The following is a 62,660-nucleotide window of genomic DNA, read 5'->3' on the forward strand; positions in this document are numbered from 1 at the left end:
CTGAAAACTAAGATGCTCCGAGAGAAGGTAGGAAGCTGAAGTAACTAATGGACAGAGGCAGGGTTCACGGACAGGAAAAAATTCCATGTGACCGGGGTGCCTGCTGTTCCCAAGCTGCTGTATAGATTCAACCCAGTGTGAATCAAACCCCGGGAGTTTTTTTTTTTCTTTGTTTCTTTCTTTTTGTTTTTTTTTTTTTTGTTGTTGTTGTTTTACAAATTAACAAGCTCATTCCAGACTATGTAAAAATGCAAGGATGTAAGGGAGGTGAACTCACTTTGATGCAGATGAACAGTGAATGACTCAGTGACCTGACCCGGAGACTCCGGTCGGAGCAGCGTCCACGAGTGAGGTCGCCCAGTTTTCAGCCAGGTTGCCGAGGCAATCCCGTGGAGAAAGGATTGCCTTTGCAAGAATTAATTGAAAAGGGAGGGTATACCTCATGTTGGAGATCAGACTGTGTAGCTTGTGGAAGAAAGCAGGGATGAAAATCTTACTGACCTTGAGCTCGGCAAAGATTTATTAAACACGATACTTGACATGGGGCGCCTGGGTGGCTCAGTCGGTTAAGCGTCCGACTTCAGCTCAGGTCACGATCTCGCGGTCTGCGAGTTCGAGCCCCGCGTCGGGCTCTGGGCTGACGGCTCGGAGCCTGGAGCCTGCTTCCGGTTCTGTGTCTCCCTCTCTCTCTGCCCCTCCCCCGTTCATGCTCTGTCTCTCTCTGTCTCAAAATAAATAAACGTTAAAAAAAAATTAAAAAAAAACACGATACTTGACAGAAAAAGCAGTATAAAAGAAAACAATCAATAAATTTGAATTCACCAAAAAAATTTTTGAACTTCTCTTCGAAAGACACTGTCAAAAGGATGCGAGAAGAAACCACCAGCTGGGAGAGAATATTTGCAAAACACGTATATTTTGCAAAACGACAAAGGACGTGTAGCTGGCATATATAAAGAACTTTCCCCACCAACGATAAGACGGGTGGACCGATAAAGAAATGGGGAAGGGTCTGCAGGCACGCTCCACGAAGATTCACAAGTGGCCGATGAGCGCCTGAAAAGATGCCCAAATTCCTAAGTCATTCGGGACGCGCCAAAGAAACCCACGGCGAGAGGCCACGAAACACCTAGTAGAGCGGCTAAGATGGGAAGTAGGGACCCTACCAAGTGCCGGTGAGGGCACTGGAGCCACCGGGGCCCCCACGCGGCGCTGGCGCGAGGGGAGAGCCACACAGGCACTTTGCAGAGGCCGTCTGGACAGGCCTTTGAACATCCCGCATGCCCCTCCCCACGAGGCAGCAATCTGTTCCACGGGACAGTCAGGCATACACCCCCGCGAAGACGGGTACGTGAATGTTCTAGCAGCTTTGTTTGGAACAGCCAGAAACCGGAAGCCGCCCAAATGTGCGCCCGTGCTGAAAAGGAGGGACAGGTTGCGACACGTGCATGTTCTAGAACACTATTCATCGATGAAAAGTAATGTGACATCGATCGTGGCAGGCAGAGCAACGTCCCGGAAGACGGGCGTGCCCCGACCCTCGAACGGCGGGTGGCACCGGAGGAGAGGTTGCAGACGGCGTTAGGATTGCTAGGCAGCTGACCTTGAAAGAGGGAGATCATCCTGGATTAGCTGAGGGAGCCCTGTCATCACAGGGGGGCTTAAGGTGGGAGAGGGGCGTGTGGCTTCCCGGAAGGAGGGCCGGAGGGAGACCACAGGGGACTGGCCGCCGTGGCTGCGTCTGGAGATGGAAGGCGGCCACAAGCCGAGGAGTGTGGGGCCTCGAGCGGCCAGAAAGGACAAGGAGCCGGGGTGTCCTTGGAGCCTCTGAGGGAGCATGGCCCAGAGACACCTGGGTTTTGGCCCAGTGAACCCCACTCAGGTTTCTGACGTCCGGGATCGTAAAATGATATATTCGTGTTGTTTTGAGACACTGAGAGAATGGTCATGTGTTCCTGGGCAACGGTAAAGCAACATTGATAAAGGCAGTGACAAGGACACATCTCGGAATGATTACGCTGAGGGGCAAGAGACCAGAGGAAGGGGCGCCCGGGTGGCTCAGTCTGTTGGGTGTCTGACTTTGGCTCAGGTCGTGATCTCATGGTCTGTGGGTCCGAGCCCCCCGTCGGGCTCTGTGCCGTCAGTGCGGAGCCTGCTTCGGATCCTCTGCCTCCCTCTTTCTCTGTCTCAAAAATAAATAAATAAACATTGAGAGAGAGAGAGAGAGAGAGAGATATACTACTGCTACCTGACTACGACCACACCAAAGTCCAGACTGCGCAAACTCTGGCAGGTGCTGCTGGGTGGGTTGGGGGCAGGGAGGGCCCGGGAGGGCGGATGTCGGTGAGCGGGTCACAGGGCACCAGGGGAACCCAAGTGTGCTCACCCCCCTCAACCGCAGAGCCGCGTTCCTTGGGACAGCCGTATGTCAAGACTGGTTAGACTAACTTTAAGGACGGGTTCACACCACAGGTCGCCGGGACAGCAAACGCAGCGGGAAGACAGGTGCTGCAGCATCTGAATACCCGAGCAGGTGCAGTGAAAATGGTGCCAGGTGGTTCAGATTTGGGCTGGGGAGCTCCCTGTCGGGGCCCTGGGGGGGGCTTCTCTGCACGGGGTGGGGGCAGGACCTCAGGACAGGAGGGGATGGGGGCCCAGAGCAGGCAGGCACCGGGGACGGCACTGTCGAGGCTGCTCGGGAAAGGTCTGCGGGGCGAGTCGGCAGCCGGGCTGAGCAGGGGTGAAGTGCACGAGGCGTGGGGGCCTGGGGAGAACCACGTGGACCTGTGTCCTGTGTCCAAGTGCCCCGGGAACCATCGGCAAGTGTTCAGAGGAGCGGAAAGGGAGCTGTGGGGGGGGCGGGGGGCAAAGGAGTCTGCGGGCCCCAGGGTGCAGAGAACAGAGGAGTGTGGGCCCGGGTGGGCCGGCGGAGGGGGTCGTGGGGACACCCATGGTGTGTGTCACCGGGGCCTGACCGGGGAGAGCCCCGTCTCTGTAGCGCACAGCGGGAGGTCAGCAGACAGCCGTTCCGGGCTGCGACTTGGAAATACGGAGGTGCGTGTGCGCACAGGAAGGATGTGCGTGTGCAGGGGTGAGGACGTGGAAGGGGCAGGGGTGCTGCCGTGACGGCTGAGTTGTGCCCCCAGATCCGTGCTGGAGTTCTGGCCCCAGGACTTCAGGACGTGACCACACACGGGGATGGCATCTGTGAATGTTTAAGGTGACACGGGGTCACCGGGGTGGGCCCTGGTCCCGTGTGGCCGGGGTCCTTGTAAGAAGAGGGGATCGGGACCCAGACACGCACGGAGGGACGACGCCGTGAGGACACAGGGAGAGGACGGCCGTCCACACGCAGGAGAGGGGCCTCGGGGGGACCCTGCCCCGCCCACGCCTGGACCTCGGGCTCCGGCCTCCAGGGCGGGGGCCGGTGACCGTCTGCGGCGTGAGCCGCCCCGTGTGTGTGTGGGGGGTGTGAACGCAGCTCTAAACACGTGTGTGCACTGCTTTTCTGAATACACCTCTTGGAGCTAATTTCCTGCACCGCCGAGAGCGTAAAAGTGACCAACAGAAACAACGTTCCTTGGGAGTGAGGGGCGGGAAGGCCCCTGATCCTGTGGGGCCGCTCCCAAGGCGGTACAGGAGGTGACAGGGCCCTGTCCTCTGTCCCCGGCCCACAGGGGAGGGGGGAGGGCAGGAGGAGGGCCGAGCAGACTCTTGTCACCGCCCTGCCGGGGTGCGCCTGCCGCTGGCGGTGACTGGGGGCTCCCTTTCCCCGCCAGACCCAGCTCCTGGCACCCACTCCCGGAGGGCTCCTGGGTCTCAGCGGGGGGCTGTGCTTGGTGACCCAGCAAGGTCAACGAGAGGTGAAGCACAGGGGCCCAGGAAGGGGCGGGGGCCGGGAAAGCACCCCTGCTCCGGGGGCGCAGTCTGGAGGGGAGACTCCTCCCTGTGCCCCTGGGGGTGGTGGCAGGGCTCAGGCCCCCCTGGAGAGCTGCTTGAGCAGCCTGTTCCATCCCTCCCCTGGCTCTGAGGAGTCGGCACGTGGACAATGTCGCCCCCCCTTGGCAAGTCAGGGACTCACACGTGAGGGGGACCAGGAGCCTGACCCAATCCCCCCAGGCCGGCTGGAGGCCTGTGTCCCCTTCCCACAGCCAACATCAAGGCTCAAAGCCACACCCACCACCACCTGATGGTCTGGGAGCTGCTGGGAGTCCAACATGGGTGTCACTGGGCTCAAGTCCAGGGGTCCCCCGGGGCTGGCTCCTTCCGGAGTCTCCACGGCAAATCCGTTCCTGGCCTTTTCCAGCTTCTGGGGATCCCGGTCCGTGGCCCCGTCCCCCAACCACATGGGCAGCGGCTGGTGTCTTCCAGACTCTCCTTGTCTCTGGCCCTCCTGCCTCCGTGTCATCGGGACGCTTGTGATTGCCTTTAGGGCCCACCCAAACCACCCAGGGCAATCCCCCCAGCTCAGGGTGGTCCACTCAAGTCCATCTGCAAAGTCCCTTTGCTGTGTGAGGTCATGTGCTCACAGGTTCTCGGGATTAGGATGCTGTGTTAGTCAGGGTTCTCCAGAGAGCGGACAGGATGTCTGTCTGTCTGTCTATCTGTCTATCATCTGTCAATCATCTATCATCAACCAATCTGCGTATCTATCCACCTGTCTATTTTATAAGGAATCGGTCACATGATTACGGAGGCTGGCAAGTCCCGAGATCTCCAGGTGGCAAGCTGCAGCCCCAGGAGAGCCGACGTTCCAGTTCTAGTCCAAAAGGCAGGAAAAAGCCGACATCCCAGGCTAAAAGCCATCAGGCAGGCAGAGTTCCCTCTCACTCAGGGGAGGGTCAGCCTTTTGTTCTAGTCACACCTTCAACTGATTGGACGAGGCCCACCCACCCTGTGGAAAACCAAGTTCACTCAGTCCACCGATTCACATGTTAGTCTCATCCAGAAACACGTGCATAGACACACTCAGAATCAACTTCCACCAAATGTCAGCCCTCCCCCCCCCCACCTGCCATGGCCCAGCCCAGTTGACACATAAAATTGACCCTTACAGGTATGCCTATCTCTTGTTGGGAGGGGGCGCTATTCAACCCAGCACCAGGACAAGGGGACCGGTTGGCAGGAAGGGACAGAGCTGGGTGAGCGGACTGAGGGTCAGGGACGGGGAGAAGTGGCATTCGTGCTCTGTTCCCCACGGGGGCACGGGGCCTGGACCCCACTCGCCGCCGGGCAGGTCCTGAGATCTTCCATGGTCAGGGGGCAGGGGGAAGGACAGGCAGGGCCACCCAGATGGCAGAAACCAGCAGGGCCAATGGGCTGTGGCCGCTCTGAAGGGGCTTCGAGAGCCTCTGTCCCCTCTCCAGGCACAGGCGGCTGTGGGCAGAGACCGGCCGAGGCTGAGCAGAGGGGCCGCCTCCCCCAGGGGGTGCTGCAAGGCAGAGGATGGCCCAGGGCGCAGCCCAGCCTCCCACGACCGCCCCCACCCGCAGCGCGCAGAGGCCGCTTCGGGAAAGGGAAGGAAGTGGCCGGCCAGGCCCTGCTGACCACAAGAAGGCCTCTCATCATGTGCTCAGAGGTCAGCAGGGCCTGGGGCCTCCCCGCTGTCCTGTGCCAGGCAGGACCCCGCAGTCATCTTGGCGACCCGCCTCCTTCTCCCTGTCTCCCCTGGGGGGCTCTCCCTGGGGAGGCTTGTCCCCAGCTGTCCCTCTGGCCGCATTGGCCACGTCCCTCGGGGCCGGTCCTGCCCCTGGCCTGCCACGCTCCCCGGGGTTAGCGACAGGCACCAGCCACTCCAGCACCTCTGAGGGCGGCTCCCGGGCTCAGCGGTTTGGGGTCCCCGGCGCCTTCCTGTTGGCCGACCCCACCTCCCGTGCTCACTTTGGGGCCTTCCCACTTGCTGCCCCGTCCCTTGGCCGGGACGCTTGCCCCAGTAGTCAGGAGGCTCGCTTTCCCCCCAGGTCATCACCCTGACCTCCCATGTAAGTTGTGATGTGCCCCCAGCCAGTGCCCTGTGCCTGCTCCCTCGACGGTTCCTGAAGTTGCCATCCCCCCCAACTTGCCCAGGCCCCCAGCTCCCAGAGGGCAGGGTTTGCGTGGGTTCTGCCCATCATGCGTCCCCAGGGCCCCCACGGGTGCCGCACGGATGTCCCCCTGCTGTGGCCGCTCCTCCCGAGGCCACCCCTGCAGGCACTCTGTGGTACCAGGTTTTCCCGAACATACTCCTGAGGGGAGGCCTGCACAGCCCCAGGTGCCCTCCGGGGGCCCTGCGAGACCCCACCCCCTGCCCAGGGCCTGGGCCTCCCCCTGCCCTCCTTTGCCAGCATCCAGGGTAGGGGCCCCGTCCTGCAAACTCGCCGCAGAGCAGTGAGTGGGGGGTCCTCCTCGGGTCCCCCCTTCAGCATGTGGCCAGAGGGGGCAAAGTTCAGAGAGTCACGTGGCCGGGGCGCGGGGGGCAAGGACACCTGGCTCAGGGGTCCCGAACAGACCGGGTTCGGCCGCTCGCCGCTCACAACATCCAAAGGCAGAGGCCGGGTGGTGGTGGTGACACAGAGGCTGTTTCAGCGAGGCGAGCTCTGGGAGGACGGCGGGCCTGCGTCTCAAGAACGGTCTCCGCAGTGCTGAGACTGGCTGGTTTCTGTAGGGAGATGGGGTGAGTGGGTGGGCATGTGCCGGTGGGCGGCGAGGGTCAGGTGGGTGCCATCTGCCATCTCGGGGCGGTCAGGGAGTCTCGCTGGCTCCCGGCAGGCTTGTGCTGGAGACATAGTTTCCGTCCCCATCAGGGGATGCTGCCCCGGGGGCTTCTGCCCGATGAGAGGCCAGCTGGAAAGAACTTCACCAGTTAGAAGGTACAGACGAGGTCAGAACAGAGGTGGCCAAAGTCCTCGTTCAGACAGAGGGGGGTGGGCTATGCCTCGGGCACCGGGCACTGCGCCCTCCCTGCAGGGGAGGCTCTGTATCACAGTCCCATTTTACAGACAAGAGGCCAAGTCTCCAGGAGCAGCCTCTGAGGGCCTGCCTGGGGTCTCGCAGCAGGGGACCCGCGTGTCTCCAGAGCCACGCTTCCCCAGAGCGAGTGTGGGAAGTGCAAGGGACAGCCCTGGGTCACCTGCAGGGCAGGGGACTGGCACCCACGGTCTGGGTCCCTCCAGACTGAAAGTGGAGGCCTCCAGGGGGCGGGGCCCAGGCCCATCGTCCCTGTCCCTCTGCTCACTGACTGTCTGAGCCAAAGTTGCAGGAACACTTGGGGTCACGGAGGAGGAATCGGGGCATTGTGCACGGGACACGGGGCCACTGCCCCCACCCACCCTCCCTGCCTTTCTGAGTCACTGCTCCCAAGAGAGGGGGCGTTACAGCCCCAGACCCGTTTGTCCGGCTGCCTGGGAGGGGCTGGGTGCCACAGAGGAGCTGGCATTCCCCAGAGCAGGTGGGTACTGACCGCTGGCCACCGGCCCAGCCCTGGGAACAAGCCTGGCAGCCCTTCGGGCCGTGGGCAGAGGGCGGAGGGCTGCAGGAGAGATAACATCTGTTCCGGTCACACTGAGGCCAAGCAGGTTCTCCCAGGAGTGGAGATGATTTGGGATCTGGCCCGCACCCACCTGTGCACCCATCGATGTGAGGCTGTGCTGGGCTCGCATGGCCCTGCCCCTGCAGGGCACTGAGGCAGACACCCCCTTCCCCTGCAAGGACACTTCTGGTGGACTGAGGCAAGATGGCCCCAGGCCCCTTTCCAGGGGCAAAGCCGGGTCCCCTTAGAATGGGATGCTTCTGGGGAAAGGTCAGCTGCAGCCAGCTGCCGGGAAGGTGGTCACTGGCACATCTGGGTGGAGCCCGATGCAGGTGTTTGGGCAGCACCCCTCCCTGGCATCAGCCTCCACCTGCCGGGAGCGACACAAGTCACACCTTCTTCTGTGGGGCACTTGGAGTACTTGGGGGAAGCCACAGGCATTGCCCAGCTCTTCCTGACACAGAGCAGGACTGACAAACAACCCACCCAATCCAGCCCAGCAGACTTGGGACAGACAGTCTAACCACCACTGCCACCCCAGTTGAACCAACCTTCCCTTCCCACCCAACCCGGCCCCCATGACCCAATTCACCCACCCAACCCAGCCCCCATGATCCAGCCCCCAGGGCCCACTCTATCCAACCCAACCCAGCCCCCACGACCCCAGCCCCCATGACCTATTCCATCCAACTCAACCCAGCCCCCATGACCCATTCTATCCAACAGAACCCAGCCCCCATGACCCCAACCTAGCCCCCAGGGCCCATTCCATCCAACCCAGCCCTCATGACCAATCCCATCCAATCCAACCCAGCCCCCAGGGCTCCATCCCACCCACCCAACTCAGCCCCCAAGACCTACACCATCCAACCCAGTCCAGCCCCCATGACCCACACCATCCAACCCAGCCCCTAGGACCCCATCCTACCGAGTCCATCCCCCGTGGCCTATCTTCTCACAGTCCAGTCAGCTTTCTCAAGTCCAGCCACCCACCCATCCCATCTCCAGCCCCTCAACTCAGCCTCCCTCAGGTTATGTATGCACTTGCCCCAGGCCCCATTATGGGCCACTCAGATGCCCTTCTTTTCTTTACCTGTCCCTTTGCTCCAGTTTTCCTGTATGTGCCCCCTGGCACCCCCCGGCAGCCTGCTCCCACAACTGTCCCTCCCCTGGCCTCGCTCTGACTTCGCCCCTCATGTCCAAGTACCAGCGAGGCCAGAGGGTCAGAGTGGAGAGGGAGGATGCTAGGTGGCTGGCAGTGAGGATGAGGCAAGAGACCCTGAGCTAAGGACTGCAGGTGCCTCCCCGGAGCCTCCAGAAGGAACCAGACCTGTGACATGTCTGTTTTAACCCAGTGAGGCTGGTTTCCGACTTCTGGCCTCCAGAACTGGGAGAATACTTGGTATTATTTCAAGCCACCGATAGATGATCCCTAACACAGTGGGCTTGGCCCGGACCCGTCCCCTCCCCGCCCCCCAGGGCCCTCCCCGCCCCCCACCCTGCCACAAGGCAGGCTGGCCACGTCACTCATCCTGCGTCGTCGGTACTCTAACCGGGCGCTTGCCCAGAGCCTGCAGACCAGACCCCGTCACCTCCCACCCTGCGGGGCCCGGTCACCACCATTGATTGGCGTGGTGCGCAACCCACCTCGGGGGCACCCTCCCCAGGAAGGTTTTCCTGAACCCGGTGCCCCAGAGAGACTAAAACCAAGAGGGTGTGAATATCACACAGAGAGAAACTCCTTTCAAGGAATTGGCTCATCGTCAGGGGGGCTGCAGGCTGGACACCAGGGAAGGGAGAATGTTGCTCTGGCCTCAAGGCCCATCTGCGGACAGAATTTCCTCCCTCTGACCCCCCCCTCGTGCATGCTCCCCACCTCTCCCAGCCCCGGGAGCCTTCTCTCCACCCCTGGAAGCCACCAGACTCAGTTCCGGCTTAGGGTCTCTGTAGTTTTCTTCCCAAGCCTGAGAGCCTCTCCCTACCTTCCCGCCCCCCAGCCCCCCAGCCCCGCGCCGTTCCCAGGCCAGCCTCTGTTCATCACTTCGCCGTTGTCCTGAAGACAAGCTCCCTCCTCACCTTTCTTATCATGTTTAATTTTTATCGTTTTAAATATACATCCAAGCTAGTTACCGTATAGTGTAATAATGATTTCATGGATAGAATTTAATGATTCATCACTTACTCATAACACCCGGTGCTCATCCCAACAAGTGCCCTCCTAATGCCTGTCACCCATTTAGCCCATCTCCCCACCCAAAGCCCCTCCAGCAACCCTCAGTGTGTTCCCTGTATTTAAGAGTCTCTTAGGGTTTGTCTCCCTCCCTGTGTTTATATTATGTTTTGCTTCTCTTCCCTTATGTTCATCTGTTCTGTATCTTAAATTCCTCGTATGAGTCATATGATATTTGTCTTTCTCTGACTAATTTCACTTAGCATAATACCCTCCAGTTCCATCCACATAGTTGCAATTGGCAAGATTTCATTCTTTTCGGTTGCCGAGTAATACTCCACTGTATGTATATACCACATCTTCTTGATCCATTCATCCTTCGATGGACATTTGGGCTCTTTCCATCCTTTGGCTATTGTCGATAGGGCTGCTATAAACATGGGGGTGCCTGTGTCCCTTCGAAACAGCATACTTGTATCCCTTGGATAAATACCTAGTAGTGAAATTGCCGGGTCTAGGGTAGTTCTATTTTAGTTTTTGGAGGAACCTCCATACTGTTTTCCAGAGTGGCTGCACCAGTTTGCCAAAGGGTTCCCCTTTCCCCGCATCCTCGCCAACATCTGTTGTTGCCTGAGTTGTTAATGTCAGCCGTTCTGACGGGTGCCAGGTGGTATCTCATTGTGGTTTTGATGTGTCTTTCCCTGATGATGAGTGATGCTGAGCATCTTTTCATGTGTCTGTTGGCCATCTGGATGTCTTCTGACCATTTCTTACTCTCTTTTGCTTATTTCTTCCCTTGATTATTTGTTTTTTGGGTGTTGAGTGTGACAAGTTCTTGATGGATTTTGTATATCCTTTATCCAATATTGCATTTGGAAATATCTTCTCCCATTCTGCTGGTTGCCTTTGAGTTTTGCAGATTGTTTCTTTCACTGTACAGTAGCTTTTTATCTTGATGAGGTCCCAATAACTCATTAAAAAAAATTTTTTTAATTTTTTTTTATTTTGGAGAGAGAGAGAATAGACAGAGTGTGAGTGGGGGAGGGGCAGAGAGAGAGAGAGAGAGAGAGAGAGGGAAGGAGGGAGAGAGGGAAGGAGGGAGAGAGGGAGGGAAGGAGGGAGGGAGGGAGGCACAGAATCTGAAGCAGGCCCCAGGCTCTGAGCTGTCAGCACAGAGCCCGATGTGGGGCTCACACCCACGAACCGTGAGATCATGACCTGAGCTGAAGTCAGACGCTTAACCGACTGAGCCACCCAGGTGCCCCCCAATAGTTCATTTTTGCTTTTGTTTCTTTTGCCTCTGGAGACGTGTTGAGTAAGAAGTTGCTGCGGCCAAGATCAAAGAGGTTTTTGCCCGCTTTCTCCTCGAGGATTCTGATGGCTTCTTGTCTTACATTGAGGTCTTTCACCCATTTTGAGTTTATTTTTGTGTCTCGTGTAAGAAAGTGGTCTGGGTTCATTCTTCTGCGTGTCGCTGTCCAGTTTCCCCAGCACCCCTTGCTGAAGACACTGCCTTCATTCCATCGGATATTCTTTCCTGCTTTGTCAAAGATCAGTTGGCCATTCGTCTGTGGGTCCATTTCTGGGTTCTGTATTCTGTTCCATTATCTGGGTGTCTGTTCTTGTGCCAGGGCCATACGGTCTTGATGATGACAGCTTTGTGATACAGCTTGAAGTCCGGGATTGTGATGCCTCCTGCTTTGGTTTTCTTTTTCAAGATTGCTTTGGCTATTCGGGGTCTCTTCTGGGTCCATGCAAATTTTAGGATTGTTTGTTCTAGCTGTGTGAAGAATGCTGGTGTTATTTTCACAGGGATTGCATTGCATATGCAGATTACGTTGGGTAGTATCGGCATTTAAACAATATTTGTTCTTCCTATGGAGCATGGAATCTTTTCCCATTTTTTGGGTCTTCTTCAGCTTCTTTCATCAGCTTTCTGTAGTTTTCACTGTACAGACCTTTAACCTTTTTGGTTGGGTTTATTCCTGCATATTTTATGGGTTTTGGTGCCCCGCCCTCATCTTTAGAGCGGCAGCCTCAGCTGTCCCTCGGCCCAGGCCACAGCCCATACTAGGCCATTTATTGGCTGAGGACTTGGTCCGGGTCTAGCCGCCCCAGGAAGGCAGGTCTGCAGCTGCCTTGCTCACCCCAGTGTGTATGTCGCACAGTGGCCAGCACCCTCCAGTACGGTGGGTTTTAACAAAGAGTAAAAACAGGGGTCCCCAACCAAGTTCCAGGACCAGAGAGTCTGCACGCAGTGATTCCAGGTTTGGGGTTGCTGCTGAGGCAGGTCCCTGACCCCTGGGCCGCTGGGGACCCCTAAAGGTCCCATGTGGCCGCCAGCCCCTCACCCCACCTCCCCAGGGCAGCCATGATGGAGGAGGACCACGGCTCGGGGCTCAACCCTTGGGGCTGGGAGGGTCTACTCCAGAGGACTTGTGAGCCACTGGGACCCTAACTGTGCCACAGGTGAAGAAGTCGGGGTGGGGTGCCAGGCACCCTCCTCCTTCCACCTGTGCCTGGGCACCCCACCCCCACTTCTTCACCTGTGCCTGGGCACCCCCTCCCCCACCCTAACTGTGTCAGCCACTCCCACCCTCCCCCACAAGCTGTCCAAGGTCAGCTGATCTGAAGCTAATTCCCTCACACGGCCTCCCACACAGCCCTTCCAGAACTAAGAGCACGGGCTTGTGGCTGGGGCCCCGGGGCGCTGCACCCTCACCTTCCTCCCAAGGGCCAGTGTAGCCGGCTCTGAGGGCTGAGCGTGGGCTGACTCAGGCCCAGGAGGAGGGCAGGGCAGGGCATGGAGGACGGGAAGACAGCAGAGTAGGCATGACTCAGCATCTCAGTGGCTCACTTGTAGCCCCGTGGGAGGAGGGACCTAATGAAAACCATTATCCCCTCCCCGGGGTTCTGCCCCTTGGCAAGTCCCCCAGCTCCAGGGCTGAGCTCAGGACCCGCAGACCCTCCTTTTACGTCGGGGCCGGGGTGGGGGGGGGTGGTCCAGGAAGCCGCAAGTGCAAGCCCAGAACTCTAGTGGGAGGGAGGGCCTGGCAGTTTCCAGCCTGCTTTGCACGGGGAGCCGCTGGGGGGGTCTCAGAGCCTCCCCGAGAGACCCTGGCCTGGGGCAGGGAGACCAAGGCAGAGAAGAGCCAGCGGGGAGTCCCCACTCTCCTCCTTTTTTTTTTAAACTTTTTAATATTTATTAATTTTTGAGAAAGAGAGAGAAACCGAGCACAAGCAGGGGAGGGGCAGAGAGAAAGGGAGACAGAATCTGAAGCTCTGAGCTGTCAGCACAGGGCCCAACGTGGGGCTCGAACTCACAAACTGTGAGATCATGACCTGAGCTGAAGTCAGACACTCAACCGACTGAGCCTCCCAGGCGCCCCACCCTCCTCCTCCTTTAACTGAGGGGTGGGGGGCGAGGGAGAGAAGGGCCACGGGTGCAGTGGGGTTTGAGGGGTTCCTCGCGGTGCACGTGATGCTAATTCGTTCATCCTCAAGGACCTGAGCCCCCATCGTGTGACTTTGTCACGAATCGTTCGTCCCTTCCACAGCCTTGGGGACAAGCTTCTCCAGGCTTTGGCGTCCTCGTCCCCGACTTGGTGGCTGGGTGCATTTCGGTTGGATGTGGCCTGAAGAGATGCCACCGACCTAGGACGACTTCTTATTGTCTTGGTTTTGCCTTTTCCAGAACGTCATAGCGTGGGGTTCACACAGTCTGGGGCACCCGATTGGTTTCTTGCACGGAGTAAGGTGCATTTAAGACGCCTCCTTGTCTTTTCACGGTTCGTGGCTCATTCTGTTTCCACGCTGAACGGACCACGGTTTATTCACCACCTACTTGGACATCGTGGTTGCTTCCAAGTTGTGGCAATTAAGAACACAGCTTCTATAAACGTCCACATGCAGGTTTTCATGTGGACATACCTCTTCAATTCCTTTGGGTAAATCGATGCCAAGGAGCGTGATGGCTGACGGAACGTCGGCGTAAGTTCGGTTTTGTGCTGTCGCTGGCTGGGGTTTGGCCATCCTAACAAGTGTGGGGTCGGATCTCGTCGTTTTGATGTGCATTTCCCCCCTGACGTGAGCATCTTTTCATGGGTTTATCTGCACTCTTGTTTCTTCCGCGAGGTCCCTGTTCGGGTCTTTGCCCATTGTTTAACGGGTTGTTCATTTTCTTGTTGTTGAGTTTTAAATGGTCTGGGGTGCCTGGAGCGGGGGCTCGGTCGGTTGAGCGTCCGGCTTCGGCTCAGGTCCCGATCTCATGCTTTGCGACTTTGGGCCCCACGTCTGGCTCTTGGCTGCCAGTGCAGAGCCCCACTTGGGATCCTCTGTCCCCCTCTCTCTGCCCCTCCCTCCCTCCCCCCCCCAAGAAATACATATCAAGAAAAAAGGAGTTCTTCACACATTTTGGACATCAGTCCGTTACCAGGGGCGTATTTTACAAACGTGTTCCTCTGTGTGCAGTTTGTCGTCTTATCTCGATAACGTCTCTTGCAGGTTTGGCCTCATTTTTTGTATTTCCTACTTAAACAACCAATCTCGGTCGGTGAAACCCGTGATTCCAAGATCACGAAGATGTTCTTCTCCGCCTTCTTCCCCCTCAGGGATTTCCCCTTGACTGTTTATGTCTCTAAATCCCCCTGGAATGGATGGCTGTGCATGCTGTCAGGGGGAGACCCACATCCTCCCATCCACCTGCCCATTTACGGAGACGTTCGTCCCTCTCAGTGTGTGGGACCCTGTTGTCCCCGCCGTCTACTTGGCTTCTCTGTGTCAACACCCCTCTGTCTTCACCACTGGATCTTTACAACTACACCCCAGCCCCTCCCCGAAACTGCTCTCCTCAAGGTCAGATTGCCAAATCCAGTGGTCGGCGTGCAATCCCAACCTGCACCTGGTCCGCGGTGGGGCTGACACGGCCGGCCGCCACCTCCTCTGGCTGGTCTTCGTCCGGCTTCCAGGCTGTCCCTTCTTGGTCTCTCCCGTCTCCGGCCGCTCCTGCCCAGTCTCCTTTGCTGTCGTTCCCTCTCGATCTCCTCACCTCTCAGAGTCGAGGGGCTCGTAGTCTCTGTCTACATTCAGCCCTGGCTGCCTCCAACCTCCGCCCCCAGCTCTGGCAGCTGCTGCCCCTCAACCGTGCTCCCTGCAGCTCAGCCTCCTTCAGAGACAAACAAGGTCCTCCCGGTGGCCGCACAGCAGAGTGACCCAGCCGGGCAGCCCCTCTCTGGCCCCGGGACCGTCGCTTGCTCTCGGTCCCCACCCGCTGCGCTCAGCCTGCTCCTGCTCAGTGTGTTGACCCATCACCTCCTTAGTCTGCTCTCAGGAGCTCCTCCCTTCGCTCCTCCTCATTTCTGCTGAGTCCTCCCTGTGTCCCGAGTCCCCTGTGCTGTCCCCTACATTTCCTCAGCACCCAGAGCAGTGCCTGGCCTGTGGCAGGTGCTGGACAGCTGTGCAGGGGACAGACAGACAGGTGCCTAAGGTCCCAGAGGGGCTGACCCGGGAGGCCTGGGAGAGGAGGTCAAGGGGAGGGGCTTCTGGGATACCTGGTGGCTCAGTCGGTTGAGTGTCAGCCATCAGCTCAGGTCATGATCTCACAGTTGGCGGGTTGGAGCCCCACATCGGGCTCTGTGCTGACAGCTCAGAGCCTGTGTGGGATTCTCTGTCACCCCCTCTCTCTGCCCCTCCCTCACTCACGCGCGTGTGTGTGTGTGTGTGTGTGTGTTCTCTCTCTCTTAAATATAAACATTTAAAAAAACTTTTTTTTTAAGTTTAAAAAAAAAGAAGGGAAGTGGCTTCCAACCGCTCTCACCCTCTGAGTCACCCAGGCCCACCCAACCCATCGGGGCTTTGGTTCTCCCTGCTAGAGTCCAGGGTCGGGCTGGACAGTCTCCAGACCGTGGCCCCACCCACTAGGAGCCAGAGACACCAGAACCACGCGCGGGACTCTTCACTGGGTTCAGCTTTCTGGGACACACACACCTGCTGGACTGACTTGGGAGACCTGTTCCCACCAGGTTTGCCTTGGGCCCCCCGTCAGTGGGCACCAAAATGCCTCTAGGCCTGTAGTTCTGTGCTGGGCCCACTGCCTTTGGTCCAACAGGGGAGTGCCTCTCCCAGCCTTTGGCAGGGGCAGGGAACGGGGCCCTCTTCGGGACCCTTGCACCTGGCTGAGGCTACACAGGGTTTTAGGGAACACAGGGCCCTGGGCCAGGGCAGCTGCGTAAGGTGGGGACACAGCTCCGTCTGGTGCCGGCCGTGGATCCCAGCCCAGCCCGGATCCCAGCCCAGCCCAGGTCCCAGCCCACGCGGTCCTGTGGCACCGCCCACCGGGGGATGGAGCCCCGCACTGCCCTCTGGGGAGCAGCCGCAGGGCCTGGGGGCAGCCTCTTCCGCTCCCTTTCCACCCTGAGCCTCTCCAGGGTGCTGGAGAGGTAGGGAGGCAGGGTATTGCGGAGAGCTTTGTGGGGGAGGGGCACAGAAACCAGCCAGGAGCCAGCCAGCACCACTCAGGGCCAACGCCTGTTGGTGGGCACATGCCAGGCCCTGCTCTGGGTGTTGGGGGATCGTGGGAACAAGCACCACAGACACAACGTCCTCGTGGCCTACGGAACGGATGGACATGCGGTCTCTCCGCCCAGGGCCACCGGCGGCTCCCCACTGTCCTCAGGGGAAAGCCAAGGGTCTCGGGCCAGCACAACTGACTACTGGTCCCGCCCTGACGTCTCTGACCAGCCACTCTGCCTCTCCTGTCCACACCGGCTGCTGGCCTCACCGACCTTGTAAATGCTTCTGTAAATGTTCCTTGTAAATGTGGGTAAAGCAGATGGGACCCTGCGAAGGTGTCTTTTCTCACACATCTGTGTCTGAGCATCATGGGACACACAAGGTCTTGTCCGCTAGTGGGCACTGGGACCCAGGGGGACACCAGCTGGGACCACCTTCAAGCGATTGTGGCGGCGTCCAGCCCATCCAGAGGCCAGCTGACCTCCCAAGACAGCCGTCTGCTGGGCGGGGGGAGGGTGGAGAGGGAGGTGATAGTGACCAGTGCAAGGGTCCCGCTTGGGCCTGCATGGGGCAAGGCCTGGACCCACGCGTCTTGGTCAGACTCTGAGGGCAGGATATTTGCCTGCTTCGGTCCTGGCTTGAGTCCCCATACCTGGCACCACACCAGACGATGAGCCCGGGTCAACTGTGTATAACTGCTGAGTATGGAGGCAGGGCAGTGGGCACTCATCTGCGGCCATCAGGCCAAGCCGGGTGGGAGGGTGTTGGCTGGGGTCAGGGTCCTGATTTATTCAGGGGTCACAGAACCTGTTTGCCCCCTGTGAGTGGGGCACTCAAGAAAGAGTGCCCTAGGGGAGTCCCTTTGTGAAAGTTCCTCATTGTTCCCATCCTGCTCAAATATCACCATCCCAGAGAGGCCTGCTCTCAACAATGGTCACTTTCTAGCGCATTCCTCTGATTTATTTCCTTCTTGCCACGGACCCTCTCTGACATGACCCATCCAAGCTCCTTTTCTCCTTCATGCCTGGTCCTCCTTCTGGCTGGGAGTGAGGGCGAGAAGCGGGATGTGGCCCTGCCCTCCGACAGCAAGCTGGGCATGACTGGGTGACTTGGCGGGGCCCTGGAGGTCAGCGGGCCACTGCGGCCCCAGCGAGGGACTCACTCTCTCAGCCCTCCGAGGCTGGCGAAAACCACCTGAGCTGCTCAAGGTGGGAGACCTGTTCCTCATCTGATCCCACTGGGCGGTGTCCTTTGAGATGGGGCCTGGAAAGGGCCAGTGGGCCCCCCAGAGGAAGCAGGATGCAGGGTGGCCCCGGTAGGACAGGTGGACACTTGCGAGGCGATGAGGTCCGGACGACCCCAGGGTTGAGAGAAGAGTGAGAGCGGTAGAAGCTTGGGCGAACGGTGGGAGGGAGGGGAGGAGGGCGGTGCAGCGGGTGCAGTGCGGGCGCGGGAAGGTGGAGCAGAGGCCTCGGAAAGGCTGCGAGGCCCCACGCGGCGCACAGCCCGCGTGTCTACGGCGGCGACGGAGCCCCAGGCTCCGGAGGCTCCCCGGCCGCCGGCGCCCAGAACCCCAGCGCCGGGTCCCCACGGCTGGGGCTCGCAGCCACCTTCCCGCCCCGCGCGCGCGCGCGTCCCCCAGCGCCGGCAGGCCTGCGTGCGCGTCCCCGAGCGCCGTGCGCGGGCCCGGCGGGAACGCGGCCGGGGCCGCCCCGCCCAGACCCCGCCCCGCGCACGCCGGCCGAGGCCCGCGTGACCGGTCCGGGTGCAAACAGTCCGGTCAGCTGACTTTGCCAAGTGCGCCGTCATCCAGGCTATAAGCGCTCGACCTCTGGGCGCTCCGGTCCGACCCGGCCGCCGCCACCATGCAGCCCCCCAGCGTGCTGCTGCTCGTTCTCGGCCTGCTGGCCGCGTCCACCGCCGCGCTCATCAGGTGAGGCCCTGCGACCCCGTGCACCCTGCGACCCCTCCGTGTACCCCCCCTTCCGTGTACCCCTCCCTCGTGCACCCTCCCGTGCACACCGCGCCCCCGGTGCCCTCCGTACGCCCTGCCCTCTGGAATGCGGGCTGTGCCGGCCCGCGCGGCCTCCTGCAGGGCCTCACCCGGGGTCCCCCGCCAGCCCGGGGACCCCTCTTCTCTACCACCGTGGAGTCTGCCTTGGGGTGGAGGGCAGGAGGCGGCGGGAGGGAGGATGGCGGAGACCCAGGCCGACGAGCCTCCCCAGGACAGGTGGGGCTGCGGCACCTGTACTCAAGGCCCACCTGTGTGGAAGTCTGGACACCCAGGTGTATCTGGGCAAGTCATTTTCCCGCTTCTCCCCCTGCCCTTTGCCAGCTGTGGATTGGGCATGGTCGCCTTTGGTTTGGGTCTTGGGCTCTTACTCGGGAGACCTTCTGGGCGCTGGGGGCCCCCGGGGGTCTCAGATACAGTAGGGAGCTAGCCTAGGGAGAGGGTCCGGGTGAGGGGCGCAGCTGGCACGGGGCTGCGGGGTTCTCCACCTGTGCCCTCTGCTCTAGTGAGGACCACACCTTCCTCAGGTCTCTAGGGCCTGCCCCCCCTGTACCAGGAGAGGCCACCAACCCCAGGCCTTGTGGGCCAGCCAGGCCGAGGAGGGTGCTTCCATCCCCCACTCCCACTCTCGCAAGGCAGCCTGAGTCCCCCCCCCCCCCCCGCTTGGGGAGGAGTGTGGTGGGCCAGCCCCTCTGGTCCTGCACCCACCCTTGCCCCCCTTCCCCCTGCCCCAGGGCCTGGGAAGGCATCCTTCCAACTCCAAGGCGGGCCTTTTGCCCAGGGGCAGGTGGGTGAGGTCATAGGGCTGTGGGAGCTGGGGGGGGGGGGGGGCAGTGGGACTCAGCCTTGCCAAGGGGCTGCACCATGGGCTGTGGCCTGGGGGCATGTGGCCCCGAATGGACCCTCCCCTGACACCACCCACAGGCCTCCTCTCCAGGGATGCATGGCTGTTGGGGACTGAACCTGGGTCGCTTGGGGCTGGGCAGCTGAACCAGAGCCCCTCACACCTCCTCCCCGTCCTCTGGGACTGCCTGGCACCTGTTTCCTGGGTTACTGGAGGGCGTGCCCCTCTCCCCCCAAGCAAGAACCTTGGGCTTTTACGGCCTACCCGGTCTTAGGCAAGAGCCCCATCTTCTGAAGCAGCCCTTGGCTTGCTGGGAAGGGCCAGCCGTGACCTTGAACTCCCAAATCCCCTGGGCTGGGAGGACCTGTCATCCAGGTGTGTGAGTTTTCTCAGGTCTGCTCTCCTGCCCCACCCCTGCACCATGGAAGCAGGGGTGCAAGCTTAAGGCCTGGAGGAGCCAAGGGTCCGGGTGGGGGAGGGACCTCAGGCACAGGAACCGGGACACCTGACCTCAACCCCGTGCTCTTTCTGCCCAGGCAGACTGCCAAGGCTGGGAGGCAGGGGCTGCCCGTGGGGGTACCCTGGGGCATCTCCGAGGAAGGCAGACCCGGGAGCACGGACCCCTAGCCTTCCAGTGCAGTCCTTGCCCCTCCTGGGGTCTGTACCGTGGTGGGGACAGAGCACAGACCAGCAGTAAATAAATTCACTACAGCATTGGAGAGTGCCCCGGAGGGAAACGGGGTCACGTGAGGGATGGCCAAGGAGGGCTTCTCCGAGGTGGCAGTCTTGAGTCCCATCTGGTGGCCGGGAGACGGCCAACCAGAGGCCACACAGGGGAAGTGGGGACCTCTCTGCATGGCGTCTGTGGAGAACAGATTGAGAGGGCCAGGCGGATGGGTCACCTGTGACGCCGATGTCCTCACAGACCCCCATGGGCCGCTGTCCCAGAAGAGGCCAGAGCAGACACAGAGCGGGGGACGGGGATGGGGCTGAGGGTGCGGAGGGGGAGGCGAGCCCTGACGGGCCCCCTCCTCTTGACAGAATCCCGCTGTACAAGTTCACGTCTGTGCGCCGAACCATGTCGGAGTCGGGGGGCCCCGTGGAAGATCTGATTGCCAAGGGCCCCATTTCGAAATACGCCCAAGGAGTGCCCACTGTGACTGGGGGGCCCATTCCCGAGATACTGAAGAACTACCTGGACGTGAGTATAGGGGTCTCCACTTGGGGCGGGGGCCCGGTTGGTGGCAAACACTGATTGGACGAGAACTGATAAGCCAGCACGAGATACTCTTTAGCAAGCAGCGCTTTTGCTGAACCCCCCTGCTCGGTGCGGGGGCGGGGGGGGCTTCTGCTCAGCCACATCCTCCCCTGCGGTGCCCCTCCTGTCACCCCTGCCAGGTGGAGGACTCGCACGGTGTCCTTCTGGGGGGTCTGCACGGCTCCCCTGCAGGGCCTGCTTGTGTAGGGTGAGGGTGGGTTGGGGTGCCCTCGGCCCCTCCATGACCTCTCCCCCTGCGTCCCGCTGACCATCACCGACCTCAGAAGCCACCTTGTTCTTTTCTTATTTTTAATTTTTTTTTAACGTTTACTTATTTTTGAGAGAGAGACAGAGTGCGAGCAGGGGAGGGGCAGAGAGAGGGAGGCACGGAATCCGAAGCAGGCTCCAGGCTCCGAGCTGTCGGCACAGAGCCGGATGCGGGGCTCGAACCCATGAACTGCGAGATCATGACCCGAGCCGAAGTCGGACGCTCGACCGACTGAGCCACCCAGGCCCCCCAGAAGCCACCTTGTTCTCGAGGCCGGTCTGTGGGATTGTGGGACAGGGCCACCCTCTGCAAATCACCGGGCTGGGCCCAGGGCCATCCGCTGGGCACGGAGGAGCCTGCGTCAGGCCCCGAGAGGCTGTGGGGTCCTCGTGGGTCATGTGGGCCAGCCCGCCCAGGCGTAACTAACTGCCCTGGAGCTTCTGTGGGGGTGCCTGTCCCGCCGGGAGGCCTGGCGCCACCCGCGACCCAGTTCCGCCTCCTTACCTCTTTCCTCTGGCCAGCAGCCAGCCCTGCACCTGCCCCGTGCTCCTTGAGGGATGTTTTATAAGCTACATAGCACCCCAGAGCTGGCCCGGCCTGGTCCCGCCTCTGGGGTCAGGTTCTGGGGCTGCCCGGGTGGGCGTCCTTCTGTCTCTCCTGCCCCTGAGTCTTGGGGACCTCGCTCCTTGCTGCCATCCAGCCTCTGGCCCACCTGTGGCTGGGACAGGTGGCTGCAGCCTTTGTCCTCTCTTGCCAGAGCCCCAGCAGTGCCAGGAAGCTGTGGCCTCATGGGCATGTGACTGGACTCGGCGGGGGGGGGGAGGGGGTGCTGACTGACCGGTTCCTGGTCCCCCAATTCAGGCACACACACACACACACACACACACACACACACACACACACACACACACACACACATTTGCTGAGTCATCCCCCAGCCCCCCATATCTGGACACTTCTGCTTGGTCATGAGGCAGCAGCTGTGGGTTTTCCCTGGAGCCAAGTGGCAGCAGAGAGGCTCCCACAGGGACCAGAGCCGGAATCCCGTGGTGACCTGTGGTCTAGGCCGCCTCTCAGGGGACGGGGGCGCCCAGGCCGGCAGGACCCGGGGGGCCTCAAGCTCGTATCTCACATCCAAGCCCCCGTGTCCTCTGACCTATGAGAGCATCGACGACGAGGTTTGAGGCACAGAGGGCGTGTGCCCCCTTCATGGTCACCTGAGCCTTGAGCCAAGTACCCTGGGTTTCCCAGGCTGCCCTCCTCCGCTGTGTACAGATGGGGAAACTGAGGCTCAGAGCAGGGAAGGCAGGGAGTCTAGGCAGTGAGGGACTCTGAGCCAACACTGTCGGTCTCCAGGGTGCACCTCCTCCCTTTGGCCGTTCGCATGCCTCCACCTAGAAGTCCTCCCGGCTTGGCCCTGTGGGGCAAGGGCAGGGTGGGAACTGAGGTCCCAGAGGCGAGTTGTGACTTGGCTCCCATCCTGGGGAAGAAGTCTCCCCTTCTGGGCCTGGATCTGTGAGGCAGAGGGGTCTTCCAGGGTACGGGGACCAGCGGCTGGGGGGGAGGGGGCGCGAGGGGGTAGGCTCCCGTGTCTCCTCAGACTTGGGCCTTCCAGAGTCTGACTCCCAAGGCAACCAGTGGTCCCTCTGTGGCCCAGCGGGAACGCGGGATGCCCCCCGCCACGCCGCGGCCCTGAGGCACGCCCCTCCCCTGCCCAGGCCCAGTACTACGGGGAGATCGGCATTGGGACGCCCCCACAGTGCTTCACGGTCGTCTTCGACACCGGTTCCGCCAACCTGTGGGTCCCCTCGATCCACTGCAAGCTGCTGGACATCGCCTGCTGTGAGTCACAGCTCCGCCTCGTGCGGCCGAAGGGAGCAGGCAGGGAGGGGAGGGCCCCAGGGTGTGGGTACGCGGCCTGGCCGCCACCTCACACGCATGCAACACCCCCCCCCGCCGGCCGCACACTCTCCCCCGGGCTCCGGGCCCTGCCGCCCTACCTCGGGTGCAGCCCCGTGCGCGGGGGCCAGCAGGCCAGGCCTTGGGCCTTCGGTGGCCCTGCCTCAGCCCCTCTTGGGCGACGTGAGGCTTCCAGCTCTCAGCCCCACCAGACGCGCTTGGCCCCTCTGCCCTCCCCGGGCACCCCGCTTTCCAGGTGTCTGGGCGGGGCCCCGGGGTGGCCAAGGATGGAGGAGGCCAGGCCAGAGCACGGCTGGCCGAGGCCCAGGCTGGCGGGGGCGGGGGCGGGGGGGGGGCTCCGTGGCAGGTGCCCAGGGCCTGGCGGGGGCAGCGGGCTGACGGTGGCTCTGCCCGCAGGGCTCCACAACAAGTATAACAGCGGCAAGTCCAGCACGTACGTCAAGAATGGCACGTCCTTCGACATCCACTATGGCTCCGGCAGCCTCTCCGGGTACCTGAGCCAGGACACCGTGTCGGTGAGTCTGTGGCGAGGCCGCTCCTGGGCCCTGGGATGCTCCCCGTGACCCCGGCCCCACCGCAGGGCCGGGCCGCTGAGCGTTGAAGGGGGGAGAGCGGGCCAGCCAGGGTCTCGACGCCCGTGGAGCCGCCGGGGCGCGGGTGTGGAACCGGGACCCGGCAGGCGAGCGAGTGATTGGCGGTGCGGCCTCCTCCCAGCCTCGCGGCCGGCGGCCAGGCAGGGGAGCCGGTCGGGGGCGCTGAGGTGTGCCAGAGCCCCTGTGGAGGACGCCAGGAGGGCCGTCTGGGCACCCGAAGCCCCAGCCGGACCAGGAGGCTGCAGGGCACGCCAGGGCCTGCTTGTCTGGACGGTCTGTTAGGGTCCCCTCCTCCTGGATTCTGTGGGTCCACAACAGGATGTCGCCCGCCACGCTCCCCCGTTCCCGGTGTCGCAGGGTGTCAACCCCAAACAGACGTTTCTTCCCACATCCTGCTCTGCCTCTCTGTCAGCTGCCTGGCCCGCGGTGGGGGAGGGGTGGTGTGGCCTCAAGTCTGCTGAGTTGGGTCATGGGGTTGGGTCATGGGGTTCCAGCAGGCCAAGGGCAGGAGCAGGCCTGGGCCGGCGGGGGGAGGGGGCCAGGAGGCCAGAGCCGAGCACGGAGCCCAGCCCTCTGAGCTGACTCCAACTCAGTCGGTGCCCCGACCAGCACAGACCCCACGTCCCTGTCCCACCGGTGCCGCCAGCCTTTCTCCCGGGCCCTCTGCCCGTCTCAGGTCCTGGGTGCGCAGTGGCGGGCGGGGGCCGAGCACCGTCGCTCCGTGGGGACGGAGCGGGTGTTGGAGCTGTGGCCGTGAGCACACGCGCGGGACCTGGGGTCGGGCCCCGCAGGCCCCTGCGGCCCGCTGACCACCCCCCTCCGGCCTGCAGGTACCCTGCCAGACTCCGACCGTGGCTGGCGTCAAGGTGGAGAGGCAGATCTTCGGTGAGGCCATCAAGCAGCCGGGCATCACCTTCATCGCAGCCAAGTTCGACGGCATTCTTGGCATGGCCTACCCCCGTATCTCCGTTGACGACGTGCTCCCCGTCTTTGATAACCTGATGAAGCAGAAGTTGGTGGAGAAGAACATCTTCTCCTTCTACCTGAACAGGTGGGGTGGGAGGGCCGGCCCCCTCTCTTCCCCAGTCCTCACCCCGCTTCCCAGCTCAGTGTGGCCGACTGCAGGGGGCTCGGGCCACCACCTCCCTGGCCACCCTCCAGGCGCCGGGCTGCAGCTTCTGACCTCTGACCGGAGGCGGGACTGGCCACCCTCTTGCAGACCCCTGGGTAGCCGCACAGCCCGGGCTTCCCACCGGGAGCGGCTCGGGCTGTGGGTCCAGCATCTTGCTCAGCGGGCCGCCTGGGGAGAACCGGACCCTGGTCGGGAGTCACCACAACTCCTCCTGGGTCCGTCAGCCCGGCTTTCCCTGGGCCTGATGAGAGGAAGATGTGGCCCCTGGGTCACTGATGGCCTAGAGGGGACAAAGCCCTGGGCCCCAACCTGAAGCAGGGCCTCTGGAGACGAGGATTCTGGGGGCTTTCCACGGGAGGTGACCCCAGTTGGGCCTTGAGTGCCAGATGCTGCTAGAGGCGGCCATGGGCCAAGGTTGGTGTGGAGCGCGGCCTCCGTCATGCCATCTGGAAGCAGCCCCCAGTGTGTCTGTGCCTGCCGCAGAGAAGGCCCCCACCCCGGTGGCCCTTGCCCCACACGGAGGGTGGGGTCACCTACGTGCAGGGGCCTCGTCTCTCCCCTCAGGGCGGTGCCAGAGGCCCTGATGGGGGTGTGCCAGGCCTGGACGTGTGGGCAGCGTGTGAGCGGGCAACCCTGCCGACCACCAGTGGTCACCGTGCCACCACCACCCCCCCCAGAGCCCTCACCCTCCAGAGCCTGCCCACTTGCCCTTCTGGCTGAATGCCAGCTCAAACCCTGCCCTCAGCCTGGCCCCTGCCTGGGTGCTGCGCTCTGTCCCTTGATCAGAGCTTGGTCGGTGTAAATACCCAGCAGCCGGGCTGGGCAGAGCCACCCCTGGAGGCTGGTCTTTTCCTGTGAAGCCTCGGGCCCAGGGTGGGTGGACAGGGGGAGGGGACCCAGGAGGTTGGCCAGTCCCAGGCCCAGGGACGGACAGTGCGGTGCTGTGGCTCCCCTGGGTGGGCGGAGAGGGGCAGGGAGGTAGGGCAGGGCTGCGGGTGGGGAGCAGGCAGGAGGCCGTGCTCTGGGATTTCGGAGGTGATAGGAGGTGAAGGCCAAGGGGGAGGGCTGGAGGCCACAGGTAGTAGAGGGAGGGCCGCGTTTGGCCTGGTGCTTTCTGGGTGTGGGGACCGGCCAGGAAGAAGACCGTGAGCTCAAACACTAAGTCTGGAGAAGGGTCTGGAGGTGGGAGGGTGCTCAGCACAGGCTGAGCGGAGATGTGGGGGTGGGGGGCAGTTGGGTGAGGATGTGGACAGAGAGCGTCCCTGGGAACAGCAGGTGCACGGGCCCCAGGGCAGGAGTGAGCTGACTTCGCTGCCGCCTCCTGCAAGCCCTCCCTGGTTTGTGTCGTTTTCACGCAGAGGAGGGTCCCCTCCTTGGGCTCCTAGCTTTCACTTCCCTGTCTGCCCGCTGCCTTGACCCTGGCCCATTTCCGCTGGCAGACCAGGAGCGCCTGAGGTCTGGGCGGCATCTCGTGGCCTGCAGGCTACACGGGGTGTGGGATTGGAGCCCCTCCCCTTGGGGAGAAGGAAGTCCCCTCCCTTCCGGATCCTTCCATCCTTGTGGGTCTTCGGAGAGCACCCCCCCCCCCCACCCTCCACCCTTCACCCTTTGCTTCTGACTTGGCTCCGGCTGGTGCTGGTGGCACCCGACGCTCAGGCCGGAGGCTTGGTGTGGGGGCTGGCAGGGGTCCCCCGTGCTCCAGGGGTCCCCCGTGCTCGAGGGGCAAGGGCGGCCGACTTCCTCTTTTCTCTCTTCCCAGGGACCCTAACGCGCAGCCCGGGGGCGAGCTGATGCTGGGTGGCACGGACTCCAAGTACTACCAGGGCTCCTTGTCCTACCTGAACGTCACCCGCAAGGCATACTGGCAGGTTCACATGGACCAGTGAGTGTGGGGCCCCTCCCAGCCCCCCCGCGGCAGGCCTCTGGGCAGCTCCAGCTCTCGGGGCTGGGAGGCTGCGGTGGGGGTGCTGGGCCCTGGACCCCCCGGCCCTGGGTGCCTGTCCCACCTCCTGGCACCCAGCTGAGCCCCTGGCCCCTGGGCTCGGGCCCTGCCCTGCTTGTGATGTCAAAGGCGGCTGGCTGTTAACGTGCTCTTGGCCTTTTGGGCCCCAGCCCGCCTCCACCCGCAGCCGAAGAGAGGGTCCTGAAAAGGCGGGGGTCCCAGGCGGCCCTGGCGGTAGGACTGACCACCCCCCCGGCCCCACCCCGAGCCCAGCCAGGGGCCTCATACCTCCTCCCCCTCAGGGTGGACGTGGGCACCAGCCTGACTCTGTGCAAGGGGGGCTGTGAGGCCATCCTGGACACGGGCACCTCCCTCATGGTGGGCCCCGTGGACGAGGTGCGCGAGCTGCAGAAGGCCATTGGGGCTGTGCCGCTGATCCAGGGCGAGGTGAGTGGGCCCGGCTGTGTGGGCAGGATGCCGCCCCCCCCACCCCCCCACCCCCCGCCGGCCACACCTAAACTCTCTTCCCTCCCTCAGTACATGATCCCCTGCGAGAAGGTGTCCACCCTGCCCGAGGTCACTCTGAAGCTGGGGGGCAAAGGGTACAAGCTGTCCTCGAAGGACTACACGCTCAAGGTCAGTAGGGGCAGGTGGGCGGGGCGCTGACCACCAGGGCACAGGGCACAAGCTGTCCTCGAAGGCCTACACGCTCGAGGTCAGCGGGGGCTGGGGGGCAGGGCAGGGGCAGGTGGGCGGGGCGCTGACCACCAGGGCCGTCCCAGGTGTCGCAGGGCGGGAGGACCATATGCCTGAGCGGCTTCATGGGGATGGACATCCCCCCGCCCGGTGGGCCACTCTGGATCCTGGGTGACGTCTTCATCGGCCGCTACTACACCGTGTTCGACCGGGACGAGAACCGGGTGGGCCTGGCCGAGGCCACCAGGCTGTAGCCGCCGCGCCCGCCGCGGAGGAGGGAGTCCAGGAGGAGGAGGCCGGCCGCCCCCGCCCTCCTGGCCGCCCCACCACACACTTTCACACTCACACCCCGGCTCCGGCCCGCTGATTTCTTCTGCGGTTTTCCCCAGCCCTGGTTGTGGAAGTCCCGCCCACACACCCGTCCCTCTGTCTGTCTGTCTGTCTGTCTGTCTGTCTGATGGAGGGCCGGGTGCGGGCAGCAGCCGTGGGCTGATCAGCACGGAGCCACTGCACTAACTCGGAAGACCGGGTCCCGCTTTGTGGCCGGCCCCTTTGTATCCCAGGACCCGTCCCCCGGGTCGTCCCCCGCCTCCCCAGCCCTGGGGGCCTGGCTGCCCAGGCAGGGCCTCTGGACTGAGCCCACACCCTGTGCCAGGCTGCTCTCTGGGTTCCTCCTCTGCCCGGCCTGGGGTCCCGGCCCCACCCGTGCTTCTGCGTGGGCCCGTCGAGAAAGGGCCAGCCGAGGCCCGAGGACAAGCAGGAAGGGGTTGGAAGGGTAGGGGCTCAGAGACCAAAGCCAGCCTTGTGACACGTGTGGGTCATCCTGCGGCTTGACCTCGTCCAGGAGGGCGCTCGTGGGTCCAGGGTTGGGGAAAAAGGGGAAGGGGGCTGGTGCCACCGTCTCTGGTGGCTGGGAGCCAATGTTGATGTGAAAATACAGTTGTTTGGGCCTCTTTTTTGTGTGTTGGCATGTGTCGTGTTTGGTGGGAGGGAGGTTCTGAATGCGGACGTGGGAAGGAGCTGGTGTGGCCAGTGTGAGGCTGTTTCAGAGGCCTGACTCACAGCTGGGCTGGGGCGGGGTCGGAGCGGGGGCCTTTGGGGGTGCCCTGGCTCCCAGACCCCAGCCCCCCTGCCCTGCACAAGGGACCCTGGAGGCTTTGGTTTGCCGCCCAGCCTCGAGCCTGAGATGCCACTGGCAGGGAGCGGGCTGGTAGTGAGGCCCGGGGCTGTGACCAGCCGGATATGGCCTTGGCGGGAGGCCGCAGGACGGGGCTTTCAGAGTGGTCCAGGTGAGCACCTGCCGTGCTTTCTGCCAGAAGCGGGGCCCTGGACTTCCCTGGTCCCCCTGCACACCCGTTAGAATCTAGGACAGGCGCCTGCGTGGGGCTGATGGCAAGGGCACCCCGCCTCCCCCTGGGGCTCCCAGCCAGCACCTGAACGCAGCCTCTGTGCAAAGCCGGCACCAGAGCAGGCCAGCCTGGGGTCCTGAGACCTCGGCTCGGGGGTCCCAGTTAGGAATCCCTCAGGTGGCGTGACCTTCCTGGTGGTCCAGCCTGTTGGGCGTTCCCTGAGGGGCCCTCGGGAGTATCTACCCAGATGCAGCTGCACGGCCAGGAGGTTTTAAGGGATGAACGGGAGTCTGTGAGCAGCTGGGATCAGTGGCTCCGGACCCTTGCCGGACGCCCACCCCCTGCAGGTGTGAAGAAACGGCAAACGTTTCCCGCGGCACCGTCCCGGTACCCCCTCAGCCTTCAGGGGCGTGGCTGTTGAGGGGGGTCGGGGCTGCACCCCAGAACTGAGCCCTCACTGGCACCTTTAAGAGACATTCAGCTAGAATCGCAGGGAGGCTGGTAACACGCGCCTGAAACATGAGTGGGGAGCCTGGAGTCGCAGAGCCGCAGGGCCTGGCAAGGCTGCCGGGGAGGCCGCCTCATCCGAGCCCTCGTGCGCCGAGAGGCCTGGCGTCAGGGCGGGCCGGGAGGGAGGCCGCACTCTGCACCACTGCCCGGCTCCTGCCGGCTGCCCTGGGCTCTGTCTCCCACCACCCGCCGTGCCGCTTGCCACACAGCTCTGGCCCTGGGCCGGGACGCCACCCGCATCCCCTCTCTGGGACTTGGGGACCAGCGCCGCTGGATGCCCCCGGCCCTTCCCCCGACGCTACGGCGATGAGCGCAGGCCGGGCCTCCAGCCCCTACCGGCCGTTGGGGTGCTGACGCGCCTGCCCAGAGCCAGGACCGTATGGCTGGCTGGCTCGGGCTGCTGGTCGGCGTCCTCCGGACTCCGGAGTCTGACTCCGGGCTCAGGTCCAGCCTCTACGGTCCAACCAACCTTAAGCCTCTGGTCTGTCTTTAGAAGATGGGTGATAACAGGGCACTCCTCGCCAGGGGCCTGGCGGAGACCCACGGGGTGCCCAGCTCAGCGCCTGGCACTCTTCCTGGCGGGCTTGCTGGGCTCTGCATCAGCACCGCAGGCTCCAGTGGGCATTTCCTGCCTCTTGCCCTTGCCTGGAGGACACCCCACCCAAATCGAGCCCCTTCCTTCGCCTACTGGGTGGAGGCCCGTGGGGGCTGGAGCCCCCTTCCCCCAACCGCCCTGGGTTCTGGGGTCCTCAGAAGGAGGCAGCCTCAAGGCAGTCTGGAGCAGGCCCCCGGGGGCCAGGAGGACTCCTGTGCAGACCAGCTCTGTTGGCCGCTGCCTGCAGCCTGCCTGCCTAGAGCAGCGTGGGGCGGGGCCTGGGGCAGGTGAGGCAGTGCTGGGCCCCCGGGGACCCGGTAGTGTGGCTGCACACCTTAGGTCAGGCGCCCCCCGAGGCCTGGGGGTCCAGGTGCCCCCAAGCGAGGGCCCTTGGCAAGGGGGCAGTGGGTGTCGCATGAAGGAGAACTGAATCCTGGTCCCCCCACAGTCCCCGTCACCTTCATGCCCGGGGGCTCTTGGTCTGGGTCCAGCTGTGCCCAGGGCGTGGGCCAGGATGGAGGGTGGCCCTGGTGCTTGGGACCCCTCCCACTCACAGAGGGTTTTGTCAGCCTCCTGGAGGTTCTGGGGGTTCCTGAGGCCATGGATGAGGCTGGGCCCTGGAGGCCAGGGGGCGGGGCTGGAAAAGGGAGGGCTGCGGAGGGGGTGGGGCCTGTCCAGGGTTCAGAGAGGGCCTAGGGCTCATAGCACACAGAGGTTCGGGGAGAGCAGGGGGTTGGCAGAGGACTGGGCCAGAGGCGGGCAAGGACTCCAGGAGAGAAGGGGCCCCTGGGAAGGCCCAGGCTCAGAGGAGAGAGGGTCGTGGAGACGGCGGATTGACCAGATTGAGCTGGTCGAAGGAAAAGGGGGCTTTAGGACTGGAGAGGCTCTGGGTGCAGTCAGGGCCTCAGAGGACAGGGACTTGGAGGGAGCTGGGGAAGGAAACCTGGGGCCCCGGTGCATAGACACAACTTCTGGGGGGCTTTGGAGGCTTTGGATTCTGTGGAGGCTGGTGGGTTGGTAAAGAGAACCCAACTCGGAGGGCACTTGCATGGTGAGGTGAGGGGCTCCGGGAGAGGCAAAGAGGGCCGCGGCTTCTCCCTTGCAGACGGACCCCCTGGGACTTCTGCAGGAAGGGGAGGTCAGCTGGGGACAAGTGTGAGAGGGAATGAGAGGGCGTGGTATGAATGGAGGCTCCCAGAAGGGGCTGGGCTGGGTGGGCCGGTGTTGATTAGGGGAAGGGGCATCTGCAGGGGAAGGGGCCCAGGTGGGTCAGGCAGGGCTGGCAGAGAGGCATGGGCAGCTGAGTGGACTTGTCTCCAAGGAGATAAGTGTCATTAGGGGCTTGGACAAGGACATCTGGCCCCATGGGCAGAGGGGACACACAGGTGAGAGGTCACGGCCTTGGAGACTGGACTGTATGAGGAATGCAGGTTCGGGGGGGGGGGGGCTCGGGGCTCTGGGCTGGGCTGTGTGGGTCAGACCTGGGGAAAGGGGGTCTGGAGCTTCCACGAGGGTGGGCCCAGAAAGGACAGGGCCACATGGGGGCCAGCCAGCACGGCTCAGGGAAGGCCTGGACTTGGTGGCCTCTGGGGCTGGGAACCTGGTTAGTGGCAGGATTGTGCAGAGGTGGGTAACGGGATGGGGGCTCAGTGAGGTGCACCCTGCTCAGGCAGGTGCTACAGCTGGGGACCTGGGGCCTTCGAGGGGCTTGGTTCTGGCGAGGGGTGCACGAGAACAGGAGAGCAGATGGGGGCTGGGCTGGGTGAGGGGCACGGGCCAGAGTACCGGGGGCTCTGCGTGGGCTGGGTGCTTGGTGAGGCCAGGACTCCAGGAGGGGCAAGGATGGGCATGTGGGGAGGGGAGGGACACAGCAGTCAGAGAGGGGGCAGCGGAGGGGAAGGGCTCAGACAGCCATGCCGGTGGCCACGGTGGGGCAGAGGGGGACAGCAGGAGGATGAAGGGGCTCCCTCCTGGAGAGACAGACAGGGGTGGGCCTGGGGGCTCGGCAAGAGGGAGGGACAGGGAGGGAGGCGAGGGAGACACAGCAGGAGAGGACACCGGGTGGCCCTGTGGGAGGACCCGCCCCGAAGCCCCCCACAACCCTCACCCCGCCGGCTCTGCGCCCCCTCCCCAGGGTCCGGCTTCCGGCCGGTGCCTGAGGCCCCCACCCTGCGGGCGGGAGGAGGCGGGGAGGTGGCTGCGGCCGCCGGCGCCGTGAGTCAGGCTGGGGCTGCAGCCGCGCGGCCGGCCTGGCGCTGCGGAGGGAGCTCAGGAGCGGGGACAGCGGCGCCGCCAGCCCCGCGTGCTCCCCCCGCCGAGGCTGGGCCGCCGGGACGCGGAGCGGCCGGGCAGACAGCGAGCCGCGGGCCGGCGGAAGGACGCGCGGACCGCGGTGCAGGCATCCGTCTGCCCGCCCAGGAGTCGCCAGCAGGTGAGGGCGCGCCGTCCGCGCGGCCGTTCAGACCCCGGCGGCCCCGGGCGGCGGGGCGATGGCCACAGACCCCTGCGGGGGTTGGGGGCGGGGGGCGCAGGGCGCGAGCGTCTCGGTGCCTGGCCGGAGGGGTGCTCGTCTGGCAGAGTGTCCTTGCGCGTCTGTTTGTGGCGCGGGCTGGGTGGCTCCCTGGGAGCGTGTGCTGGGGTCCCCGGGGCCGCTCTGGGCCGGGCCGGGGGTTGGGGGCGGGGACGGCGTGCGCGAGTTTGGAGCCCCTGCAGTCGCCCCGCTGCCATCCCTGGGCGATTGCGTCGGATCCTTGTGGCTGTGTGTGTACAAGCTGCGTGTCACAGGGCAGGGCTTTTCCCTGGCATCTCGGCGCACAGCGTGCCCAGGGTCTGGGGAGCCTTTGGTGTCCGATGTGTTAGGGGCGTCAGCGTGCAGGTGCCCCAGAGGGCTCTGCTCATTCTGCCAGATGGTGGCGGAGACACCGTCATTGTGGGTCTGTGTGCCCTGTGCGCGTACCGGGGTGTTTGGGACGCTGGCGTGCTGTGTTTATTGCAACAGCGTGTTGGTTGGGGCGTTGCTGGGTACGGGGGGGGGGGGGGGTGCTGTTGTGTGTCAGTGGGTGAATGTTTGTGCGCAGATGGCAAAGTGATGAAAAGCCCCCGATGTTCCTGCCAAGGCGGCTGTGAAGGGCTGTGGCACCGGGGTGCCCGGGGCGGGTGGGGGAGGCAGGTGGCAGGCTGGCAGCCTCGGTGGGGATTTCCAGCTCCTCTGGGGCTGCTCGCGAGTCTGCAGGGGAGATGCTGCAGGACATCGGGGCGAGCCCTGCAGGGCGGGCGGGACCCAGCTCCCTCCTCCTCTCCCCCTGCCTCCAGGCCCAGGGCCCAGGCCAGTGCCCAGCCCCGCTGGGAGCCCCGGCCAGCACCACGGACGGCGCCCAGGAAGCCCGAGTCCCCCTGGACGGGGCCTTCTGGATTCCGAGGCCCCCGGCAGGCTCCCCGAAGGGTTGCTTTGCCTGCGTGTCCAAGCCCCCGGCCCTGCAGGCTCCAGCGGCCCCGGCCCCTGAGCCCTCGGCATCGCCCCCCATGGCGCCCACCCTGTTCCCCATGGAATCCAAGAGCAGCAAGACGGACAGCATGCGGGCTTCGGGCGCCCCCCAGGCCTGCAAACACCTGGCCGAGAAGAAGACCATGACGAACCCCACGACGGTCATCGAGGTCTACCCGGACACCACCGAGGTCAACGACTACTACCTGTGGTCCATCTTCAACTTCGTCTACCTCAACTTCTGCTGCCTGGGCTTCATTGCGCTGGCCTACTCCCTCAAAGTGAGCCGGGCAGGGGCGCGGGGGGCAGAGGAGCGGGTCCCGGCAGGTGGGGGCCGCCTCGCGGGATCCGGAGACAGGTGGATGCTGGCCAGCTCTGAGCCCGCAGGGAGGGGCTGCCCTCCCCATCCTGGGCTGCGGAAGCTTCCAGGGCGTCTTGACAGGGCTCGGGGGCCGCAGGACTGGGTTCTCTACACAGCCAGCTTAGTCCTCAAGGTGCAGACTCGGGGCTCGGTCTGTCCTCTGGGCCGTGGGAATTACACTCAGATGTAGCTGCCCCTGGGCACTCGGGGGGTGGGGGGAGCCAGCGCACAGATGCAGACCCTCAGCACCCTTCCCGTGTCACGGCTCGGGGCCCTCACAGGGGGACCTGAAACCAGGCAGACCTTCAGAAGGAGGCCACGGTAGCCGGGGTCTCCGACCACGGTGGACAAGGTCACTGCTTTCTGCCTTCCTTCTCCCACACTCTTTCTAGACGTCTGTCCTGGTGGCCGGGGAGGGGGGGCGTCCAGGGGGAGAGAGGCATGACCCCAAACCCTGAGTGAGTACAACTTTGGGAAGCCCCTGACTGCTGGGAGAGGAGCCGGCTGGGAGCAGAGCAGGGTGCCAGGCAGACAGGACCCCACGTCCCTGGGGCAGAGGGGAAAGAAATGGGCCCAGATTGCAGGAAGGGGCCTGTGACCCACTCACATCTGAGGTGAGGAGCCCCGTGCAAGTGTGTAAGAACTAAAGAGCCAGGGCTGTTGGAACCCAAGCAGCAGGACCCGCCTCCCTGTCACTCCGGACGGGTTTGGCTCCTGTAGAGTCAGAGGTCACTGTCCCTGGATTCGCGTGTCCGAGGCCAGGTGCACATCACCGACTGCAGCCGCCCGGTGAGGTGGGGGCAGGGGGGTGGGCAGCGGTGGGATGGCGGGCTGCAGGGAGAGGAGGGTCTGGGCCAGGGAGGCTGCAGGGGGGAAGGACAGCAGCCTGAACACAGCTCTTCCGCTGCGCATCTTCGAGCCCCACCCCTGCCCCTGGCATCACATGCCCCAGCCGCCTGGCTCTCCCGACCTCCTGACTCTTCGTCAGCGTCCCCCACCGCCAGGCACACCTTCGCCTCCAGGCTGGTGCACGGAGCCCTGGGCCTCTGCCATGTGGGGCCTGTGTGGTGTGAGTGAGTGTGTGTGAGTATGCGTGGATGCACGAGCGTGTGTGCCCATGTAGGTGTGAATGCGCGTGTGCACAGGTGTGTAGGTGTGGATGTGTAAGTGTAATTGTACGTGTGCATGAGTGTGTGGCTGTGAATGCGTGTGTATATTTGTGCACGTGAGTGTGTTATGTGTGGACTCGCGTGTGTGCATGTATACAAGTGAGTGTGCGTGTGTATGGGTGTGCATATGTGTGCGAGTGTATACAGGCGTGGGTGTGTGTGTAATTAATTGCATCACGTGTGCGTGCGTGAGTGTGCATATATTTGTGACTGTGTGGGTGAGTGGTACGTGACTTTGTGCGCATGTGTGCGTGCGTGTGCCTGTGTGTGCTGTGAAAGCACACCGGGAAAGGCCCCTGGGGATTAGGGGTGAAGGCCCCCAGGCCAACCCCAGCTCTGGCCCCAACGGAACAGTGCCAGGCAGAGGGCACCGTGGTGGGGGCAGCTGGTGACGCTCTGCTTCCCCTGGGGCCCTCTTGCCGTGCCCTGACGATGGCCTGTGGACACGGGTCTGGCCGCGTGGGCTCCTGTCCGGAAGCTGTCCCCCCCTTCCCCTTGGCTCGGCTGTGGGCGCCGGCTGGCACAGGGCAGGCCCATCTGGTGCAGGTTGTAGGTAGGTCACAGATTTCTGAATGGTGCAGGATTTGTGCTCTGACGGGGTGGGCAGGAATTGGTCCTTCTGAGGGGCGGTAAAGGAGATCACGCTGCCTCCACCCGGGGGCTGCTCCCCCACATCCTTCCTGGGGGACAGCCAGGGCAGAAAGGCCCGGGGCTTCTGGGGAAGGAGTGTGCAAGGTGAGCTGTCTCTGGCCTGGGCAGAGGGGGTGCAGGAGCGGCGGGCTCGGGCTCCTGCACCTGGGAGCTTGTCCATCTGTCCATCCAGCTGTCTCCTGGCCTGCTGCACCCGACGCTATTTGCAGCCAGTCATGGGCACTTCCAAGGGCACCTAACGGACTTGGGGTCAGAAGGCCTTGGCTGAAGTCCCAGCTTGGTCCCTGAAGAGGGGTGAGCTCTTCACAAACCACCTTCCTCTGAGCTGGTTCCTGTGTCTGCTCACAAAACAAACAGAAATGAAAACAACGCCCAAGTCAGCACGCGTGAGCGGGGCAGAGGCTGGCATTCAGTGGGTGTGAAGCAGACATTGTGTCCCTGTCACGGGCGCCTGTCTGTCCGCTGTCTCCACCCACGTGGGCCCGTTCACTTTGATGCCAGCTGGGTCTGCGACACTCCCCTGCCCCAGGCATGGTTGCCCACCCAAACAGACCCAACCCTCCATCTTGCTGTCACTGGTGCCGAGGCAGGGCCGGCCACTGTAGGGGTCAGACAGGGCTGTACGAGGGGGTAGGTGGACAGAGGGCACCTTCAAGGTGGAATAAGTGTCATGGTGTTTCAGAAAAAGAATATTTCATTCCTGGTTTGGGGTGAGTTTGGAGTCCAAAGTGGGAGACTTCCGGGAGGAAGCATCATCTTCACTGGGCTCTGAAGGGCAGGTGAGGTGACAGGTGTTCCAGATATAAACTAGGACATGAGGGTGGGGCGATCTGGGGGGAACTGCAAGGCCCCCATATTCTCTGGGGGCAAGACAACAGTCCTGGAAAGCCAGACTGAGGCGATGCAGTGAAGGATTTGGAAAAATATGTGAGGGGTTTGGATGTCATCATGTGGAAGACCCAGAAGGGAAGATATGACCAGAGCTATGAAATCTGCAGCCGGTTTGAAGGAAGAGGATGAGAGAACCCCCAGGGCAGAGAAAAGCTAGGGTCCCAGTGTGGTGTCCAGGAAAGGGGGCACATGGCCTGAACCAGGGCAGGGATGGTGGGCAGGAGACGAGGAGCAGATATAATGATATGGTGGTTGTTCCATGTGGGCCCAGGAGGTTGTGGACTTCCCAGTGACAGGGAAGTCAAAAAAATTGATTGGGGGGAGCGGGTATTGTGTCAGTTTTTGTATATACATATTTGCCCACTACCTGCTTTCTGAATGTCAACAGCATCCACCCATCCACCCACCCGTCCATCCATCCACCATCCATCCATCCACCCACCCATCTATCCATCCATCCAACCATCCATCTGTTCATCCATCCGTCTATCCACCACCCATCCATCCATCCACCACCGACCCATCCATCCATCCACCATCCATCCATCCACCATCCATCCAGCCAGCCATCCATCCACCCATCTGTCCATCCATCCACCCACTAATCCATCCACCCACCCATCCATCATCCATCCATCCATCCATCTACCATCCATCTATCCACACACACATCCATCCACCCATCCATCTATCCATCCATCCAACCAACCATCCATCTGTCCACCATCCATCCACCCATCCATCCACCCATCCATCCATCCAACCAACCATCAATCTGCCCATCCATCCGTCTATCCACCATCCGTCCACCCATCCAACCAACCATCCATCTACCATCCATCTATCCACGCACACATCCATCCATCCATCCACCCATCCATCCATCCATCCATCCATCCAACCAACTATCCATCTGTCCACCGTCCCATATACATTGATCCCTGCTCCTTTATTCCCTTCAACCCATTCAAATAGTCACCCACTCCTCTATTCATCTGTGTTTATACATGTTCATTTTGCTTCCTTCTCCCTTCGTACTCTGCCCCATCCCATCCCCATGTATTTTGTACATCAGTTCACTTAACTATTCATCTAACCTTACTTCCCCCCAGTAACTTTCACTGCTTTACTTACCACCTCTACATGTCAGCCATCCATCCATCCTCTGACCCAGCACACCAATAAATCCACTCATCCTTCAAGCTGACAGCATCCCTTCTTTCCACTGCTCCTCTAGCTGAGCCACGTGCATCCATTCATCATGTACCTGTCTTCACACTCACCCTTGCTCACTCTCACCTTGTTATCCCTTATGTCATCTCATCCATCCATATGACCCATGCACTATCATTTTTTTCTATTTTCCCTCCCTTCTCATCCATCCACGAATCCAACTACGCTTCTTTGGACTTTGTGGAGGGAGAACATGCTGAAGAGAGGGAAATCCTAGGATTTACCCTGCGTGAGGGTGGCTTCCTCCTTGGGAACACCTCTTCACAACCAGAGAATCTTGGAAATGGGTCCAACTCTGCCCACTGTCTTCCCTGTATCTTAACATCCCTTCCCAGAGACCATGGGGCCCGCTGCCTGTTCTGTCTAGTGCCTATTCTTAGGTAACCCCTGTGAATTTTAGATTAAGGAGCCACTCAGACTAGGGCACACTTACAACCTCCATTGGCTGATCATATAACTCTCTGAGACCAAGTTTCTCCTTTATCTTGTGAATTCATTTGTCGATCCCAGCTTTATTGAGCTACAGTTGACCTACAACATTGGAGAAGTCCAACGTGCACAACGTTGCAATTCGATACACGTACATCCTGCCAGATGATCGTAACAAGAGGGTTCGTTAGCACATCTGCCAGCTCACATAATTATTGTTTTTGTGGTTGGTGGGGTTTTTGGTGGTAGGAACACTTACAATCTGCTCTCGCCAACTTTCTTTTTTTTAATGTTTATTTATTTATTTTATATGTGTGTGTGTGTGTGTGTGTGTGTGAGAGAGAGAGAGAGAGAGAGAGAGAGAGTTCAAGCAGGGGAAGGACAGAGAGAGACGGAGAGAGAATCCCAGGCTGCTGCGCTGACAGTGCAGAGCCCGATTCGGGGCTCGAACCCATGAACCGTGAGATCATGACCTGAGCCGAAATCCAGAGTCGGATGCTTAATTGACCGAACCACCCAGGTGTCACCCCCCCCCCCCGCCCCGCCTCCTTGATTCAGTAACTTTCAATCGAATAGTACAGTATTGTTAAACAGTCCTGTTTTATTTTAAATAATTTCAGACGTGGAAAAGTTGCAAAAAGAACTACAAAGAATTCCCGGGTGCCCTCCGCGCAGAGGTGCCCCATACCCGTATTTGCCTTTCCCTGGTCTCTGGCCTCGGGCCTCACCTCCCCCCTCTGGCTGCAGGTTCGAGACAAGAAGCTTCTCAATGACCTGAATGGAGCAGTGGAAGACGCCAAGACCGCCCGGCTGTTCAACATCACCAGCTCTGCCCTGGCGGCCTCTTGTATCATCCTTGTCTTCATTTTCCTGCGGTACCCGCTCACCGACTACTAGGACCCCGCGGGCGCCGCCGGCCGTGGAGACGAAGCCCCGAGACACGTCCGTTGTCATGACTGACGCGATACGGGATGCGGTGTGGTTGGGGCGGAGCAGGGCGCGGGCCCTGGGACCCCCCCGAAGCTGTGAAGCGGGCAGCGAGGCCGCCAGAAGGTCCGCACAGTAAGGGGGCAGCGAGCTTCGGGCCAGCCCACCCTCTCTGCCTCTGCCCGTTCCCGGGGTCTGGGTTTCTCCCTGTGTTGCCGCACCCTGGCTTCCAGCGGCTGCCCCCCGCCCCGCCCTCCTGTGCCCCACCCAGGCTCCTGGGGCCCTCTGGCCCGACACCCAGCAAGAAGGGCTTCTGTGGGAGCTCCCCGGCTTGGGGGGGCTGCCAGCATCTGGGGACTCACTCTCTCCTCTCCGACCCCACCTCCTCCAAGCTGTGACCCTGCTCAGAGCTCTTGTATCTGTGAACTTTCAATAAAATACCTGTCTGGCTCCAGCCCAGCCTCTGTCCCAGGGCCGAGCAGGGCATGGGGGTGGGTGGATTTGGCAGCTTTGGGGGCCCCACTCAGGCGCTGCCTGGCGGTCCAGACACCCCCCCCCCCCCCCAGTGCCAACACCGCCGGGGAGGGTTTGCTCCGTGACCTGGCGGTCTTCTGCCCATGGTGCAAGGGGACCGAGGGGGACTTTGGCAGAAGGTGCCCCAAACACGAGTCCTCTCGAGGATTAGGCAGCACGAACAGAGCTGTCTGCCCAGCTGTAAGTTAGAGCGGAGAAAACCAGCGTGTTCCCGGGGAGGGAGCAGAACCCTCGTGGCACAGGGTCGCCGCTCGTCTGGGAAACCAGAGGACGTCTGGGCAGCTCAGGTGCAGAGAGCGAAGGAGGAAGGCCTGCTGACCTCACCCCCAGGCCCAGGGGTGGCTTCGCAGGGGAGGGACTGGGCTTGCTTTGTGGGCTTCGAGGACGGTGGGGGGGAGGCGGGGGACAAGGCTGTCACTGAAGTGGGAACCGTGCAGGCTGGGGCTGGGGCGGATGAAAGAATTTGGTGACAGACTGGATGTGCTGTGAGGCGGGCGGGAGCAGCCGGGGGTCCCTGCGTGTCCGACTTGGCCGGGGCTAAGCCCTCACATGGGGACCTGGGGAGGAGCCCTGTGGAAGCAGAGGGGCCCGGCAGTGACAGCCAACATGGAGCCCAAGGAGCACCACCTCTCTCCGGAAGGCTGGCAGGAAGAGGGGGTGTCCCAGCACCCAGAGTGTCGGGGGCAGAGGAGGGAGAAGCCAGAGGCGCCCATCGGGTTTCTGGGAATGTGATGGAGGAAGGAAGGAGGTAAGGAAGGGGCGGAAAGGTGTGCTTGGCGGGGCGGGGAGGTGGCGGCCAAGGGAGAAGAGTCCCGGGGATGTCATCAGAGCAGGGTGCCAAGCCCGGGGCTCAGGGTCGGCAGTGACGGACAGCCACAGGGAGGAGGCCAGGTGACCGAGGGGTCACCAAGGCATGGGTGTCAGAGAAGGGCGGAGAGCACAGACGGAGCCCTGTATGGGCAGCGTCCAGACAGCAGGAGAGAGACTCCTCTCTCACGCAGGACAGAGGCACAGGTGCTGATGACGGGGTGGGTGTGTGGACGTGGGGCCGAGGACTGGGGTTCCCCTGCGACCTCCCTGGGAGGGGGACACGCGGGGGGGCAGGGCTCAGGGCAGGGGTGAGGTGTTTGGGGTCTTTCCTGGGCAAGTGGACCGGTGTGGCTGTGGTCAGCTGGGGGCACGCGCTGGGGGCTCCGTGGTTTCCCCACGTGGTGCGCCATGGCGACAGAAGCGTGGAGGGGACTTGGGAGCGGGACATGGGGCTGGGCGTCTGCCGAGGATGGACGGGAGCCGGCTGGGCTGCTGGGACCTGAATCCCCGCGCGGAGGGACGCTGGGGGTGGGGCAGCGTTGCCGTGAGAGGGTCAGGGCTTCCGAGAGCAGCGGGTCAGGTCTGGAGAGGTGTTTCCCAGGTGAGTGTGCTAAGAGGCTGGGGGTGGGGGCTTCAAGCAAAAGGGGGCCGGGGTGGGTGGCGAAAGGCACACTAGTGAGGGGGCCAGACTCCAGCCCCCGGCCCCACCCAGAAGCCCAGGGGAGGGGCCGGAACACCATGGCATGACCCCTGACCCCAGGCAGTGGCAGGACGGCAGGGGGGCTGGCACCCCTGCAGGGTTGCACGGAGTTATGTTGTGGCCACCCATGGAGGGGAGCTGGGAGCCTTCCGGGTGGCCCCCAGGAGGGCGGTTGGAGGGGCTGGAGGGCCGCGAGCTCAGTCCTGGATCCTTCCGGAGCTTCCAGATCAGGCCCAGGTGGGTTCCCACCACTGCCCATCGGCTTCCCGGAGGAGTCAGGGCCAGGATGGTCACGGGGAGGGCATCTGGGGAGACAGGGACCGGAGGTCATGAGCTCAGGCCCTACCCTGGGGTCCAGGTGGCTTCATTACCCCTGACGGGGCCGGGAAAGTGGAGGCAAAATGTTTTCTTCTCTCCTTTTCCTTAAGCCTTTGCTGCCAGCAGCCGCTGACCTCCTGGGACGCCACCCGGGGGAACCGCATCCTCAGGAAGGAGGCCTTGGCCTGGCCTCTACCTGGAACCTGTCCCTCCCGGCTGAGGCTTTCGGGCTCCGGTCGCAAACAAGTTACGACCGCCTTGCGGGCACCGAAGGCACTCTTAGCCCACAGACGTTTGTGTCCATTCCTGGGGAGCGGGGGCCACACTGCGGAGGCTCTGCCTCCCCCCTCTCACCCCTCCCACCACCCCCCCACCCCACCCCCAGCCACCCCCCCACCACCACCTAGGGCTCAGGAGAGGGTGCTGGCACCTGCCGGGAGGGGTGTCTGCGGCCGCGTAGCCCAGACCCCAGCAGGCGGGCAGGCGGGCACGGGGTCCTGCCTTGGTCTTGGTCTCTGGCTTCCAGGTCTGAGTCTTTGCCTCTCTGGGCCCCGCCCTGACCTTCCGACCCTCCCCGCCCCACCCCCTCCCCGCACCCCCTCCCTCTGTTTTTATTTGGTTTGCACAGTGTCTGCCAGGAAAATGCCGCTCAGTAGGTACTCGCACGAATGAGCCGGCCGCCTCGGCTTGCTCTCTTCCTGCCCTTCTCTGCGTGCCCCTGGCTTCACGCATCTTTGCGGGGGGGACTCTCCCCGCCCTCCCCTCCCCCACGCTGCCCCGATTGGCCCTGGCCACCGCCCTTGTGACCTCCAGCTCCCAGACCAGTTTAAAAGGACCAAGGATGGAGAGAGTGTCTGGAGGCTGGCGCTGGCCATGTGCACCTGTGCGATGAGGGGCTGCTGGGCGGTTAGTCCCCAGCTTCTCCTGCCTTGGCCACAGTGGCCCCAGGTGTTCCAGGTCCCCATCATCCGCTTGCCAAAAACGCTGCCCCCGCTCCAGCCTGACCCTGTCCACACACTGGAAAGGCGCAGAATATTCCTTCTTCATCGCGTGCCCTCGGCTTCCCTCCTGGGTGTGGAGATACCCCCGGAGGCCCCCTGCTCCCACAGAATAGCGACCCCCGACCGCCGGCTCAGGGGGCACGCAGACGAACAGGTCCCTGGCCCCGTCGGGCCGCAGGGCCCCCCTGAGATCTGCTCCGTCCCACTTCATGGGGGTGGGTCTGGGAGGCGGCGGCCATAGGAAGAGCCACCATGCCTTCCCCCACCTGCCCCCCCCCCGAGGCACCTGCTGGGCTGCAGAGGCCAAGACTCAGTGGCTCAGGGGTGGTTTGAAGGACACAAGAGGCTCCTGGAGCCCGGCCAGCAGGGCTGAAGGGCGGCGCGGCAGGGGCAGCGGTTGAGAAATTTCGCCTCCGGTGCCCGGCTCCCTTCCTTTCGGCCACGGCGTGGGGGAGGGGGGGAGGGGGGAAGGTGGGGGGCTCCCTGTGGCTGCAGTTTATGCCCCCCTCACACTCCTGACGCATCTGACTCATACGCGGACTGCCGTTTGGATGCCCTCTTGCTGAACGTCTGTCTTATTACCTAGAGCACATCCTTCCTACTGGGCTGTGGGTTTCTTAGTGGCACCCGGGTGTCTCCGCCCACGTCCCCCCTCCGTCCCTGACAGCCCTGCCCCGCTCGGAGGCCCTCACTGCCCTCTCTCCCTGGCCTGTTCTAATAAACACAAGTGTCCAATTTCAATACGGTCACAACTACCACCATCTTCATCAGTTGAGGCTTTTCGCCCAGGACACGGAAAGGAGTGCATGGAGAGAAAAACACCAACACGTTTGCCAAATCAGGGCACACGTGGGTGACATCAGGCACTGATCAAGTTCTACTTCTGGACTCCAGTGGTGGTTACGTGAGTGTCTGTTTTATAAAAGTCATAGGGGCGCCTGGGTGGCTCAGTCGGTTAAGCGTCCGACTTCGGCTCAGGTCACGATCTCACGGTCCGTGAGTTCGAGCCCCGTGTCGGGCTCTGGGCTGACAGCTCGGAGCCTGGAGCCTGCTTCGGATTCTGTGTCTCCCTCCGTCTGCCCCTCCCCTGCTCACACTGTCTCTCTCTCTCTCAAAAATAAACATTAAAAAAAATTTTAAAAAGTCGTTATGTTGTATAGTCATGCCTTATGGTAGCCCTCTGCATGACACCCGTGCATTTACACAAATATGTTCACAGACGCCACGGATGGGAAATAACTCATGTGCGTTAACGTCTATTTTCACATACAGACGAAAACCAGTTGATAAATGCACAGCTTTGTTTATAATGTCCCTGGGAACTTAGCCTTTTATTTATTCAAAATAAGCATGATGCATAGGACAGAATGTCTCTGGAAGAAACCACACGGACAAGAGTAAGATGGGCCCCAGGTGCCGGTGGCCGCACCCCAGAGAGGGGAACCGCTGGGGGACTGGAGCCAACAAGGTTTATGGGGAGAAGGCAGGTGCATGGGGTGGGGTCAGTAAAGACAACGGGAGGCCAGATACGCACAGGATTTGGCCAAATAATTACATATATATATATTTTAATGTTTATTAGTTTTTGAGAGAGACAGAGTGTGACTGGGGGAGGGGTAGAGAGAGAGGGAGACACAGAGTCCGAAGCAGGCTCCAGGCTCCGAGCTGTCAGCACAGAGCCCGACGTGGGGCTGGAGCCCACGAACCGCGAGATCATGACCCGAGCTGAAGTCGGACGCCCAACCGACTGAGCCACCCAGGTGCCTCCCCTCCCCCCGCCCCCAGCCAATAATTACATATATTAAGGCTGATGGGAGTCTGTGACAAAAGTGGGGTGGGACAGAGGGGAGCCAAGGTGGGATTAGGGGAACCTGTGCACCCCCAGCTCTCCCCACTGGCAGGGTCTGCGAGACCCCCAACGCCCCAAAACAACAAGCTCACTGGCACCCAGATGTTGGCTCTTAAGGTCACTGCCCCCCTGCAGGGACCGGGCCCCCTGGGGACGGCTGGTTGCAGGCAGTGCCTGGGGGGGCTTGGACCCTGACGTACAAGACGACCTGAGGCACCTGGGACCAGGAAGCAAAGACCTGATGAGGTAGGTCCGAATCAGGCCACTCCGAATTTGGCCACTCCGGCCAAATCAGGGACAACTGGGCCTCAGGGTAAATCCACTGAATGAAAGAGGAAACCATGAGTCCACACGGAGACTCATAAATAAACTGGAGGCTCAGTGAGCAAGGGGGTCTCTAGTCTGAGAGGCCAGCCTGGAGGACAGTCATGACTGCAGAGGGAGACGGAGACCCAACGGGCGGTACCCCAGAGGTGCCCACCTCCCCTCCTGGGCGTCCCCCCATTTTCTAGGGCGGTTCACAGGACCCCGGAGAACCGCGCACTCGCACTCGTCAGTGTGTGCGAGGGAGGGGCGCCTGGGGGTTGCAGACGAACGGGCAGGGGGAGGCGTGCGGGAAGGGCGTGGGGCCCCCGTGCCCTCGCCCCAAACCTGCGTGTGTTCCCCAGCCCGGAAGCCGGCCGGACCCCACGTCTCCGGGCTGTTCCTGGAGACTCCTCCCCGCGTAGGCTTGACTGACCATCAACTCCACGACGTGCTGGAGGTTCTCATGAGGTCTCGGTCTTTCTGGTGGCCGCCCCCACCCGGGCCCCCCACCCCCACCCCACAGTCACCTCGGGAGAACAAAGGATGCTCCCGTCACCCAGGAAATTCCAAGGGCTTTAGGAGGTCAGTGTCGGGAGCCCGGCCAGGGACCCACAGAGATGTTCCCTGTGATCTCACGCGGCCCGAGCTCACTAACACACCGCCAGACAAGCCCCTTGCGAGGGATAACCAAATAGAAGGGTCCTGCCCTCTGCAGAAGGCTCGCGGCCACGGGAGCCACAGGAAGAGGGGGACCGCTCCGGTCAGAGCTGGTCACCACAGACAGGATCCGCACCTGCGCGGTCGTTCCCTAAACCCACGCGATTGTGTGTCATCAAGTCTCATTCATAAGCTTCCTCTCGCATGATTAATGTTTTTGCTGATAGGATTCACGTCGCCCGGACGCCTCTCACGCTGTCGGTTGCTTCCTCTAATCTAAGGTTTGGACAGCTGCCCTCGGTTGATTGCTCGGCGTGGACATCTCTGCGGTGCAGGAAGTGTCCGCTCCTGTAGGGACTGTCTGACCTTGACGTGGTACCACATAATCAGAACCACTGTGGCTTTACGGCGAGCCCAGACATCTCGAGGCCCCCCTCACCGGTCGTCTTCAGGAGTTTCTTGGCCATTCCACTTACGGTATTCATTTAATTGGAGAACTTACCAAGCAGGGGGGGAAAAGACGACTAGGATTGTGGTTTAATCCACAGAGATACATTTGGGAGGAATTTACATTTTTATAAGACTGAGTTTTTCAAATCTGTAAGCGCGCCATAGGCTTTGATTTACTTCAGTCTCTTTAAAGCGCTCCCCAAACGCACTATAGTTTCCCGCGTCGAGGTCTCGCACAGGACGCGTGAGATTTACTTGCAGATATTTGATTTTGGTGCTATTGTAAATGTTACAGTGTGAAATGTTTTCTTTCCTGAGTGTCTGTTGCGTTTGACTTCTGAGGAGCCGTCCTGCACTCGGCATCTCGCTAAGAGGATTTTTATTTTCATGATATTTTTCATAACGTCTGGATTTTCCACGTGTTCGGTCGCAGCGCATGTCGACGTGCAAAGTCAGAGTTTCCTTTCTCCCTTTCTGACCCACGTACCTTATGCTTGTTTTTCTCAATGCATTTGCTAGAACTTCAATCACACTGGGAAACAGAGGTCGCGGCAGCAGGGTTTTCTTTTGTAACCCTTATCTCCAAGATAAATCTTTCCAGGCTGCATGATGTCGGATGATATTTGCTCTAGGTATTTGGAGACCTCCGCGATTAGCTTAAGGCACTTCCCTGTTAGTCATAATATGCTAATATTGACATTTTTGCTGTAGCGCCACAGATACGAGAAGCTTAGCATCCTGCAAAGGCACAGACTGCGAACGAAAGAGCCAACGGGAAAAGACGCGGGGGCAGCCTGCGCGAGACCCGGGGACCTTTGCGACCCAGCAAATAGCAGCAGCGGCTCAAAGCGGCCCGACTGGGCTTGCAGCCAGCGCCCCAGGCAACCCACACGCTCTGCCGGCTGCAGCCACTTGCCACCCTTAATTTCCACGAGGTCCTTAAGGGCTCTCACTCCAGGTCTCAGCCGACTTCATCGTCCGACCCAGAGCATAGGCATGTCCCGCCCTTCTTTCCCACGAGGGGGGTGTCTTTCCAGTGTCCTGATCGGTGCCCGGGCCTCTCTGGATCCACTAACCCACGTGGGACTGCTGCAGCCTGCCCGGGGCTCCAGGGCTTTCCCCAGGGTCCGTGAGATTCTCTTGAACTGTGCACACGCCCACCTCAGTTACGTAAAGCCATTGACACGCTGGGGGAAGTGTGTCCGCACGGGCCTAGTTCGCGTGCCGTGCCCATAGCTCCGTATTTACACATCGCTTTTGAGCCGATTTGTGAACACGCATCGTGGCAGAGATGGTTCGGTCTTATTAAATTAATGCGGAACACCACGGAATCGTCTGCCTCTCCTGGTTTGGTTATGTAATTTTCCTCTTAAAAATTTTTTTGTGATGTTTATTTTTGAGACACAGAGCGTGCACAGGGGAGGGGCAGAGAGAGAGGGAGACCCAGAATCGGAAGCAGGTTCCAGGCTCTGAGCTGTCAGCACAGAGCCCGATGCGGGGATCGAACCCACGAACCGCGAGATCATGACCTGAGCTGAAGTCGGACGCTTAACTGACTGAGCCACCCAGGCGCCCCTAAATGTATACATAGATTACAAAAAAAATTTTTGAACGTTTATTCAGTTTTGAGAGACAGAGCACAAGCAGAGGTGGGGCAGAGGCAGGGGGAGACACAGAATCCGAAGCAGGCTCCGGGCTCTGAAATGTCAGCACAGAGCCCGACGTGGGGCTCGAACCTGTGAACCGCGAGGTCGTGACCTGAGCTGAAGTCGGACACTGAACCGACTGAGCCCCCCAGATGCCCCCTGCCATTACATTTTAGGCACAAACTACAGTCATTTCCAACTGTTTTCATTGTTTGATGGAACCAAGCGTCTGTTTGTTTGTTAAAGCAGTTTTTGATATTTTGGGTTGTGACAAAACACATCGTAATTTGTCACATTAAAATGAAGGGAAATATTATTTTGGCCTCTGGTTTCTCACAAGTGGCAGGGTTTTCAGAGAAAAAATAAAATCATCATGGGATCAGAAAGGCTCTAATTTAAGCCATGCCTTTTTTTCTCTCTCTCTCGTTCATTAAAGTCATTCTCCTAGCTTTGACGTGCCGTGTTTTCATGACATTTGATGGAACCATTTGAAATGGCTACTTTCAGGGATGCCTGGGGGCTCAGTCGGTTCAGCGTCCGGCTTCAGCTCAGGTCGTGATCTCAGAGCTCGTGAGTTCCAGCCCCGCGTCGGGCTCTGTGCTGACAGCTCAGAGCCTGGAGCCTGCTTCAGATTCTGTGTCCCTCTCCCCGCCCCTCTACTCTCTCTCTCTCTCTCTCTCAAAAATAAACATTTTAAATAATTTCTAAAAAATGAAATGGCTGCTTTCACAGATAAAAAGAGTCAAGTGTTAACAATTGCATCCAGTCGGCCTGAGAGGGTGTAACATTATTAGTTGCTGCTAAAAACATTTCGCCCATCACATTATATTTTCATCAACCCCAGCACGTCCATAAGGACGGCTCTCAATACCCAAACGTGAATGTTCTAGTTCAGTTTCTCCACAGACTTGTAGCACAAGTGCATTGTGGGCACAGAATACGTTCTGTAAGATTTCGACCTTTTGAAATGTTTCGAAACTTATTTTAGGGTCAATCTGTGTCCAAACGTCCCTCAAGAAAGTACTTATGTTACAGCATTGGAGTCGGGCTTTTTGTGGGGCCTCCAGGTAAAATGCATTCCTTGTGGTGTTCAGTCTTCTGTAGGCCTGGTGGCTTTGCAAAGTGGGGAGCGGTCGACCAGGGCCCCTGGGGCTGTGCCCCGAGACCTCACATGTCGCTCACACCGAAGTCACCCCTTCCCGGGCCGCCCTCCTCTGTCGGAGCCTGAGGCCTCGGCACCTGGAGGCCTTGCTTCTGAGGCCTTGCCAGGCCCTTCTGAGTGTGCACCCCAGTCCCACAGGCTTCCTGCCCCCGCGCCCCCTCCAACCTTGAGTCGGGGTCAGGTGCGCATCTGGCCTCACACCGTCTCTGGGCCACGGCTCCTTCCCACCTTCTCTCTCACAGCCTTTCCTCAGTGAAGTCCTCTGCTCGGGTCCTGTCTTGGTGTCCATTCCCTAGAAGACCCTAACCCTCAGGAGCACCACCGAGAGGGTCCGAGAGAACGGCAGGGGGAGGGGGTGCTGGGGGCTGAGGCACCTGATCTGGTTGTCGGAAGGGACACGGATGGCACCTAGAACACCCTGGAGGCCCCGTTGTTTCGTTAAAGATTTCACCCCAGCCGATGAGGAGAAGTCCCTCCCGGGGCAGGAGCGCCCTGGGGCGGGTGTGACCATGTAGGTGTTTGGGGGACACACAGGGACGGGGCCCAGAGAGACAGCAGAGACGGTGGTTAGGGCAGAGTTGTAGCGATGCCCATCCAGGGACAAAGAAACACCGATGGCTGTGACAGGAGGTAAGGGACCCTGAGGACAGAGATGGGGACACCCAGCGGGACTCTGAGCTGACAGAGGTGGTCCCCCTCCCGTGACGGAGCTGTCGCTTCCCGGACGGACAGACGGGCGAGGCTGCAGACGAAGCCCCTCCAGAGTCACGGAACAAGCGGGCACAGTGGCAGGAGCCAGCGACGTGTTCCTGGGATTGGACTTCTGTCTCCGTGAAAAAAAGTAGTGTTTAATTGACACGCAGTAAAATCCACAGTTCTTCGGACAAATACATGGTCGCATAACCTCCACCAAAACCAAGAAACGGAAGAGTTCCACGTCACCAAAACACTCCCCTGTGCCATTCTGTGGTCAAGGCCCCTCCCCACCCCAGGCCCCGGCAACCATGGGTGTCTCTTCTGTCCCTAAGACGTCGCTTTTTCCGGAAGGCCATCAAAATGGCACCACACAGCATCCACCCTATCAAGCTCTCTGCTCCGTCCTGAGACCGAGCCTGAGCCTCTCCCCCCGTCCCGGGTGCCGCGGTCGTTCACTCTGCACGCCAAGAGGTGGCGCCCCACGTGGCTGCCCTGTGTGTCCACCCCCAGGGGGAGGGACAGGCCACACCGCCTCTCCTGGCAGGGATCACAGATCAACGTGTGCACACAGGCTTTCTCCTCCTTCCCTTCAGTCGGCGTCTGTCAGCAGGACTGAGTCACACGATGTGCGTGTGCTTAATTCTGGAAGGACCCGCCAAGTGCAGCCCGCACGGGGCTGTCTCACCGTGGCTTCCTTTGGGTCACGCTATGGGCTGTTCTGAGTGCCTCTTGGGGGAGGGGTCCCTACGTCTTTGGCCCATGGCTCGATATTGCGCCGTTTTCTTTTTCTTGGTGGTTGAGAATTGCTCACCACGATGACGCTTGTTTCCAAATGCCCTCTTCCCACCCTTCTCTTCCCGGTGCCTCCCGAACGCAAAATCTCTCCGTTTTGGTGAGGTCCAATGTATCTCGTTTTTTTTCCTTTCACGTCTATTCGGCTGAACCCCAGAGTCACCAAGATTTTCTCCCAGACTCTGCATTTCGATCTGGGACCCATCGGAAGTGATTTTTGCGTGTGGTCTGAACTACGACTCCAAGCGCATTGTTCACGCAGAATTCCAATTGTTCCGGCGCCTTCTGCCGAGAGGACCGTCAGCCGTCCGTGTAAGCGTGTCTGTCTCCAGACCCTCTACTGGTTTCTTCATGTGCCGCGTGGTGTCTGGGCCTCGGCTCTGCTGACCCTTGGTGCCAGGCGGCTCTCCACGGTGTGGCCACCCGTGCCCTGCAGACTGTTTGCAGCGGCCCAGCCCCGGCCGGATGCCTGGACACCCCCACCGCCAGGTGTAACAGTCAGAAATGTCTGCAGACACCGCTGGGGTCACCTGCCACGGCCGCTGTGACGAGGGTTCGCACATGAGGCAGCTGACACCGGAGAGACTCATTGTCCCCCCGTCCTGGGGGCTGGAGCCCAAGGTCCAGGCGTGGGCAGGGCCGGGCCTCCCAAGCCCCTCTCCTTGCGTGTGGACGGCCGTCCTCTCCCTGTGTCCTCACGGGGTCATCCCTCTGTGCGTGTCTGTGTCCCGATCCCCTCTTCTTACAAGGACCCCGGTCACACGGGATCAGGACCCACCCTGGCGACCTCATGTCACCTCAATCACCTCTGTAAGTCCCCTCTCCAGATACGGTCATGTCCTGAGGTGCTGGGGGTCAGGGCTTCAACATGAATTCGGGGGGACACAGCTCAGCCCGTAACAATTGCCCTGCCGGTGACTTCCTAAGAGCGCCCAGCGTCATGGGGGGACAGGGCCCCCACTAACCCCCACCCTTCGCTCAGGGCGACAGATTTGTGATGACAGAACCAGCCTCGCAAGTGGCTGCTCCGGGCCTGACCCTCAGAAGCGCTGGGCCAGTGAAGGTTCCGGGTTTCTTCACTGGGAGAACTTCATCGTGTTTCTGTCTTTTGGTCGTTGGGAGACACTCCTGGATGTGGTTTGCTCGGTGACATCTATAATTGGAGTCTCTTTTTCTTCAGAAAAAAATGCACACACCATGAAGAGTGAGTCCCAGTGTCCATCTCGGGTTGATGACGACATATCCACGGAGGTCCACGGACTGTACAGACAAGCGACCCGGTGGGGGTGTCGATAGTGGGAGCCCACGTGGGTGCGGGGGCAGGGCCGTTCATCAACCTGCATATTTACCACCCAATTTTGCTGTGAACCTAAAACTGCTCTAAAAACTGAAGCTTATTTTATTTTAACGTTTATATATGTTTTTGAGAGAGAGAGAGAGAGAGAGAGAGAGAGAGAGGGAGACAGCATCCAAAGCAGGCTCAGTGCTCTGAGCACAGAGCCCAGTATGAGGCTCGAACCCACGAACCGTGAGATCATGACCTGAGCTGAAATCAAGAGTCAGATGCTTAACTGACTGAGCCACACAGGCACCCCCCAAAAAATAAAATCTATTTTAAGGTAAATAGATCTACCCTGTGACCCAGCAACAGCACTGCTAGGAATTTACCCAAGGGATACAGGGGTGCCGATGCATAGGGGCACTTGTACCCCAATGTTTATAGCAGCACTTTCGACAATAGCCAAATTATGGAAAGAGCCTAAATGTCCATCACCCGATGAATGGATAAAGAAACTGTAGTTTATATACACAATGGAGTACTACGTGGCAATGAGAAAGAATGAAATCTGGCCATTTGCAGCAACGTGGATGGAACTGGAGAGTGTTATGCTAAGCGAAATAAGTCAGGCAGAGAAAGACAGATACCATATGTTTTCACTCTTAATCCTGAGAAACTTAACGGAAGACCATGGGGGGAGGGGAAGGGAGGAAAAAAAAAAGTTAGAGAGGGAGGGAGGCAAACCGTAAGAGACTCTTAAATACTGAGAACAAACTGAGGGTTGATGGGGGGTAGGAGGGAGAGGAAAGTGGGTGATGGGTCTTGAGGAGGGCACCTGTTGGGATGAGCACTGGGTGTTGTATGGAAACCAATTTGGCGATAAATTTCATATTAAAAAAATAAAATAAAAATAAACAAATAAATAAATAAATAACATCAGTTTTTGAAATATAGCCCCCCCAGATGAAATATTTAGGTGTAAATCTAATAAAACCTGTCCAGAATCAGCCCGCTGACCACCGCACAAACACCCGTGAAAGAAATCGAACAAGACGTAACAGAGTGAACACAGGGAACGTGTTCACGGGTTGGAAGATACGCTCCCAGCCCTGACCTGCTAGTTTAACGGGATTCCAATAAAAAGCAGGAGTCTCCTCTAGATACAAACCAAATGAAGTTTCGCGTGTTTGTGAAATCCAGGGTAGAAAGGCAAAAACAGTCGAAAAGCCAAAACAATTTTGAAAACGGAAATAAAGTAGGAGGAACGTATTTGCTCCTTTACGACGTGTCGGCAAAGCCGCGGCGGTCCAGACCGGGGCGCACGCACCTCGATGTGGAAGGACCGGGTCCGCACGCGGGTGACAGCAGCAGGCCACCGCGTTCCGACACAGCGGGAACAGCCGACTGGGGAAGGTTGAGTGCTCCACCAGTGGGGCTAGAGCACATGAGAAAGGCCCAAACCCCAAATTTTGCACGAAAGTAACTCCCGGTCAGTCACAGGTGTACGTGCAAAATCCAGAACGCTCAAACCTTTAGAAGGAAGCCTCCGAGAAGGTCTTTATGACCTTGAGTAACGAGAACTCTTGCATACAGGCAACAAAAGTACTGAGTGGAATTCATTCCGCTCTGAATCTAAGGGGTAAGGTAATAAAACCTTACTGTTCTCCCCAAAGGAAGGAGGGGAAAGCTGGCCTTGGGGACGTCACGTCAAGCGTCCCTTCGGAAGGGACAGGTGCTTTCTTCGTTTTCTTCACCAAATGTTTAAGCCTTTGGGGGAGCTCGTGGTTATCGGAAAATTTCACTTACGGGGGTTTTGCCTTCAGGGTGACGTCAGGGGGGCTCCACGGTTCACCCCCGTGTGAAATAGAGAAAATCGCTTTGTTTCTTTGCGGTTTTTTTTTTGATGAAAACATTGATATTTAGATTTAGCCAGCTGGACTTGGTTTGGATGACCCCAGTTTTGCTGGCAACACGCAGGGCGTCCTCGTCAGGAGCCGGGGGACCTACGCCTTCTCTCCATCGGGCCTGATGGCGCTCTTGATCTGGAGTTTGGGCCGTGACACCCACAATGAACACACGTGTGTCATCTGTCGTGCCTTCTTTCTTCCTGGCTGACTCGGGGGTCGGGGGGACCTTGGTGATGGCCTAGAGGCCAAGTCAGTTTCTCCTGGGGGCTCTTTGGACAATATTGGGGCTGCCTTCGGAGACCCAGTGTCTTGGGCCATCGGAATGCAGGTGACATTCAGACCTTCTGTTTTTGTGACTGAGGATGCCTTTCAGCCCCGCTTTCCTGGCCTTCAAAGCCTTTGTTTTGGCTTCGGCTTGAGGAAAGGCTTCCTTCTCTGCCTTTGGCGCCATCTTCGAGGAAGGGCTGAAATAGAGAAAATCTTAAAAAAAAAACAAAAACAAAAACAGCCACTTAGCCTCTGGCAATGGCCCTATAGTCACTTCAAACGAAGAAGCATTTACTCGGGGCACCTGGGTGGCTCAGTCGGTTAAGTGCCGACTTTGGCACAGGTCATGATCTCACATTTCGTGAGTTCGAGCCCCGCGTCGGGCTCTGTGCTGACAGCTCGGAGCCTGGAGCCTGCTTCACATGTCCCCCTCTCTCTCTGCCCCTCCCCCACTTGTGCTCTGTTTCCGTCTCTCGAAAATAAATAAAAACATTATTAAAAAGTTTTTTTTAAAAAGAAGCATTTATTCAGTGAAATCTAGTAAACGCCGATGTCAACCGGGGGTCTGTGGTATTTGAACCAAGACGTGTGCTGTCCTTCCCGCCACAGCTCCACTGGGTTCCCACATGGCACAGCCGCGAACACGGGGTGCCCTGCTCACCTCCCTCCTCCTGCCCCAGTCGCCTGTTTGGGGGGCTGCCTTCTGAGTGGGTGTGGCTGACAGGTGGGGGCACCCTCCTGCCCCTAGGACCCCACCTTCGGGAGCTGAAGATGTCACTTCTCCGGAACTCAGACTCCGAGCAGGGGTGTCTCCTGCCCTCTCCTTCGGATGCCACGCAGTCTCCTAGCCCACCCTGCCCCCGGGGCCCAGGGTGGGGGCCTCAGGAGTGTCCCCCGCAGGCAGAGCCCTCAGCCCCCACCGCGTGCCATGCTGCCCCGCGTCTGTCTCCTGCCCTCCCTCCAAAGTCTCGGCGTGCGGGTGCTGGTGCCCCCACAGGGGAGTGTCCTCTGCCAGAGCAGTGGCCACCTGCGGCCGTGCGGGGGGAGCCCCGAGGGCACCTGCGTCAGGAGACAGCAATGTGTGTTTGCATTTACGTGGGCTCCAGCAACAGGCGGGACTCATTCACCTGGGGGAGTCAGGGGACGGTCAGCTGGGGTGAGGGCAGCGTCTCCTGGGGTGCCGGACTGTTCTCGATCTGAGGGCTGGGTACACAGGGGCTTGTGAAAACCAGGTGAGGTCTCCTGCATGATTTGTCCGCCTGTCTGGGGTTTCATTTCCATTCGGTTCGCCAGAAACAAGAAGCAACATCTTGGGGGGCCTTTGCCAGGGGCGCGGGCGGCCCGGGACCACGCGGTCGCTCGCCCCCAGCCCCCCTTTTTGCTCCACCGTGACCGCCCCTACTTCTGTAAGCTCAGCGAAGGATTTAAAAGGATTTTGCTCACCGTACCCCACAATTATTTTTACAAAGGTTCTAAGGGTGCAGGGTTTTCTAGGTCTGCGCCTTCTTGAGTTTCTAGAACCGGAAGCCATCGCACGGAGCAGAGAACCGCCCCCTCCTGCCCGCGCGGGCAGCCTGCCCTCTCCCACACCCCTGCCGTGCCTTTGGTGTTGAGACTGCCTGCCTTTGGCGTGGGCGACCTGCTGTTCACGAGCCTCCGACCCCCCGCAGCCCCGGGGCCTGGGTCTCCCAGGAGGCCCGTGGGTTCCGCACGCGTGAGCACCTGCTGAGGTGAAGGGCTACGGTCTTCCCGAGGGGGAGGCATCTTTCCCAGCACTGCTTAGTTGAGCCCCGGCTTCCGCTGTCCCAGGAGCCATCGCGCTGAAGAGGCTCAGGGGGGCCAGAGGTGTCTGTGGGTGGCGTCCCTGCAACCATCGGTTAGTGGGTGGGGCAGTGTCCTCCAGAGCAACAGAACCAGCAGGATGTGAAGACAGAGAATGGTACTTACGTTAACGAACCGCGGAGGCTCGGTGAGCCCAAAATCCGAGCGGGGAGGCCAGCCCCGGAGACTCGGGTGAGAGTTGCAGTCGTAGCCCAAAGGCTGTCCGCAGGCGGAATTTCCTCTCGCTTGGGGAAGTCGGTCTTTTATGCTCCGCAGGCCTTCAACTGATTGGATGAGGCCCACCCACAATGTGGGCAGCCTGCTGTTTTACTCAGAGTCCACTGGTCTGAACATCAATCCCATCTGAAGACACATCCAGAATAGCGTTTGGCCAACTGTCCGGGCACCACGGCCCAGCCAAGTTGACACATAAGATTAACCATCACGGTCGGGAATGCGCAGGTCACATCCTTGCTTTGTGTTGGATCGGTCGTGATTTCTCTGGACATTAACCTCAAATCCATTGCCCCGTGCACGAATTCATCAAGCTTTAGGCTCGCAAAAGTGCCGCTCTTCCAAATCAGGCCTGTGAATTGGTCCTCGCGTCTCCCTAAGGCAGCACTGGGGATCCTCTGCCCTGGAGGGCATCCTCTATTCTGGGGCCTGACCCCACATGACTCTTCACTCTGAAATGAGATGAAAGTCATTCTTCTGTGAACCTCTCCGCTCCCTCTCCCAGGTGACGAGGCCTAGGCGGCATCTCTTTCCCTTTTTGTCCTGGCTGCTAGGGAGCTCACAGCAAAAGCTGGGCTCTTTGGCTGTCATTTCTGTGTAGCTGGATGTCACGATGTCCCTGAGTTCTCCACTCTCTCTCTCCTTTTGGGCCGTCACATGTTTGCTGAGCTTTTGTTCTGAGATAATCTACACCCTCTGGGTGGGTCAACTGGAATCCAAGCAAGACAGGGGGGCATCAGGCCTTGGGGACAAAGGGCCATTGTTTTAGATCCCAGCTCTGCTCTTACTGCCTTTATGGCTTGGGGAAAATTCCTTTACGTTCAGGTCCTCTGCGTTTTAAATTATGCACTTGGGATGAAGCACGTAAAACATCTAACTCAGGGCCTGGTGCATGACACCCAGTAAAGATTAGCTCTGAGTGTTTTGTGACCCGTTTTCATGCTAAGGGAAATGCTGGATTAGGTCCACAAGGGGTGGACCCCTCCGGCCGCACAGCACCCCTGGCCCAGGACAGCCAGGCGGGAAGGTACCGCCTCTCTGATGCTCCTGACACTGGGGGCAGGGGCCGAGCCTGTCACAGAGCACCCCTGCCCAGCCCAGGTCCTCTCCAGGCCTTGTGGGGGCGCTGCCCCAGCCCCGCCCACCCTTTGCAGGCTCTGGGGTGGGAAGCAAGAACCCAGGATGGGGAGGGATCCAGCATTAGGCAGGGCTTCTTCCTGGTGGCCCCAGAGCTAAGCGGGGCTCCTGAAGGGGGAGCAGAGACTCTCGGTGGCTGCGAGGGGTGGGCAGTCTGGGCAGGAAGGTGGGGCTTGGGGACCTGGGCTCAGCGCTCTCTGACCCCTCTGGCACCCCCTCATAGTGGACTTAGAAGGACAGTGCCTCTGGCAGGGCTCAAGTCACAGTCCCGAGCCTCCTGCAAGCCCCTGATATCCATACGGCAAGAGGCCAAGAAGGGGACCCCAAACCTTTCTTGCCATGTGGCACCCACGAAGCCTTGGGAGCCTCACCGGGCAGAGGGACGGAAGCCTGTGGCCAACCTAGAGACGCACAGGGCACCCCAGGGCCAGGTCCAACGGCCACCAGGAATCTGATCTTCCCCAGACCCAGCAGGCCTTGGAGGACACACCCCAGATTCTGTGCCTCCAAGCAGACTCGGTCACAAGCAGACCGTGCCAAGGACCCAGCCCTGCTGGCCACCCACCACCCACCACCCATCCACTCACACACGCGCCCATCCCAGTGAAAGCCGCCTACAAGCCCTGCTCCTGTCCTCACCCCTGTCCACTGCCTCTCAGGGTGAGATGGGGACTGCAGGACGTGCTTGTGGGGACCATGGGCCTGGGGGTGGGACCTCCAGTCTCTTGTACAACCAGAGTGCAAGCCCCGCCTCCTCCCCCTCCAGTCATGTGACCCTAGGCAATCCTGTAACCTCTCTGGTTCTCAGTTTCTTCCTCTGTAAAGTGGGGTTCAAAGTGAAGGAAGGGCTGCTTGCGGAGGAAGGCAAATGACAATGACAGTGAAGTTCCAGGTCTTTCCAGGCTCCCAGGGGGAGCAGTTATCAGGTCACCCTTGCTCTCTGTGGACTCTGGGGTCAGTGTTCTGGCATGGCCCCCTCTCCCTCATCACAGCCCACCCCCTCCCTCCTCCCTCCTCCCTCCCCCTCCCCCCGCAGCCCACCACCCCATACCCCCCAGTACAACTGCCCCTCACATATCCCCCCCCCGCCCCTCCCCTCAACCCCCCTCACCCCCACCACGGCAGGCCTGAGGGTTGAGGGCGGGGTGGGGGGGCTTGGGGGCGCAAGCACTTGGCCTTAGTAGAGGTGGGAGCAGAAAGCCTGGGCCGTGCTCGCCCCCTGGCGTCCGCTTGGCCTGGGACGCGAGGGAGGGAGCCGGCCTGCCCCGGGGCTGAGAGGCGGGACAGCCTGGAACCCGGCTCCGCTCCGCAGGTGAGGACCTTGGCGTGGCCAGGCCGGGTCCCGTGCCTTTCCTGCGGGGACCAGAGCCAGGTATTGAGGTCCCCGACCTCTCTGAGCTTCTCCCCGGGCTGACCCCGCTCCCCCAGGCAGGTGCGGGTCGTGCAGCCAGCCCCTCCTGCGCGTGCCCCGGGCGGTCGGGCGTGTCTGCCGCCCTCTGGGTCACCGCACACCCCGCTGTCCCAACGCGGCTCCGCCTGTCTCCCTGGGCCCTGGTCGGTCGGACTCCGCGTGGCCCCCCTGTCCCCGCCCACTCGTTCTTCCAGGGGCCCGAGCACCCCTCCCCATCTCTCAGGGGCTGTGTGCCCGGTAGGCTCTGGTCCCCACCAGCACTGTCACTAAGTCAATCGTGCTCTCTGCGCCTCCTTTTCTCCGCTCTAGAGTCGCAGCAGGAATCGCCGGGCGCGCCCACGTTAAGGAGCAAAGTCCGTGGGCGGTCGGGGTGGGGGGTGGGGTGGGGGGCTCCCCAGGTGCAGCAGGGTCTGCGCGCTCCGGAGGGCGCCACCTGGTGGCAGCATGTGCCCATGGCGGGGCGGGGGCGGTGGGAGGGAGGCTCCTCTCCCAGAGGGCTCTGCGGGGGAGAGAGTGACCAGACCCGCAGACCTGGGGGTCTGGGGTCTGCAGGAGTCCCCCGGCCTCTCAAGGAGCGTGTCCGCAGCTGGACAGGTGGGACAGATGAAACGCCTGCGGACTCCAAAGCGCCTGGGTTGTCCTCTCCTGACCCATCTGGAAAAGATGCGGAACCAAAACTAGCCCATGTGTCCTCTGAAGTTTGTCCTTCCCAATCACAGTGCTTTTGATGCTTTTTTAAAAATAACATCACACATCCTTAAAATGTGGTTTCTGTGGGCTCCTCTTTCTAGGGTCACCAGCTGAGCAGGTGCAGCCAGAGGTCTGGCTGAGGTCAGGGAGGATTGGGGAAGTGCCTGCCCCACGGCCACAGGGGACATGGGCGGGGGTGGGACCGGAAGCCTGAGGACCCCCAAGGGCGGTGGGTGGCCTCCTGGGGGTGGACATGCTGTGGGGCTGGCTGAAATCTTAACCTTGAGGGCACGTCCAGCCCCGGCCCTGCCAGAGTGGGGGTCTTCTCTGGACCCTGCCCGAGTGGGGGTCTTCTGTTTCCGGCTGCCATCGGGACCACCCTGCTACGTCCCTGCATGCAGAATGCATGGGTGTCTGTGCCCCTTCTCTCCGATACCCCTCCACCACCCACCTAGTGGGCCATGGCCGACTTGGGGAGAGGCTCCTGCAGAGTGGGGGGGTCTCCGTCCCCATTTTCTCCCTCCGTCCAGAACTTTTCAATGCACCAAAGACTTTATTCTTCCTGCTGGCTAATGACCACTGAGTCAGTCCTCTTGGAAGGTTCTGGCAGCACCCAGGGGTCAAGAGAGGTGCGTTCCCAAACCGGGTGAAGCCACCTGCCTTCTCCCTGGGCCGCTGCAGGATTCACAGTCGTGAAGGCTCATGCCTGCTGCTTCCTGGCCCTTCGCAGCGTGCTGTCCCTGGCGGCCCGCCGCTTGGAACCACCGCTTCCTTGGCCTCAGTCCCTCACGAGTCCCTCTGCTGCTCTCCTTCCCCAGACAGCACCTGCCCCAACAGCAGCCCTGCCCTGGTCCGCCCTTGCTGCTGTAGCGGATGCCACAGACGGGGGCTTAACCAGCGGGCGTTCACTTCTAGCTGACCTGGAGGTGGAAGCCCGAGTCAGGGTGTCGGAGTGGGTAGTGGGGGGGTCTGGTGAGGGCTCTCCTCCCTCTAGGCTCCTACCTGGAGGAGAGACAGCTGTCTCTGCTTCTGTAAGGACACTAATCCCACCTCGGGAGGCCCCCGCTCATGACGTCATCTCCCCCAGTCACCTCCCAGAGGCCCCTACTTTCCATCCCACCACCATCCCGTGGGTGACTGGGGATTCAACGTGTGCATTTGGGGGAGGACACAGCTCAGCCCGCAGCTCACCCCCAATCAGCTCAGGACGGCGTGACCACCGCCAAGGGCTAGCCTGGTGTCCCCCCTCCTTGGTGGCCCCCGCCCGGCTCTAGGCCTGAACCAGGAGCCGGCTAAGAGTCAGGAGGTGTCTGGAACTCTGACACCCCCTTCCCGTGCCCACAGTCCCCGGGCCCCACGTGTGCCCACCCTGGGCAGCGTCTGAAGGAGCTTCCCCGGACCCCGACCCCAGCAACGAATCAGGCCCCGGGGTGCAGGCCCCCAGGCCCGCTGTGGTGCAGACACCTTGGCCCCTGGCCTTGGCAGGAGAGGCAAGGTCTCATCCACCTTTGTCCCTCGGCTGCTCATCCACTCCTTACGTGAAACATTTATGTGGCGCCAGCTGTGTGCAGAGCCCGGGAAGGGAAACCGGAAGGCAGCGCCCTCCCCAGGGGACCCACACCAGCTGAGGGGGCCTGGGGTGTGCAGAGGAGTGTGGGGCCGGCCCGGGCCCTCGGGGGTGGGCTGACCCTAGAGGGAGCAGGGCAAGGTCCCAAAGGCCCAGGCCAACGAGTTCGCTTTGTCCCGGAAGTTGGAAATTAGTTATTTTGTTTATTCTGTTCGTCTGTTTTTCACTAAAGAAGTAATCCTTCAATCCGTTCTCCGTCTAATCAGCGCAAGAATTTCAGGGACAGCTGAGGAGCTCGTGGCCCTGCCCTAAGTGCCAGCACTTCCTCCAGTCCCCTGGGGAGCACCCCGGGGAGGATTTCAAAGGGCTAGGATGTGGGAGGACGTGTCCCAGGGGAGGCGTTGGCCCCGGGGGCTGCTCAGAGGCTTGGCAGGGAGGGAATTCAGGGACAGGCCACGGCTGGCCTCAGCCAAGCTTGGGGACAGGTTTCCGGCAGATGATGCAGGACAGACGATCTCGGGATGAAGCTGCCCCCGGTTCTGAGCAGCCGATGCTGCGTGGCTGACCTGGGTACAGACGCCGCAGGAAATGCCACCAGGACCAGCGCGGAGCCATCGGGGAGAGGAGGCTCCCACCTTCCCTGAGCCCCAAGCATGTTCTACGGCAGCCCCTCCTCCCTCCAACTCTGGGATCCCCCAAGGGAGCCACAGCCCCAGACCTCACCAGCGCCCACAACCTCCCGCTGCCAGTGAAACTGTGTCCTGCGGCGTCCCCCCGAAGGGCTCCGCTCCGGGCAGGGCTCCGGGCACTGCCAGGTCAAAGGGCCTGACACACTGGCACCCCTGCCCCCGGGTGCCCAGCGGGGATGGGGACACGACGACAACGGCCCGGATGACGAGCGCACAGCCAGCAGTACGGTAGCAGGTAGCCAACACTGGGGCTCAGCACACGTCGTGCCCTGTGTCCAGACCTGCAGGGGGACGCCAGATCTGTGTCCAGACCTGCAGGGACCCTGCAGGGAGAGTGACCCCACAGTGAGAAGGGACCCTGGGTTGAGTAGGGACCCTGCAGGGAAAGTGACCCTGGGGTGAGCAGTGACCCCTCAGTGAGAGTGACCCTGAGGTGAGCAGGGACCCCGCAGTGAGAGTGACCCCACGGTGAGCAGGGACCCTGCAGGGAGAGTGACCCCGCAGTGAGCAGGGACCCTGGGGTGAGCAGTGACCCCACAGTGAGCAGGGACCCCGCAGTGAGCAGTGACCCCACGGTGAGCAGGGACCCTGCAGGGAGAGTGACCCCGCAGTGAGCAGGGACCCCGGGGTGAGCAGTGACCCCACAGTGAGCAGGGACCCCGCAGTGAGCAGTGACCCCACGGTGAGCAGGGACCCTGCAGGGAGAGTGACCCCGCAGTGAGCAGGGACCCCGGGGTGAGCAGTGACCCCACAGTGAGCAGGGACCCCGCAGTGAGCAGTGACCCCACGGTGAGCAGTGACCCAGGAGTCAGCAGTGACCCCACGGTGACAGTGACCCGCAGTGAGCAGTGACCCCACTGCGGGTGGGGGTGTCAGCGTGGACCGTGCAGCCGGCCCGACGTGCCGGCCCGACATGGCTCGTGGGGGCGCCCAACAGAGGACGTCCCTGCGGGGCAAGGGGTCCTTCAAGGATGATCACACGGCAGGGGGCTGCAGCTGAGACAGGCTCGGGGGGGGGGGGGTGCTGACTCGGTCCAGCCACATCTGGGTGCCACAGCCGGCGCTCAGGAGGACCATGGGTCTGCAGCCAAGTTGGGGGTCACTCCTGGGTGCATGGGACCGTCTGGGGTGGCCAGCGGTCCAGGACGGAGACCCCGGGACGTCATGCTGGGCAGCGTGTGGGGTTGGAGGGCTCACTCGCCCCGGAGCGGGTGTTGGTGGGGGCTGCACAGGCTCCCGGGAGTTTGAGGAGGGTGCCGGCCTCCATGAGCCCCGGGGTCCAGGCCCGCGCACTCGTGCTTCCCGGGGTCCGAGGGCGGGAGGGACCGGAGGCCCAGGGTCCCCGGTCAGGAGGGGGGAGAAGGAGGCCCAGGGGACACGACACAGCCGAGGGTCCCTGGACAGGAGGGGGGAGAAGGAGGCCCGGGGGACACGACACAGCCGAGGGTCCCTGGCCAAGGAGGGGGGAGAAGGAGGCCCGGGGGACACGGCACAGCCGAGGGTCCCCGGCCAGGAAGGGGGAGAAGGAGGCCCGGGGGACACGGCACAGCCGAGGGTCCCTGGTCAGGAAGGGCGAGAAGGTCCTAAGGACAACAGGACCAGCAAACCCGGGAGGGGCAGCTCTCCGGAATGATGGGAGGACATGGGCAGTTGCCACAAGGGGAAGGGACAGTGGCAGGACGCGGGACTGGAGCCAGAGGCTCAGTCAAGCCCTGTGGAGAAGGAGGACCGAGGCCGGCCTCTGGGAAGGGGGTGCAGCCAGGCGATGGCCGGCCCGCAGTGGGCAACGGGGCCCTGGGGACGCCGGCAGGGGTTCTGTCACCGCACGGGCGGGGCCGTGGCCCCAGAGCAGCCCCGTAACCGTGGCTCCTGCGGCTTGAGGCCGGAGACGGGTCCAGGGGCCCCTCGTCCCTGCTGTGGTTGGGCTGTTCCAGGGCCCCGTGTGGGACCCCCGGCAGCTCCTCCCGTGCCGTCCTGACCCCCCCACACCCCTGCGGCCCCTCGAACGGGTGCGGACGCCGGGTCCCCCGGGCAGCGGGGCGTCTCTCGGGCTGTGGAGCGCCCCAGGTCCCGCTGCCCACTCACAGCCTCGGGGGGGCGCCGGCCATCCCGTGCACTGGCCTGCGGCGACCGGGGGTGTGGCGGAGGCCCCCCGTCCTGCACGTGGGGCGCCGCTGCCCAGGCTGACGTGGCTCGGCCCGCTCCCCGCCTGCGCTGCCTGCCCGGGCTCCGGCTGACCACGCGGGTGGCCGGGCCACGGGCCGACGCGTCCCCCGGGTGGGGCCGC

The 62,660-nt window shown here is 61.4% G+C and overlaps 2 protein-coding genes across 2 annotated transcripts; both read left to right on the plus strand.

Moving 5' to 3' along the window:
* Window positions 1-17,951: 17,951 nt before the first annotated feature.
* On the plus strand, window positions 17,952-27,807 carry CTSD (cathepsin D). The gene is made up of 9 exons (XM_042906034.1): window positions 17,952-18,120; window positions 20,084-20,243; window positions 22,287-22,410; window positions 22,885-23,003; window positions 23,912-24,132; window positions 25,973-26,095; window positions 26,458-26,602; window positions 26,693-26,791; window positions 26,938-27,807. The coding sequence occupies exons 1-9, from the start codon at window positions 18,053-18,055 to the stop codon at window positions 27,103-27,105; spliced, it is 1,227 nt and encodes a 408-aa protein (XP_042761968.1). The 5' UTR covers window positions 17,952-18,052; the 3' UTR covers window positions 27,106-27,807.
* A 4,725-nt stretch (window positions 27,808-32,532) lies between these two features.
* Window positions 32,533-38,896, plus strand: IFITM10 (interferon induced transmembrane protein 10). The gene is made up of 2 exons (XM_042905195.1): window positions 32,533-33,070; window positions 38,271-38,896. The coding sequence occupies exons 1-2, from the start codon at window positions 32,543-32,545 to the stop codon at window positions 38,418-38,420; spliced, it is 678 nt and encodes a 225-aa protein (XP_042761129.1). The 5' UTR covers window positions 32,533-32,542; the 3' UTR covers window positions 38,421-38,896.
* Window positions 38,897-62,660: the final 23,764 nt, after the last annotated feature.

The sequence above is a fragment of the Panthera leo genome, chromosome D1 (genome assembly GCF_018350215.1).
Source record: "Panthera leo isolate Ple1 chromosome D1, P.leo_Ple1_pat1.1, whole genome shotgun sequence".
In the NCBI taxonomy this organism is placed as follows: Eukaryota; Metazoa; Chordata; class Mammalia; order Carnivora; family Felidae; genus Panthera; species Panthera leo.

What these genes read in the sequence shown, in the direction of transcription:
- CTSD (XM_042906034.1), top strand. Translation starts at nt 18,053, where the DNA reads ATGCAGCCCCCCAGCGTGCTGCTGCTCGTTCTCGGCCTGCTGGCCGCG. An exon ending in TACTGAAGAACTACCTGGAC is followed by an intron (nt 20,244 to 22,286) that starts GTGAGTATAGGG and finishes TCCCCTGCCCAG; the next exon opens with GCCCAGTACTACGGGGAGAT. An exon ending in TTCTCCTTCTACCTGAACAG is followed by an intron (nt 24,133 to 25,972) that starts GTGGGGTGGGAG and finishes CTCTCTTCCCAG; the next exon opens with GGACCCTAACGCGCAGCCCG.
- IFITM10 (XM_042905195.1), top strand. Translation starts at nt 32,543, where the DNA reads ATGCTGCAGGACATCGGGGCGAGCCCTGCAGGGCGGGCGGGACCCAGC. An exon ending in CGCTGGCCTACTCCCTCAAA is followed by an intron (nt 33,071 to 38,270) that starts GTGAGCCGGGCA and finishes CTCTGGCTGCAG; the next exon opens with GTTCGAGACAAGAAGCTTCT.